General features: G+C 43.0%; 2 protein-coding genes across 2 annotated transcripts; one reads left to right on the top strand and one right to left on the bottom strand.

Moving 5' to 3' along the window:
* Positions 1 to 1,367: 1,367 nt before the first annotated feature.
* Positions 1,368 to 29,112, bottom strand: LOC116973726 (elongin-A-like; the record flags this gene model as incomplete). The annotated part of the gene is made up of 9 exons (XM_033022035.1): positions 1,368 to 1,494; positions 4,446 to 4,563; positions 6,964 to 7,144; positions 12,835 to 12,932; positions 13,861 to 14,016; positions 15,382 to 15,487; positions 22,526 to 23,441; positions 27,665 to 27,777; positions 29,038 to 29,112. Coding segments are annotated over 9 exons (1,890 nt in total), but the record flags the coding sequence as incomplete, so codon positions are not given.
* A 12,226-nt stretch (positions 29,113 to 41,338) lies between these two features.
* Positions 41,339 to 55,475, top strand: klhl31 (kelch like family member 31). The gene is made up of 3 exons (XM_033020697.1): positions 41,339 to 41,453; positions 46,800 to 47,999; positions 54,372 to 55,475. Exons 2-3 carry the CDS (start codon positions 46,828 to 46,830, stop codon positions 55,102 to 55,104), a joined length of 1,905 nt encoding a protein of 634 aa, XP_032876588.1. The 5' UTR covers positions 41,339 to 41,453; positions 46,800 to 46,827; the 3' UTR covers positions 55,105 to 55,475.
* The last annotated feature ends 16,614 nt before the right edge of the window (positions 55,476 to 72,089 follow it).

Below are 72,089 nucleotides of genomic sequence, written 5' to 3'. Positions count from 1 at the left end.
TGAGTTATACAGACAGTGGATCTCAACAGGACGGCAGTGACACTAGTATGGCGACTAGTGTGGGGGGGATGGACGGAGGGAGAGGGGATGCAAGGGTTACTTGGTTCGAAAAACCAAGTTTCATACCACTAGGTTGAAGGCTACCCAAGCAAAAGTACTGTTCCTCCAATTTACATTTGGCCTCATTCTGACAGTGGAGGAGGCCCAGGACAGAAAGGTCCGTGTGGGAATGGGAAGGGAAGTTAAAGTGTTTGGCAACCAAGAGGTTTGATGAATGTCTGTACCACCTACCATTAAAGCTGCATTTCTGTCAGGAGGAAAGCCATCTTAATATCACTCCTATACCATGTCCACAGAAGCAAAGCTTATGCAAAATTAATTTGAATTTATACACCATAAACTTCCTAAGATGAACAAAAATCTAGAGCCCAACTCAGTTTTACCTTTTATTCACCATGTAATGTTAATCAGATGTATATACATCAACTTGCAACAAGTTAAGAGAAATGCTAAACCATTTCAAATTTCCCATTTTGTTTTGTGTACCTTACTTAATCCAGATCTTAACAAGTACATGTGGCCTCACTCTGTCCCAACCAAGTGTTATTCATTTCATCATCATGGTCTCATCATAAACAAAATGATATACCTTATGCACATTTTGGTGCAAATGGAATAAACTGGAATAAACAGCAAATAAATGCTCCACCTTCTAAGCAATACATTTAATGCCAACATAAATAAGTCATGAAGCCATCATCAAGGATATTTAACGTGGACCAAGTCTGTTCTTAAAGGCCCTTAATGATTTTGCCATCATTGGTGCAATTTCTGGAATAAAAAGTGATTTTTTTTAAGACCCTGCTCCGAAGAATGATTAACACGACATAAAAGGCTAGTTGATTAGAAGCAAGTTCTGATATAATAGTAATGCTCATTCCAAGAGTAATGCACGGTCCAACAAAGTGTTGTAGGAATGAACTGTAGATACTGGTTTATACCGAAGGGGGGGGATAAACTAGAGGGGAGAAAAGGCCAAAATGAATCAGGGCTGGCAACAGATGACCTCAGGGAGGGTGGAGTCCATAATGGTCCATTGTTGGCTGGAGAAGGTGTGATAACAAGGGGGATATAAGGATGTGACCAGTGGACGACTAGGATGGAGAAGGGGAGAGAGAGCGGGGTTGGGGGGGATGGAATGGAATGCAGGAGTTACTTGATATTAGATAAATCAATATTTATACAACTAAGTTGAAAGCTGCCCAAGTGAAATGTGAGGTGCTCTTCCTCCAATTTGCATGTGGCCATCCAAGTGTAATTCATTTAATCATAATGGTCCCAAAATTACTTTTGTGCTTTTCAAAAGTTTACTTACTTTTAACCTGCCTTTTTGCATCAGGGCCGGAGTGAGCACTTGGAGCAACACTGCCACCATCACAAGAGCCACTTCCTCTGGTGGAACCAGCACAGTCTGTACTCCTCACAGACTTCACCCTGCAAGAGCAAACCATTCATTACAGACAACAAAATGGCTGAAAGTGTGCCATTCAGTTGCTAAGATGCTTCCTTCTGTAAAGGTTGTCTGATTTTAGTGTAGATTACAGATGAAAGCTGAAGGTTTGTTGTGGATCACATCCTCACACTGGCTATTTTCTCTTTTGCGCTGCCTCATGTACTTATGTGAGGTTCGATTTGCCACAATAGTATATTGTGCTAAACAAAATTTGCCTCTGTATCTCGGTACACGTGATAATAACAAATCAATACCAATAGCGTTGAAGATAAAAGACTCTCAAACATCCCTCCAATCGGGTTGCAGCCACGGTTATGCCGGACAGCGGGCCTGGTTTGTTGCCACGGTACCGAGAACCCGCACAGAGAGGGAGGGTTGCCACCGAGCCCAGCCCCTGCTCGCTCCGTGGGCTGGCGAGGAGGGAGTCGGACAGAGGGCCGGAACGAGTGCAGGGCCTCGATTGTGGAGAGGGCCACTGGAGGCTCTGCAGCAGCCTAAGGCTCAGCCCAGCGGCCCGGTGAGACACGGCTGTATCCCAACTGCCCTTCCCCCCCCCCCCCCCCCCCCCCCCCCCCCCAACCCCCTTGGGGAACAAGGGCTGAAGAGGGCCATGCAAGAAGGGACATTGGATTAATGTATGACTGGAATGGAGGCAACGGCTGTAACAGGACTTTTGTGGCCAACTGCAGCTGGGACTGTAAAATGGCACCAAAATGGTGCTTCTTGCATATGGACAGTGGGCTGTTCTGCACTGCCTGTGGTGATTGTGTTTATGTATGGGGATAGTTTTGCTGAGCTGCATACAAAGAAAAAAATGTATTTCACTGTACCTTGCTACACGTGATAATAAAGAAACAGTTGAAAAATTGAATCTGCTAATATTCTGCATTGTGAATTGCCTCTGGGGGATAAATTGGGAATGAGTTTAATAAATCTTGTTCAGAACATAAACGGAAAGAAGTCTAGAAGGCTTGCGCAATCTGGACCAGCATAATGTATCATGAGAAAAAAATGTCTAAAATACAGTGCATTCCGGTTTTGTTCCTTTTTCCATAACTGTTTTTGAGGAACTTTGTTAGCAGGTCAACAGGTCCCAATGCTGGAACTGTTCCATGATTGTAAACTTCATCCTCCTCCTTCCAACCTCAATTCCTCTTTAAAAAGCAGGAAACATCCACGAACAGCATAATAAAGGTCGACTTTGGTATTGATGTATAAAATTATAAACGTTTTGTCATAATTAACAATATTTGTAAAAGCCAATAAAATGACAAGCTGGAAATGGGGCTAAGTCACCAGTTAATTAGGAACTGATCACACATTTACTTCCTCTCACTAGAAGCAGGGTGACTCATCTTTAGTTCATACATAACATTTAAGACTTTTCCGCTTTTCTTGTGTGTAATAAGCATTGAGATTTAACCACAGCAAGAAGCAGAGTTCATTATTCCTTGCAACCATAAACCACAACTGTTCATGTTCAGTCACCCCAAGGACATGACCCAACTGCATGGAATATATCCCAGATGTACTGTGTCCATCATAGAGTGGGACAAATCCAATCTGACTAATTCCCACCAAGTCAACCCACAAGTGGAAGGTGCTGTCAAAGTGTTACCATGTGGCACTTCATTACGACTGACCACTTGAAATTTCAGCAGGATCACTTGTCTCCAGACTTTATATGGATCAAAGAAGTACTTTCAGAAACCAAACAAGAGCAACCGGACTTTGGTACGTCCTGAAAATTGGCATAAAAGAGACTTTCTTTCACTTTATCATTCATTCAAAGACATATCTGGTTATTCCCAGCCCCCTTCCTTTAGCACCCAGAGTCTGAAGAAATGTCTCAACGAGAAACGTCGCCCAGTTCTTCTCTTCAGAGACGCTGCCTGACCCGCTTAGTTACTCCAGCGTTTTGTGTGTCTATCTGCGGTCTCCAACTCATCTCCCTTCCAAGTCTTTTACCATGCCCTTTAGACAATTTGGCTTTGTGGCCACTCTTTCAGACTCGCTAAGTTACTACAGCATTTTGTGCCTGTCCAAGATTCTTGCATGTCTTCATAAATAGTCTCCTCAGTTTTCCTAATATCTTTAAAGAATGACATGCCTACAGCCTTGTTCTCATCGTACTTGCGCCTCTGTAAAACTGCACCATTTTGTGCTTGGGGATTGCCTAATGACATTCCTAATGATGCACTTATTTGCTGGAGAAATACTTCATCTGCCTTCTCAATTGAGTTTCCCAGAGGAGTGACACAAAATGTTGGAGTAATAGGCAGCATCTCTGGAGAGAAAGTATGGATGAGGTTTCGGGTCAATACCCTTCTTCAGATTGAGAGTCGGGGGAAAGGGAAATGAGAGATATAGTCGGTGATGTAGAGAGATATAGAACAAGTGAATGAAATATATGCAAAAAAGCAATGATTATAAAGGAAAAGGCCATTGGTAGCTGTGTGCCAGGCGGGAACGAGAAGATGGTGCAACCTGGGAGGGGGAGGGATGGAATGCAGGGGTTACTTGAAGTTAGAAAAATCAATATTCATACCGCTGGGTTGTAAGCTGCCCAAGCGAAATATGAGATGCTGTTCCTCCAATTTGCATTTAGCCTCGCTCTGACAATGGAAGAGACCTGGTACAGAAAGGTCAGTGTGAGAATGGGAAGGGGAATTAAAGTGTTTGGCAACCGGGAGATCAGGTAGGTCCATGCGGACTGAGTGAAGGTGTTCAGCAAAACGACTGCCCAGTCTAGATGAGGTTGGAGGAGGTGCAAGTGAATCTGATGCACCAGGAGTGGTCTGATGCAGATAGTGTTAAGTTGTACCATGTCCCTCCTAGATACCTGGCATCAGGGCAGCAAGTCGTCAATTGGTCAATCCCGGCAATTTTTATTTCATCTTTCTGTTCTACATTGAGGAGGTAGAATGCTTACCTCTGCTTGGAAGAGCTTTGAAGTGCGGTCCACGCAGTCCCATGCTTCCCTTGCTGTCGGAGAATATCTCGGGGAGGTTTTGCAGAAGTAGTTACATAGGCCAGTTTCACTTGACGACCTGAAGACAGGATTATTAGCCAAATGTACCGCATGATCTAAAGTCACAGTGGTTACATTATTTGCTCAGTTAATGGACTTTCGGAAAGTGGATTTTGGAATAGTGGATTTTGGAATAATGGATATTTTTAAGGCAGGTTCTTGATTAGTACATGTGTCAGAGATTATGGGGAGAAGGCAGGAGAATGGGATTAGGTCAGCCGTGATGGAATGGCGGAGTAGACTTGATGGGCCGAATGGCCTAATTCTACTCCTAGAACTTATGACTTTTGATCTGTTCACGTTTCCAATGGAACGTTTTAATTCAGTACATTTAGGAGTTATATATCAAGAACAATGGTTTTAAATAACCACAATACTATTCTCAAAATTCATTTTCAATCTTGACTCATGAACGCTGTGCCAAGATATATTAAACTAAATATATCCAAATTAGCAAAAGCCCCAATATTAAAAACAGGAGAAACCATAAGAGGATAGCCACCTTTCAAAAAATAAACCTTACAAAATATAGAATATTTCACAAATAATGATCAGCATGGTGAAAGTGTCGTGGCTTTGAGTTGTAACTTATACGATTTGTATTCCCCTGGTTGCAGTAATGATTTTTAAAATACAATAAAAATGCTTTGAGAAATGCTTTATGGTGTAACAATTGAAACAGAAATTTGCTCTGTTTTACATTAAAAAAACACAAATTTCCCATAGGGATGGAATTTATTTCATCAGCCCAAACAACCATATGGCGTAGTGGTAAGAGTGGCATTTTAAACTACGAATATAAAGGTTGATTAACTAAGCGAGCGATACAGTGGCACAGCAGCCAGAGACCCGGGTTCGATCCTGACTGCAGGCGCTGTCTGCACGGAGTTTGCATGTTCTTCCATATTGCACATATAAATCATTTATAATGAAATACACTTAACTACAATTTACTTGCATTGAATTACTACATTGCGCAAGGAATGGAATTTTGTACACACAACTTTCAAAATTCCAAACCTCAAGTTAGTGAAAGTTTAGTAAACAAACAAAAGCCTTAAATTGCAGAACAGGACCCTCTATCCATTTTTCAATTCAAGAAGTTCACAAATAGATTTTTGTTTTGAAGTATTGAGTGTTACCATTAATCATGTATACAATAGTTCAGATAACATTCAAAGTTTATAAAGTGATTTCTCCGACCAGTCTGACTGTCCCCGTTGGGGCCCCGTTCCCCCAATATTCCACCATTCACCCATAGCCCCCAACTGCGCAGGTGCGGCTCATTTCGCCATAAGCTCCAGCACTGCCTCCTCCTCCTCTTCACCCTCCCTCTTCTTTCCCCTCTCCTCATCCCCTCTCCCACTACCTCCCTCTCCCTCCGTCACTCCCTCCCTTCCCCCCCTCCATAAAGCCTCACCCCTCCATACCCCCCTCCTCAATCGCACTCCCCCACTAAACACAATGTTTAAATAACATTGCTCCTCCTCCCCTCCTCAACTCACCTTACAACAATGTAACAAATCTCTCATTGAAGGATAATTTATGTAAATGAGATCCCATTGTGATGTCATACGCTGCTAACTGCCAGTGGAACACTGGTAAGGGGCAGTTTATGTAAATGAGATCCCATTGTGACGTCATAGCTGCTAACTGCCAGTGCAGGTGAAATAATTTTTTCAAAGTGGGGTTTTGTAAAGTTAAAAATGTGAATAATTTGTAAAATAACATAAATCTGAACGAAACTTGATCATAATTCAGGTCATGAATCACAGACACACACGTATGCACACTCACAAACAAACAAGATGAGAGTTTTAGTAATATATAGATGCTTCGTTGTCACCTGCCCCGAGCTAACAATGATCAACTCTACATTTTCCTCGAGGCAAATGTCCCCTTTGCTGCCTCATTTTCACACCATACCCTTCCACATCTCTGTGTCTCCCTCTCCACTGACTCAGTCTGAAGAAGGTTCTCGACCCGAAACGTCACCCATTCCTTCTCTCCAGAGATGCTGCCTGTCCCGCTGAGTTACTCCAGTATTTTGTGTCTATCTCCAGTGTAAACCAGCATTTGCAGTTCCTTCCTACACATTTCTTCTGCGTCCTTTTACAACCACCCCAAATTATGCCTCAATATTTGTCTTACATGTTCAATGAAATCTTTATCGTCTGTTATTCTTTAGTTTCAGCTACAGGGAGACATTTTGTCTCCACACTGCATTTAATTTAAATTCATCTCAAAAGCACCTTAAGCTCGATGCAGATGAAACATCCAGTTATAATATTCATCCGGTGGATCTGTAATTCCAGCTCCAGATCCCATGCATCAACGCACTAATGATTCAAAATGAAAGCTCTAGAAAGAGATGATGGCCTGTCAGTAAAAACGTGTCAATATTATGCTCACAACTGACCTTTGGGTTTATTAGCATGAGCAGAGCTAATACTTTGTGTCAATATTTTCAGTTTCTGCTCTCGTTCGACATACTGCCTTAGATACAGCTCGCGCCATGATTCATACTCCAGGGGCCGCTCGCCTTTGAAATCTTTTCTACAATGTTTCATCCAGAGGTGATCAGTCTGTTCAATGAAGCTCTATTTAAGATAAACATGAGAGATATCACAAAGGATCTTATCAAAACTAAAAATGGACGTTAAGTCTTCAAGAATACACAGGTGTCACACTATTGCCATTCATCCTATACAGATTACAGTACTGAATATAAAATATAGCACCTCTACAGCACAAGATATTCAAATGATGTGCAAATTGACCATTAATTCTTCAGCTTCTCTCTCTCTCTCCACAAAGATAAACTGAGCGTTTATAGTGGAGATAATTCTTCTCCCGATTGTTCTGGGGAGTGGGAAAGGTTTCCCTTAGCAAAGGAAAAATTGTGTCTTGGATTTGTGTTTAAAGCAACAAGTACAGTGGATGAGCTGAGGCTCATTTAGAGATTGGTAGATATGACATTGTAGGGATTACAGGGACATGGCTGCAGGAGGATCGGGACTGGTCGGGACTATTCAGTGTTATACGTCCTATAGAAAGGACAGGCAGGTGGGCAGAGGAGGTGGGGTAGCTCTGTTGGTGAGTGATGAAATTCAGTCCCTTGCGAGGGGTGACATAGGGACTGACGATGTAGAGTCACTGTGGATAGAATTGAGGAATTGTAAAGGAAAGAAGACACTAATGGGAGTTATCTACAGGCCCCCAAACAGTGGCCTGGATATAGGGTGCAAGTTGCAGCAGGAGTTAAAATTGGCATGTAACAAAGGTAATGCCACTGTGGTTATGGGAGATTTCAATATGCTGGTAGACTGGGAAAATCAGGTTTGCTGGACCCCAGAAAGGGAGTTTGTAGAATGCCTCCAAGATGGATTCTTAGAGCAGCTTGTACTGGAGCCCACCAGAGAGAAGGGATTAATTTGAGGAAGGATATTCTTGCTGTTGAGGGAGTGCAGCGAAGGTTTACAAGGTTAATTCCCGGGATGGTGGGACTGTCATATGCTGAGAGAATGGAGTGACTGGGCTTTTACACTCTGGAGTTTAGATGGATGAGAGGGGATCTCATTGAAACATATAAGATTATTAAGGGTTTGGACACACTTGAGGAAGGAAACATGTTCCCGATGTTGGGGGAGTCCAGAACCAGGGGCCACAGTTTAAGAATAAGGGGTAAGCCATTTAGAACGGAGATGAGGAAAACCTTTTTCCCCACAAAGAGCTGTGAGTCTGTGGAATTCTCTGCCTCAGAGGGTGGTGGAGGCCGGTTCTCTGGATACTTTCAAGAGAGCTAGATAGGGCTCTTAAAGATAGCAGAGTCAGGGGATATGGGGAGAAGGGAGGAACAGGGTACTGATTGGGGATAATCAGCCATGATCACATGAATGGTGGTGCTTGCTCGATGGGCCGAATGGCCTACTCCTGCACCTATTGTCTATAGTGTTGTCTAATGAAACAGATTTAATAAGGGAACTCAAGGTAAAGGAACCGCTAGGAGCTAGTGACAATAATATGATAGGTTTTAATCGGCAATTTGAGAGGGAGAAGGTTAAATCAGAAGTGTCAGTGTTGCAGTTGAACAAAGGGGACTATGAAGGCATGAGAGAGGAGCTGGCCAAGGTCAAATGGAAAAGGATCCTAGCAGGAATGATGGTGGAACAGCAATGGCAGGAATTTCTGGGCATAATCCAGAAGATGCAGGATCATTTCATTCCAAAGAGGAAGAAATATTCTAAGGGGAGTAAAAGGCAACCGTGGCTGAAAAAGGAAGTTAGTGATGGAATAAAACTAAAAGAAAAGGTTTATAACATAGCAAAGAGTAGTGGGAAACCAGAGGATTGGGAAACTTTTAAAGGACAACAGAAGGTAACAAAAAGGGCAATACGGGGTGAAAAGATGAAGTACGAGGGGAAGCTGGCCAGGAATATAAAGGACAGTAAAAGCTTCTTTAGATATGTTAAGAGAAAAAGATTAGTAAAGACAAATGTGGGTCCCTTGAAGGCAGACACAGGTGAAATTATTATGGGGACCAAGGAAATGGCAAAAGAGTTGAACAGGTACTTTGGTTCTGTCTTCAATAAGGGAGACACAATCTCCCAGATGTACTAGAGGACAGAGAATCTAGGGAGACAGAGGAACTGAAAGAAATTTGCATTAGGTGAGAAATAGTATTGGCTAGACTGATGGGACTGAAGGCTGATAGATCCACAGGGCCTGATGGTCTGCATCCCAGGGTACTCAAGGAGGCGGCTCTAGAAATCGTGGATGCATTGGTGATAATTTTCCAATGTTCTATAGATTCAGGATCAATTCCTGTAGATTGGAGGGTAGCTAATGTTATTCCACTTTTCAAGAAAGGAGCGAGAGAGAGAGAACGGGGAATTATAGACCAGTAGCCTGACATTGGTGGTGTGGAAGATGCTGGAGTCAATTATTAAAGAAGTAATAACAGCGCATTTGGATAGCAGTAAAAGGATTGGTCCAAGTGAGCATGGATTTATGAAAGGGAACTCCTGCTTGACTAATCTTCTGGAATTTTTTGAGGATGTGACAAGTAAAATGGATGAAGGAGAGCCAGTGGAAGTAGTGTATCTGGACTTTCAGAAAGCCTTTGATAAGGTCCCACGCAGGAGGTTAGTGGGCAAAATTAGAGCACATGGTACTGGGGGTAGGGTATTGACATGGATAGAGAATTGGTTGGCAGACAGGAAACAAAGAGTAGGATTAAACGGGTCCCTGTCAGAATGGCAGGCAGTGGCGAGTGGAGTGCCGCAAGGCTCGGTACCGGGGCCTCAACTATTTACAGTATATATTAATGATTTAGATGATAGGATTAAAAGTAACACTAGTAAATTTGCAGATGACACAAAGCTGGGTGGCAGTGTGAACTACAAAGAGGGTGCTGGGAGGTTGCAGGGTGACTTCGACAGTTTGAGTGAGTGTGCCGATAAATGTGAGGTTATCCACTTTGGCAACAAGAACAAGGAGGCAGATTATTATCTCAATGGTGTCAGATTAGGAACAAGGAAAGTGCCATGAGACCTTGATGTCCTTGTACACCAGTCACTGAAAGTAAACATGTAGGTACAGCAGACAATGAAGAAAGCTAATGGCATGTTGGCCTTCATAACGAGAGGATTTGAGTATAGGAGTAATGAGGTCCTTCCGCAGTTGTACAGGGCCCTAGGTGAGACCACATCTGGAGTATTGTGTGTAGTTTTGGTCTCCTAATTTGAGGAAGGACATCCTTGCTATTGAGGCAGTGCAGCGTAGGTTCACGAGGTTAATCCCCAGGATGGCAGGACTGTCATATGAGGAAAGATTGGAGACTGGGCTTGTATTCACTGGAACTTAGAAGGATGAGGGGCAATCTTATAGAAACATATAAAATTATATAAGGACTGGACAAGCTAGATGCAGGAAAAATGTTCCCAATGTTGGGGGGAGTCCAGAACCAGGGGCCACAGTCTAAGAATAAAGGGGGGCATTTAAAAACAAGATGAGAAAAAACGTTTTCACCCAGAGAATTGTGAATTTGTGGAATTCCCTGCCACATAATGCAGTCGAGGCTAATTCACTGCATGAATTTAAAAGAACGTTAGATAGAGCTCGAGGGACTAGCGGAATCAAGGGATATGGGGAGAAGGCAGGCACGGGTTACTGATTGTGGATGATCAGCCATGATCACAATGAATGGCAGTGCAGGCTCGAAGCGCCAACTAGCATCCTCCTGCACCTATTTTCTATGTTTCTAAATGTAATGTAGACTGTTAATTCGTTATTGAATAGTGGAGCAGACTCAACAGGCCGAATGGCCTAATTCTACTCCTATGTTTTATGGTGATAATTTCCATGTCTTGAGCTCTTGACTTGTGGGATTATGACCAGGTAGATGATGACTTGGAAGGGTAATGTCTGCTATTGTTTGTGTTCCTCTGTTCAAAAATCAAACCTTTTATTTTAAGTCAGAATTGTATTAATATTTTGGTTTGATCCTTGAAGATATTAGTCTACTAATCAGCAAGAAGAGCAATCTATGTTTAAATTTGTTTCAAACATGTTAAGAACCGGTTTCAGTGGATTATTTAAAAAAACAAAAAACGGAATTAACTTTGTATGATGGTTTTTAACCAGCGGCATAATGAATGCCTCAAATTATGGTGCATAAGCATTTGAACAAAAATACATAAATATATCAAATTAAAATGTGCAGCTCTGTGTCAGCCTATTGTGATATGAGGAACCGAAGGCAATTACCCTACAAACCCACACATCTTTTGGATGAGAGAGGAAACCGGAGCGCCCGGATGAAAGCGATGAACTCACTGATGGAGGAAGTACAGATGGGCGAGGTTTCCTTTAGTAGAGGGAAATTTGCATCTTGGTCTGAGAGGGTGGGGAGAGAAGGAAGGCTGCACTATAACCTTCAAAGGAAACCACAGTGAATGGGATTAGATTGTGAAGGTCTCCTCACTGATTGCAGAAAGTGAGGAACACCATCATCACAAATTTGGCATCAGCTTAAAATCCATGACTCAAATTAGAGTCAGTCAGTAAAAGAGGGCTCTGCTCTCTTACACAACTCCTTCCAAAATCAGAGCAAAAAGCAGATTTAATCCTAATGTACAACAAGTGGTGCATCCAAATGCATGATTTAGTGAGAAACCCATTTAGTGCCTCACTTGTCATCCAACTTGCCAAGACAAACCATTTTACAGATGTGCACTGTTGAGCAACAATATCTGTGCTGTTGCATGGGTTCCACTTCTGAGTAACAAGAATGAAAACAAGAAGTTCATGACTCAAGCTGTTCAGTGGTTAACATTTCATCAAATTCTAATAGTGGTGACACACTAAAATAGTGAGCACAAAACTAACATTAGGATGCACCAATGGAGACCCTTGGACTATCTTTAATCGGACTTCACTGGACTTTATTTTGCACTAAACATTATTCCCTTTATCCTGTATCTGTACACTGTGGATGGCTTGATTGTAATCATGTATAGTCTTTCCGCTGACTGGACAGGACGCAACAAAACATTATTCGCTGTCATTCGGTACACGTGCCAATAAACTAAACTAAAAACAATGGGCAAGGAATAGATAAACAACAGTAGATGCCCTGGTACATAGAATCACAGAGTCATAGAGTGATACAGCACGGAAACAGGCCCTTCAGCCCAACTTCAAACCAAGTTACTTATCTGAGCTCGTCCCATTTGCTTGCGCTTGGCTCAAATCCTAATCCTAATCCTAATCCTTTTTTATCCACATACCTGTCCTAAGGTCTTTCTGACAATGTACTCGTACCTGCCTCAACCACTTCTTTGGCAGCTCAATCCCCAAAATACCCATTCTTGGCCTCCACAGCCATCTGTGGCAATAAATTCCACAGATTCACCACCCTCTGACTAAATTCCATCTCATCTCCTTTCTAAAGGATTCTAAAGAGGGCTGATCCGTGGGCGGTTGCTGCTGGGATGCAAGTCGGGGCTTGATCAACCCCGGCTGGGTCGCCTGGGCGAGGGTGTCTGATGTTGTGAGACCCCAAACACCCGATGACCCCAGGTCACATCACTGAGGATGGGTCTCAGCGCATCTAGAAGTTGTATCTTTCACACGCCTATTATTCTGACTCTATGCCCTCTGGTCCTAGACTCTCCCACAAGTGGATACATCCTCTCCACATCCACTCTATCCAGGCCTATCACTATTCACTATTCAATGAGTTTCAATTCCTTCACTGCTCCAGCATGTGTGAAAATACATTTCTCACCGGGTTGTGCTCCTCAATTCGCCACAGCTGCTCTGATGTACATCGATCAAACATGGGCTCAATGATCTCAAAAGGCACACCGCCAACTTCATGAATGGCTGGGCAAGAGAAAGAACAGAAAGTTAGAGCATCAGTATTTTGTTCATGCTAACACACCACACAAATGAAAAATCCTCTCCCAACTATTATAGAAATAACATGGGGGGGGGGGGTTCCAAGTTTGTTTTTTAACAATTTCAAGGAATACCAACTTGCACGCTTTCCCACTCAAGATTTGGCCCAACCCGACAACAGTAATATAGTAGACGCAAAAAACTGGAATAATTCAGCGGGACATGCAGCATTTCTGGAGAGAAGGAATGGGTGACATTTCGGGTCGAGACTCTTCTTCAGACTGGGTAAGCAGTAAAATGGGTCCTTGAAGATGATCCAGTGGGTAGGGCAGCCCTATCCAAAACCATAAAAAGAATCTGCCGTTTCCATTCACATTCCATGCATGGTGGTGCAGCTGGTAGAGCTGCTGCCTCACAGCGCCAGATTCGATCCTGACCTCGGGTGCTGTCTGTGTGGAGCTTGCACGCTATCCCTATGACCATGTGGGTTTTCTCCGGGAGCTCCGGCTTCCTCACACATCCCACGTGCAGAATTGAAGGTTAATTGGCCTCTGTAAATTGTTCCTTGTGTCTAGGGAGTGGATGAGAGGGGATAACATAGAACTAGTGTGAACAGGTTGGAATGGACTCTGACAGCCAAAGGACTCATTTCCATGCTGGATCTCTAAACTAGACAGAAAATGGATACAAGGTACACAAAAATGCTGGGGAAACTCAGCTGGTGCAGCAGCATCTATGGAGCGAAGGAAATAGGCAACGTTTCGGGCCAAAACCCTTCTTCAGACATGTTGGCAAGAAAAGGGTTTAAAAATGTTTTTAAAATCACATATTACCCTATTCTTGATATGTTCCCATTTTCATTTCTCACACCCCATCCCCCCAAATGAACAACTGTATATTTCCAGTTACTTACAGTCAATGTTGTTCTGAAGGACTCGTATGCACTGTTCATACAGAGACATCATCTTCAACATGTTTGTTGTTTTACTCCCCGAATATACTTGCATCTTACAGTTTAATCTCTGACCAGTAAATTCCACAGTCTTGTGAGAAACATCGGCTATTGCTGCTGATAAAAAAAGAAAATCATTTTCATGAAGAAAGTTTTCACCTGCTGTGAAATAAACACTGGGAATTATAAACTGTAGCAGCAGGAGTGAAACATTTACAAGGCAGCTTGATTGTAATCAGATATTGTCTTTTTATTGACTCGATAGCACAGGACAAAAGTATTTTCTGTATACCTCAGTACACGTGACACTAATAAACTAAACTAAAAGCTTTTCTTAATTACAATGAAATCCGTTTCCACCATACTGGATGCTTATCTTCATGAGCCAAGACATAGAATATAAAAGCAGAGGGGTAAAGGTACATCTTTTAGAACATTGCTTATGCCAGAGGTGGGGTACCGTGTACAGCTCCAGTCACCATGTTGTAGGGAGGATGTGCATGCAGATGGAGGGTGGAGAGGAAACCCACCAGGTTGTGCTGGCGATGAAGCATTTCAGCAAAGCCGAGAGAGAGCCTGGACAGGCTGGGTTTGTTTGCCCTGGAGCAGTGAAGGCTGGGGTGGGGGTGGTGGAGGAGGGGCTGATTGAGGTATACAAAACTATGAGGACCTTATTGTAGGAAACATCATAGGAAACGTATCCTCTTCGCGGCGGTGGCTAAAAGTAGAGGGCCACGATTTAGGGTAAGGGGTAAGAGGTTCAAAAGGATATCTCCTTTTGCACAAAGGAAAGACTTTTGCACCCAGAGGTCACGTGGAATGTGGAACGCACTGCTGGAGTGTGTGATGGAGGTAGTACTCTCAAACTATGTCAGTATCAAGATGACCATTTGAACTACCATGGTGGGCGGCACGGTGGCGCAGGGGTAGAGTCACTGCCTCACAACGCCAGAGACCCGGGTTCAATCCTGACTACAGGTGCGATCTGTACAGAGTTTGTATGTTCTCCCTGTGACCACGTGGGTTTTCTCCGGGTGCTCCGGTTTCCACCCACAATCCAAAGATGTAAAGGGTTGTAGGTTAATTGGCTTGGTATAATTGCAAATGGTCCTTAGTGTGTGTAGGATAGTGTCAGCGTGTGGGGATCGCTAGTCGGTGCAGCCTCGGTGGGCACGGATTCCGTGCTGGTCAATAGAATTAGTATAGATGGGTACTTGATGGCCGGTATGGATGTAAAGGGCTGAATGGCCTGTTTCTGTGATGTGTGATTCTATGACTATGACCAATGTCTGGTATCCACAGTGCAGGGAAGTGAAGTCTAGTGGCACCGAGTTGCTCTGGCACATTGATGAATACTAAGCTTTAGATAGGTGTCGAAGACATTTTCCGTCATGGTTTAAATGCTGAAGACGTTTAATTTGTGGGGAAAAAGGCTAAAGAGAAGAAGAAATTGATCTACTTAAATGTGTGTGATTCACTTACATTTCTTGACTGGCGATGTAGATGGAAAATCAAAAGGCATTTCTGTAATATCTGGTAGAAATTTAGGCAAAGGGATATCCAGCAAAGCACTGATATCAACTTTTATCTGCAAAAATGAATAGAAACAATAACATTAACTATCACTATCAAAATAAGTTATTCAAATAGAAAAGTGTGCAGATGGCCCATCTGAATGCAGAAACAAAAAACTGCAGTTTCTGGTTTATACCAAAGATAGACAAACACAAAACACTCAGCGGGTCAGGCAGCATCACCAGAGAAAAAGGATAGAAACATAGAAACATAGAAAATAGGTGCAGGAGTAGGCCATTCGGCCCTTCGAGCCTGCACCGCCATTCAATATGATCATGGCTGATCATCCAACTCAGTATCCTGTACCTGCCTTCTCTCCATACCCCGATCCCTTTAGCCACAAGGGCCACATCTAACTCCCTCTTAAATATAGCCAATGAACTGGCCTCAACTACCTTCTGTGGCAGAGAGTTCCAGAGATTCACCACTCTCTGTGTGAAGAATGTTTTCCTCATCTCGGTTCTAAAGGATTTCCCCTCTATCCTTAAGCTGTGACCCCTTGTCCTGGACTTCCCCAACATCGAGAACAATCTTCCTGCATCTAGCCTGTCCAACCCCTTAAGAATTTTGTAAGTTTCTATAAGATCCCCCCTCAATCTCCAATTCTATCCAGTCTTTCTTCATATGAAAGTCCTGACATCCCAGGAATCAGTCTGGTGAACCTTCTCTGCACTCCCTCTATGGCAATAATGTCCTTCCTCAGATTTGGAGACCAAAACTGTACGCAATACTCCAGGTGTGGTCTCACCAAGACCCTATACAACTGCAGTAGAACCTCCCTGCTCCTATACTCAAATCCTTTTGCTATGAATGCTAACATACTATTCGCTTTCTTCACTGCCTGCTGCACCGGCATGCCTACTTTCAATGACTGGTGTACCATGACACCCAGGTCTCGTTGCATCTCCCCTTTTCCTAATCGGACACCATTTAGATAATAGTCTGCTTTCCTGTTTTTGTTGAGATCCTTTTACAGCCTGAAGAAGGGTCCCGACCCGAAATATCGCCAATCCTTTTACTCCAGAAATTCCGCATGACCCACTTTGTGTCTATCATCGTCCATCAGGCCCGACCTAAATTGTAGATTCTGGAGTATTAGGTACCTACCGCTATTTGTTGGCCAGGGCTGCCAATGCCAAATGCATTTTTTGCTTTTTTAAAGATGTAATTGAACACTTAACTCAGTCGTACAACTACAGTTAGACTGAATTGCATACAGAAAGCAATACAAGAAATTCATGTTCATAAATTCTAGGAGCTGAATTAGGCCATTCAGCCCATCAAGTCTACTTAGCCATTCAATCATGGTTTATCCATCTTTCCCTCTCAATCCCATTCTCCTGCCTTCTCCCGATAATCCCCAACACCCTTCCTAATCAAGAATCTATCAATCTCCGCCTAAAAAATATCCATTGACTTGGCCTCTACATCCATCTTTGGCAATGAATTCCACAGATTCACCACCCTCTGAATAAAGAAATTCCTCCTCATCTCCTTTCAAAAGGTAGGTCCTTTTATTCTAAGGCTATGGCTTCTGGTCCTAGACTCTCCCACTAGTGGAAACATCCTCTCCACTTCCACTCTATCCAGGCCTTTCACTATTCGGTAAGTTTCAATGAGGTCCCCATTCTTCTAAACTCCAGCCCAGTTTACTGGCCCAGTGCCGTCAAACGTTCATCATATGTTAACCCAATCGCTCCTGGGATCATTCTTGTAAACCTCTGGACCAGCACGCCTTCAATGCCAGCACAACCTTCCTCAGATATGGGGCCCAAGAAGCTATCGAGCAAAGCACAAGCAACAGAGCAGAAAGCAAGTGTGCACTTTGCAAACCAGAATCCAATTTACACAATGGTGCAGTGCATTAATAACCAATTAATCATTGTTCTGTACACCTATTTATTCCACTACTCCACTAGCTGTTTTACTGCATACATTCTTCTGCACAGCACCGACTTTCCTCTATAGTTCAGTATTCTTAAGTTCTAGTGTCAATCTCGCTTTTTCTGTACCCAGTTTTTACTCTTTCAGTGATTTATATAAAATCTTAGCATAGATTCCCAAGCCACCATTGTACAATATCAGTGATCTTAAATATCTGTCCCTCCACCATCTTACTCTTTGCCTCAAAAACATTTTTGTAATTCTCCTCGTGGAATTCCCTTCCTAGCCGGGTTATGAATGACAATATACTGCCTTATCAAATGGCTTCTGGGTTTTTCAAGTATGCAACATAAGGATCTCGACCCAAAACATCATCTATTCCTTTTCTCTAGAGATGCTGCCTCGCCCGCTGAGTTATTCCAGCATTTCATGTCTAATTTCGGTTTAAACCAGCATCCGTCCTAAACATCTGTTGCATCTTGCCTTATCAAATGGCTTCTGTGTATTTAAACACACAGCATCTATTGCAGTCTCTTTAACCGTATTTTGATTACTTAAAAGTTCCAGTAGCAGTCAAACCCTCTGTAAATCTATGCTGCCTGTCTATTATAGCAAATATCATTAGGTGTTGAGAGATTTCCAGTAAAGATAGCCAGCTTGCTTGTATTTTAAAGATTACTGTCTAACTACAATGGTATCTGCCACTTCTGCTTTTGGCAAATGTTATATAGGATTACTATTCATCCAACCTGAAACAAAAGGCCTTGGTTTCGTTTAGTTCAGAATACAGCATGGAAACAGGGAGAGGGATGGACCGAGAGAGAGAGCTAGGACATGAAAGGGTTAGAGTTAGAGCATACTTGAAGTTAGAGAAATCATTGTTCATACTGCTGGGCTGTAAGCTGCCAAAGTGAAACATGAGATGCTGTTCCTCCAATTTGCACTTGGCCTCACACTGACAATGGAGGCCCAGGTCAGAAAGGGCTTTTTGTGTCTATCCTTGGTGTAAACCAGCAGAGGTAGAGCTGCTGCCTCACAGGAACCGAGACCTAGTTCGATCCTGACCTCCGGTGCTGTCTATGTGGAGTTTGCTAGTTCTTCCCGGAACCACATTGGTTTCCTCCAGGTGCTCTGGTTTCCAACCCACATCCCAAAGACATGCGGGTTTGTAGGTTAAACGACCTCTCTAAAAAAAAAAAAATACCTTGAGTATGTAGTTTGTGGATATGAAAGTGGGATAACATAGAACGAGTGTGAATGGGTGATTGATGGGCAGCGTGGGCTCAGTGGGCCGAAGGGCCTGTTTCCATACAGTACCTCTGACCTAAACAGTGAAGTTAGAAGGCATGCATTACATCACTGGAATGCCCATATTTTCAAAGAATTCCCAGTTGAAATTCCCAATTTCACTCAATAGATTGTAACCAGGTCACAATGTGTCCCCATCTTCCTAACTTTCAAAGTGTCACACGGCTGATTCTTGTCATCTACCACTACCTCCCAACACTTATCTATCATGACCTGTTAAAAGTATTCTTGTTATCAATAGCTTCCAAGCTCACCAATCCAATCAAGTCACCTTGTCAACCCCACATACAAATGTGAAGTTCAAAATTCAGAGGCGACATATGCAAGATTGTAGAAACAAAGAACTGCACAATCCGATTAATACACAAAATGACACAAAGTGCTGGAGTAACTCAGTGGGTCAGGCAACATCTCTGGAGAACATGGAGAGGTGACCTTTCGGGTCAGGACCCTTCTTCAGAAGCTCAGGATCTGCATAAGGGACCTGACCCGAAACATCGCCTATCCACGTTCTCCAGAGATGCTGCCTGTCCTGCTGAGTTACTCCAGCACTTTGCGCCATTTTATATGCAAGATTGTTAAATTAACTTAAAAATTAAGATGTTTTGCATTCCAAATGTGAAAAGTTCACAAGTGCGTTTATTCTTTAATCTCCTATGGCCTTGTCCTTGTTAAAATCAAAAAGGGCCACTTTTCAACAACATTGTATAAGGGGTAAGAGTGTTGTAAAAACAAGCCTGAAGGCTTTGTGTCTCAATGCAAGGAGCATTCGTAATAAGGTGGATGAGTTGAATGTGCAGATAGCTATTAATGACTATGATATAGTTGGGATCACGGAGACATGGCTCCAGGGTGACCAAGGCTGGGAGCTGAACATCCAGGGATATTCAATATTCAGGAGGGATAGAGAGAAAGGAAAAGGAGGTGGGGTAGCATTGCTGATTAGAGAGGAGATTAACGCAATGGAAAGGAAGGACATTAGTTTGCAGGATGTGGAATCGATATGGGTAGAGCTGCGAAACACTAAGGGGCAGAAAACGCTGGTGGGTGTTGTGTACAGGCCACCTAACAGTAGTAGTGAAGTTGGAGATGGTATCAAACAGGAAATTAGAAATGCGTGCGACAAAGGCAAAACCATTATAATGGGTGACTTCAATCTACATATAGATTGGGTGAATCAAATTGGCAGGAGTGCTGAGGAAGAGGATTTTTTGGAATGTATGCGGGATAGTTATCTAAATCAACATGTAGAGGAACCAACGAGAGAGCAGGCTATTTTAGACTGGGTATTGAGTAATGAGGAAGGGTTAGTTAGCAGTCTTGTTGTATGTGCCCCCTTGGGCAAGAGTGACCATAATATGGTTGAGTTCTTCATTAGGATGGAGAGTGACATTGTTAGTTCAGAAACAATGGTTCTGAACTTAAAGAAAGGTAACTTTGAGGGTATGAGACGTGAATTGGCTAAGATTGACTGGCAATTAATTCTAAAAGGGTTGACGGTGGATATGCAATGGAAGACATTTAAAGACTGCATGGATGAACTACAAAAATTGTTCATCCCAGTTTGGCAAAAGAATAAATCAGGGAAGGAAGTGCATCCGTGGATAACAAGGGAAATCAGGGATAGTATCAAAGCGAAGGATGATGCGTACAAATTAGCCAGAAAAAGCAGCATACCGGAGGACTGGGAGAAATTCAGAGACCAGCAGAGGAGGACAAAGGGCTTAATTAGGAAAGGAAAAATAGATTATGAAAGAAAACTGGCAGGGAACATAAAAACTGACTGCAAAAGTTTTTATAGATATGTGAAAAGAAAGAGATTAGTTAAAACAAATGTAGGTCCCTTGCAGTCAGAAACAGGTGAGTTGATCATGGGGAACAAGGATATGGCGGACCAATTGAATAACTACTTTGGTTCCGTCTTCACTAAGGAAGACATAAATAATCTGCCGGAAATAGCAGGGGACCGCGGGTCAAAGGAGTTGGAGGAATTGAGTGAAATCCAGGTTAGCCGGGAAGTGGTGTTGGGTAAATTAAATGGATTAAAGGCCGATAAATCCCCAGGGCCAGATAGGCTGCATCCCAGAGTACTTAAGGAAGTAGCTCCAGAAATAGTGGATGCATTAGTAATAATCTTTCAAAACTCTTTAGATTCTGGAGTAGTTCCTGAGGATTGGCGGGTAGCAAACGTAACCCCACTTTTTAAGAAGGGAGGGAGAGAGAAAACGGGGAATTACAAACCAGTTAGTCTAACATCGGTAGTGGGGAAACTGCTAGAGTCAGTTATTAAAGATGGGATAGCAGCACATTTGGAAAGTGGTGAAATCATTGGACAAAGTCAGCATGGATTTACAAAAGGTAAATCATGTCTGACGAATCTTATAGAATTTTTCGAGGATGTAACTAGTAGCGTGGATAGGGGAGAACCAGTGGATGTGGTGTATCTGGACTTCCAGAAGGCTTTCGACAAGGTCCCACATAAGAGATTAGTTTACAAACTTAAAGCACACGGCATTGGGGGTTCAGTATTGATGTGGATAGAGAACTGGCTGGCAAACAGGAAGCAAAGAGTAGGAGTAAACGGGTCCTTTTCACAATGGCAGGCAGTGACTAGTGGGGTACCGCAAGGCTCAGTGCTGGGACCCCAGCTATTTACAATATATATTAATGATCTGGATGAGGGAATTGAAGGCAATATCTCCAGGTTTGCGGATGACACTAAGCTGGGGGGCAGTGTTAGCTGTGAGGAGGATGCTAGGAGACCGCAAGGTGACTTGGATAGGCTGGGTGAGTGGGCAAATGTTTGGCAGATGCAGTATAATGTGGATAAATGTGAGGTTATCCATTTTGGTGGCAAAAACAGGAAAGCAGACTATTATCTAAATGGTGGCCGACTAGGAAAAGGGGAGATGCAGCGAGACCTGGGTGTCATGGTACACCAGTCATTGAAAATGGGCATGCAGGTGCAGCAGGCAGTGAGGAAAGCGAATGGTATGTTAGCTTTCATAGCAAAAGGATTTGAGTATAGGAGCAGGGAGGTTCTACTGCAGTTGTACAGGGTCTTGGTGAGACCACACCTGGAGTATTGCGTACAGTTTTGGTCTCCAAATCTGAGGAAGGACATTATTGCCATAGAGGGAGTGCAGAGAAGGTTCACCAGACTGATTCCTGGGATGTCAGGACTGTCTTATGAAGAAAGACTGGATAGACTTGGTTTATACTCTCTAGAATTTAGGAGATTGAGAGGGGATCTTATAGAAACTTACAAAATTCTTAAGGGGTTGGACAGGCTAGATGCAGGAAGATTGCTCCCGATGTTGGGGAAGTCCAGGACAAGGGGTCATAGCTTAAGGATAAGGGGGAAATCCTTTAAAACCGAGATGAGAATAACTTTTTTCACACAGAGAGTGGTGAATCTCTGGAACTCCCTGCCACAGAGGGTAGTCGAGGCCAGTTCATTGGCTATATTTAAGAGGGAGTTAGATGTGGCCCTTGTGGCTAAGGGGATCAGAGGGTATGGAGAGAAGGCAGGTACGGGATACTGAGTTGGATGATCAGCCATGATCATATTGAATGGCGGTGCAGGTTCGAAGGGCCGAATGGCCTACTCCTGCACCTAATTTCTATGTTTCTATGTTTCTATGTTAATGTCATCTTTAAGTTCTACCGTTATGTTCACTATTACAGTCACCAACCTTGAGGTTGCTTCCTGTAGTATCAAAATGGAGAGGCCAAGCGCCGTGTGTGTTTGAAGTAACAGGCCTTTAAACACCAACTCCGTATGGCCTTTCCATTTTTTTTCTAAACTTCCTTAATGCTGAAAGCTCTTACAATTACTGTTTCCTTTCAATTGATATACCTTTTTATTTGCTTGTTCAGTCCAAATGTCGTCTTCACATTGGTGTCTTTTAGTTGCATTTCCCTTGCTTTTGCGTTCCTTCCTATGAGGTGATGGACATACATTATTCTCCATCAAAGTAGGAGAGATCCATTTGTCCTTTTCCAAAATGGACATTTTTTCCTTCTGGTGGGGTCTGCGTGCTTTCCTATTTGGTTCCGCATAGTTCATATACGAATCAAATGACATTACCGGTTTTTCAAACTCATCATTTCCATTGTCTGATAATTCTTCCATTTTACTCCCTTTAATGCTCTCTTTCGGTTCACGTGCGATGGCCTGTGGTTTGTTTGATCCGAGACTTCCTTCCTCCTTTTCAGAACATTTCTCTTGCTTGCTAGCCAAATTGCCACGTTTCGTTGTATCCGTAGATTTGTTTTTCTTCTTTTCACCATTCTTACGAGTACTCTTTCCCGAGCGAGATCCTCCCTTGGAGTCATTGTGGGACGTTGGAGAGATTCCCAGCGAAGATCCCCTCTTATCCTGGTCTTTCATGATTCCATCATTACCAACTGTTTTTTTATCTTTTGTTCGAGAGGTACTTTTGTCCTTGTGGGATTTTGCACATTTAACAAATCGCTGCTCTGGCGAAGAATTGCGTTTTGCACAATGACTATATTCTTTCTTTTCTTGTCGTGATGATTTGGACTCGTTGGTCTTTAACGGAACTGGATTGTCAACGGAAGGTTGCTGATCAGTCGTAATCCCATCGTGTTTTTCTGGGCTTTCTTCCTCATTTAAAAGCCTTGCACATTTATTCCCTGGCGGGACCTCTGCACGACTGGACAGCCTTGTTGACTTACTTGCCTTTTCCCTTCCAGCCGCCTTCTCATTGTGCTCACAATGTTTTTCTCCTTTCTTTTTACTCTGTTCCCCGCTGTTCCACAAATTTTGGTTTTCACCATTCCAATGAAAGGCGCAATTGAAAAGAGAAAATATATATATTTTTTAATTGAAAAAGAAAAGCTCAATAAATAATTGATGACTATGCAAAATATTTTGAACATATACACTTATACACATTTAAAGACAATTTTGAAATTGAAAAGTCTTTAGGTGCATCGTTCATCACATTAATATCATCAATGGTTACTCCTCCTCATGTCGAGAGTTAGGTCACAGTGCACTTATGCCACTTCCGGCGTTTCCTTCTTCACACAGCCTCGGCAAGGCCACGAGCATAATCAAGGGCCAGTCTATCTCTGGTCACTACAACTTCACCCCTCACCCACAAGACAGAAGTTTGAAAATGCACACCTCTAGTTTCAGGGAGTTTCTTCCCAGTTGTTATCAGGCAACTGAACCGTCCTCTCATCAGCTAGAGTACAGTCCTGACCTCCCATCTACCTCACTGGAGAACCTTTCAACTATTTTCAATCGGACTTTATTCAGTGTTATATCTTGCACTGGGTGTTGTACCTTTATCTGTGCACCATAGACAGCTTGATTGTATTCATATATTTTTTTTTCTTTCACTGGATAGCATGCAAACAAAAGCTTTTTCCTGTACCTCAGTACATGTGATAATGATAAACTAAACTTGTGCCTAATGTAAGACTAAGGCAACAGCTCTCCAGTTAAGTTGATCAATCAATCAATCAAATTTATTCATCACATACATAATAAAGTGCAGTGAAATGAATTTGTCAGCAGCGGTACAATCAAAAAGAACACACAATACACAATAACATTTAACACAAACATCCACCACAGCATTCTTCATTGTGGTGGAAGGCACAAAGTACAGTCAGTCCTCCTCCATTGTTCCCCAGTGGTCGGGGCCCATGAACCTCCACAGTCGCCGCTGCAGGCGGCCAGATGTACAGGCCCTCTCTTCTGGAAGGTAAGTCCCGAATCGGTGCTTCCCTACCGGAGACCGCGGCTTCAAGATGATGTAGGCCGCAGGCCGGCGGTCGGAGCTCTTCTCCCGGGATCCCCGGCGAGGGATCCCGCTCCGGATGGCAAGTCCATGCCGCGCCTGCAGCTTCAAGATGTTGAAGGCCACGGGCCCGCGGGTCGGAGCTCTTCTCCTCCGGGGATCCCCAACGAGGGATCACAGGATCTGGACGCCGCGCCCGCAGCTAGAAACTCCACAGACCACGGCTTCAGACTGAACAGTCCGCAGGCCAGCGATCTGAAAAGGTCCAGGCTGCACCCACTGCTGAAGTAGAAATGACGAACACGCTGCTGGCAGGGCAGCTGTCTCACAGCACCCCCAGTAGTGTAATGAGATAACTCAAAATGATTTAACCTCTAAATTTAAATCTCATCTCCTTTCCAACAGTAGTTCTAATACCCAATTATTATTTTTATGGATTCAAACCAATTTTTGATTAAATTAAATGTAATATAAAATGACAAAAATTGATGTCTTTTTGATGTATTTAGAAAATAAAAATCCCCAACCTGGCACTTAGTTTAGCTTAGAGATACAGCACAGAAACAGGCCCTTTCAAGGCCACACTGACCAGCGATCACCCCATACACTAGCACTATTCTACACACTAGGGCCAATTTACAATTTTTACCAAACCTATTAACCTACAAAAATGCACATCTTTGGATTGTGGGAGGAAACCGGAGCAGCCGGAGAAAATGCACGCAGGTCATGTGGAGTACGTACAAACAGACAACACCCGTAGTCAGGATTGAACCTGGGTCTCTGAAGCTGCGCCACTGTACCGCCCCAGAATGGCACGGAGCTAATTGTGCTGAAATCCACACATGATCGCAGCCTAGCGGAGCTTCATTTTGATGCGAGAGCACACTGAAAATGAGACGCCACTAGATTACACTTAACACAGCCCTGATTCATCCTCAGACATGGGGACAACAGATTTCTTCCAAATTACCTTCCTATTTTTTAACCTGTAAATAATGTTCATTAGACATAGAAACATAGAAACATAGAAATTAGGTGCAGGAGTAGGCCATTCGGCCCTTCGAGCCTGCACCGCCATTCAATATGATCATGGCTGATCATCCAACTCAGTATCCCGTACCTGCCTTCTCTCCATACCCTCTGATCCCCTTAGCCACAAGGGCCACATCTAACTCCCTCTTAAATATAGCCAATGAACTGGCCTCGACTACCCTCTGTGGCAGAGAGTTCCAGAGATTCACCACTCTCTGTGTGAAAAAAGTTCTTCTCATCTCGGTTTTAAAGGATTTCCCCCTTATCCTTAAGCTGTGACCCCTTGTCCTGGACTTCCCCAACATCGGGAGCAATCTTCCTGCATCTAGCCTGTCCAACCCCTTAAGAATTTTGTAAGTTTCTATAAGATCCCCTCTCAATCTCCTAAATTCTAGAGAGTATAAACCAAGTCTATCCAGTCTTTCTTCATAAGACAGTCCTGACATCCCAGGAATCAGTCTGGTGAACCTTCTCTGCACTCCGTCTATGGCAATAATGTCCTTCCTCAGATTTGGAGACCAAAACTGTACGCAATACTCCAGGTGTGGTCTCACCAAGACCCTGTACAACTGCAGTAGAACCTCCCTGCTCCTATACTCAAATCCTTTTGCTATGAAAGCTAACATACCATTCGCTTTCTTCACTGCCTGCTGCACCTGCATGCCCACTTTCAATGACTGGTGTACCATGACACCCAGGTCTCGCTGCATCTCCCCTTTTCCTAGTCGGCCACCATTTAGATAATAGTCTGTGTAGAATTAGGCCATTCAGCCAATTGAGTCTATGCTGCTATTCAATTATGACCAATCTATCTTTCCCCCTCAACCCCATTCTCCTGCCTTCTCCCCATAACCACTGACACCTGAACTAATCAAGAATCTGTCAATCTCTGCTTTTAAAATATCCATTGACATCCTCCACAGCCACCTGTGGCAATGAATTCCTCAGATTGACCACCTTCTGACAAAAGACAAATTGTACACTTAGATCTCTTTGAGCGGAAGAATTGAATGCCAGAAAACTAACTTGGACCAGAGCCAAATAAAATCCATTCATGATAACTGGAAAGGCAAGGACCTGCAGATGCTGGAATCGAGCAAAACACAAAATGCCAGAGAGATCAGACAGCATGCTTGGTGAGAATGGGTCGCCAATGTTTCGGGTGGGGAGTCTGAAAAAGTATCCCGGCCCAAAATGTTGTCCGTCCGTTACTGCCACAGATGCTGTCAGACCGACTGAGTTCCTCCAGCACTTTGTGTATTGATTTCTGGACCCTCGTCAAGGTTCAAGGCTTTTGTAAATGTCTTAGGAAGAACAAGCTGTTCTCCAGGTGACATCCGTTTCACTGGTGTCCATTTGAGGGTGTAGTGGGCAGAAGGCTGGTGAACCCTAATACAATTTGAAACAGTCAGGCAGAGTTTCATTTTGCCCAGTAATTCAGCCCTGATCATCAGCCATGGCATTCAGACTGGAGTCGTTTCGCTGACATCCACTCATCCACCTAAGCCTACGTGATTTCCCGGTTGCTAAACACTTTAACTCCCCCTCCCATTCCCACACTGACCTTTCTGTCCTGGGCCTCCTCCCCTGTCAGAGTGAGACCCAACGCAAACCGGAGGAACAGCACCTCATATTTTGTTGGGCAACTTACAACCCAATGGTATGAATATTGATTTATCCATGTAATCCTTGCTTTCCCTCTCTCCCCATCCTTAAACTATCCTAGTTTTTTGAACAGTCTGACTGTCCTGATTAAATTTGATCTTTGTATGCTTCGTTGTCAACTTCCCCTTGCTAACAATTATCTATTTTCCTTGTCCCCTTTGAAGTCTGGTTTTCATACCTTACCCTTCCATATCACTTGAGTCTCCCTCTCTCCTGACTCTCAGTCTGAATAAGAGTCTCGACCCGAAACGTCATGTCACCCATTCCTTCTCTCCAGAGATGCTGCCTGTCCCGCAGAGTTACTCCAGCATTGTGTGTCTATCTATGGCATTCAGACTCGCAATCTCACCTAACACAGGAATTTCAGGCCCAACATTTTGGAAAAAAGATCAATTACTTTTCATAATAAATAACTTGAACTTCATTGGGCGATTCTGTCACAAGCTGATCACGTGAAGCATCAAGAAACGATAATTTGTGCTTAATAGCAAAGTTTGCAGCCCCATCTGGAAGTTATCTACCTGGAAGTTTGCTGAGGAATTAGTTTTTTCCACTGGTACACCAACTCTTTGGCTATGTCACCAACATCTTGATTTTTTCTGAATCCATTTACTGTTTTTCCTATTCCGGTTTCCTAAAAAAAAAATGTAAATATTCAAACACTTTTTAACTACTTCAATGAGTCAAAAAGTACTGAGTAACTCAGCAGGTCAGGCAGCCTCTCTGGAGAACATGGATAGACAATATTTCAGATCGGGACCCTTTGTCAGTTTGAAGAACGGACCAGACCTGAAACGTTACCTATGCATCTATGTTCTCCAGAGATGCTGCCTGACCTGCTGAGTTACTCCAGCACTCAGTGTCTTTTGTTTTTGTAAACCAGCACCTGCAATTCCTCGTGTCTACATTTATAAAGAAAAATTTCATTTCAAGAATTTAACTTCTCGTTGACATCTGGACAAAATAGTAAATCTCTCGCAATCAGAACCATAAAATGAATTAGCAGCTAGAACAATCCAATCTGCGTTCAACTGACAAGGTTTTTCTTTAAGATGTAGAAACATGAAACTGCAGGTGCTGGTTTACAAAAACAAAAGACACAAAGTGCTGGAGTAACTCAGCAGGTCAGCCAACATTTTTGGAGAACATGATACGCGATGTTTTGGATCGGGATCCTTCATCAGGCCAAGAAAAGATACAAAGTGCTGGAGTAACTCAGTGAGTCAGGCAGCCTAAACCTACCTGATCTCCTGGTTGCTAAACACTTAAACTCCCCCTCCCATTCCTACATTGACCTTTCTGTCCTGGGCCTCCTCTACTGTCAGAGTGAGGCCCAACACAAACTGGAGGAACAGCAACTCGTATTTCGCTTGGGTAGCTGACAACCCAGCGGTATTAATATTGGCTTCTCTAACCAAGTAACGCCTGCTTTCCTTCTCTCTCCATCCCTCCCCCATCCTAGTTCCCTGACCAGTCTGACTGTCCTCCTGATTAAATTTTATGTTTGTATGCTTTGTTGTCAATTCCCCACAACTATCAATGATCTATTCTACATTCTCCTTGAGCTCTGTCCCTTTTGATATCTCGTTTTCACACCTTACCCTTGCATATCTCTGTTTCTCCCCCTCCACTGACTCTCCATCTGAAGGAGGGTCTCGACCCGAAACGTCACCCATTCCTTGTATCCAGAGATGCTGCCCATCCGGTGAGTTACTCCAGCATCTTGTGTTCCATCTTCAGTGTAAACCAACATCTGCAGTTCCTTCCAACACATCTCTGGAGAACATGAATAGAAGACGTTTCGGGCAGGACCCTTCTTCAGTCCGAAGGAGGCTCCTGGCCCATAAACGTCACCTATACAAGGTTTTTCTTTAATACAGATATTGTGTCTTACCACCAGGACATCAACGGTGATATTTAAATCCTGCAACCGTTTCAACAACTTCAGAATCTGAAATAAATCCACAAATACGTCAGTGTGTTAGTAGCGTGCAATTACAGATTTAAATGCATGTCGTACACCAAACATTGAGAGGTTAATTTGCTGCCAACTTATTGTTAAAATACTTACAAGCTTCTCACCCCAAGCTCAACATAGAAGCATGAACTTTACTATATTTTTGACATGTGGCATCTAAACATTCCTAACCTGAACACAAACGGTTATCAAAATTTAACTTTCAAAATGTTTTGACAATGTAAGTGGCCACCTACCACATACAAGGCAAATGATTCCATGTTCTCTTTGGGCCATGGAATGGCTGAATCAGCAATGAGCTCAGTGTCTATCTATGGGAGTGTTGGATTTGACCTACTACATTTACCACGTACTATAAACGAGCAACTTAAAATCGACTGCAACCACACGGGCAGCAGAAAAGAGGTTGGCCTCGCTGGCGAAGCCCTCAAACCCCCCCCCCCCCAGGAATAATTAGGCACTCGTAATGTTCACCACCTGCTTTAGCAAGGAAACCATGACAACGGATCATTTACAGCTCAGCTGAGTGATGCATGATATTATAATGCAGCACAGAATGGCAGCAAACTGGTTTGTACATTACATCCTTAGTCAGTTTATTCCCTCGAATAGGTATTCACTCTGGGCGGGGTGGCAAGATGAAATGTAGCACTGAAAATATTCAGTTTTCACACATTGACGCCAGTGACACAAACTACAGCAGGATCAATCAAGAACTTGCAAACAAAGTTTGAAAGCTTGGAAATAATTTATTAATTCCTTACAACCCAGCAGTATGAATATCGATTTATCTAACCCCTCTCTCCCTCCCCCACCCTAGTCATCGTACTAGTTTCACTGTTGTCCTGTTGAGTTTCACTGTCTATATAACTTGTTTTCACCATACCCACAGCCAACAATGGACCATTGTGGGCTCCACCTTTCCTTGATCATTGTTGCCTTTTGCATATCTTTCATTCATTTGTTCTACAGTATAGCTCTCTATTTCAACATCAATATCTCTCATTTCCCTTTCCCCTGACATTCAGCCTGAAGAAGGGTCTCACCCCAAAATGTCAACTGTTCCTTTTCTCCAGAGACGTTGCCCGACCCACTGAGTTACTCCAGCTTTTTGTGTCTATCTTCAGTTTAAAACAGCATCTGCAGTTTCGTCCTACACACTTCTTATTAAAAAGCATTAATGTGCGGAATCCTTTACTATGGACAGTAACTAAAGCACAGACTACAAATACAGAGCAAAGCTATGGCAAAACAGACAGTTACATAGGAGCCAGTGTCCACTGTGGTGTTGGTCGTGAAAATAATGAAAACACTGGCGCACACACCACGGTGACCTCACCCAATTGGCTTTATTTTAAAGACAAACAAGAGGGTCCAGAATCATCCCCACAGCTTCCTCTCTCCCTCGCCCTCTTGCCTTCAAGGGGTAGGTCAGTAGGATCATGTTAATTGATCAAACACCCTTAATTGGACTTGGTTGTGGCTCATTTTCCTGTGGCCATGAGAGGAGTGGACATTAAAGGGCATGGTGGTGCAGCGGTAGAGTTGCTGGCTCCCAGCGCCAGAGACCCAGGTTCGATCCTGACTACGGGTGCTGTCTGTACGGAGTTTGTACGTTCTTCATGTGGCGTCGTGGGTTTTCCGGCTGCTCCGGTTTCCTCCCACATCCCAAAGGCGTGCAGGTTTGTAGGTTAATTGGCTTTGGTAAAATTGTAAATTGTCCCTAGTGTGTGTAGGATAGTGTTAGTGTGCGGGGTGATTGCGGTCGGCGCAGACTCGGTGGATTGAAGAGCCCGTTTCCACACTGTACCTCAAAACTAAATTAATGGGGACGTGTTGTCACACTACCCAAAACAAAGGAATAAATAGCCTCTTCTGTAGCGGTTACCTTTCACATGCAAAAAGGCTCAAGAAAATAGAATCAGGATTAGTTCATTCAGTTTAACCCGCAAGCTTGCTCTGTCGTTCAGTTAATTTAAATGCATTTAGAATCTGAAAAATGATCTCAAACCATTATCTCTCCATTATCCCTTCTACAGATACTGCCTGGCCTAATGAGTCCCTCCAGCACTTTCTTTTTTGCTGTGGATTTGCATTGCAGTTCAGCAGAAATACAGGCTCTCTGGCCCATCCTGACTACCAACCACCCATTGCATCCATCCTACATCATCCCATTTTTATTCTCCCCACATTCCCCATCAGACCCCCTCCCCACCCAGGCTCTACCACTCATCTACACACGTGTGGCATTTACAATGACCTAGCTTGATTCTCTAGCTCGTAAAACCCATGCTGACAAAACTCTAAACCTCAAGGATAGGCACAAAGTGCTGGAGTAACTCACCGGGTCCGGCAATATCCCTGGAGAAAATAGATAGGAGATGTTTTGGGTCGGGACTCTTCCTCAGACTTCCTCAAATTCTAAACCTCACCATTTTAAAAGCCCAATTAATTCTCAACTTCGTCACTTTCACCAGATTTGGAGGGGCGTCACCATATTTCCCCCTATTCTTTGTGCAAAGGCATGATATCTGACATGAGCCTTGTTTTATGGTCATGGCCCCTAGAACAAGGTTTGTTGTATTTTAGAAATAGTTCCTCCCTATAAACTCAATTGAATTATTTAACCAACAACCAAGGGGATGAGTCTAAAACAACACTTTATCTAATTTAAACATTTTTACCCCATTTTCTTTCTGGTGAATCTAGGTTGGTAACTTTGTAACACTATTCACCACCCTCTGACTAAAGACATTTCTTCTCATCCCCTTTCTAAAGGTATGCTCTTTTATTCTGTGGCTATGGCTAGACTCTCCCACTAGTGGAAACATCCTCTCCACATACACTCTATCCAGGCCTTTCACTATTCGGTAAGTTTCAATGAGGTGCCCCCTCATTCTTCTAAACTCCAGCGAGTGCCGTGTGCTCATCATCTGTTAACCCAACCATTCCTGGGATCATTCACGTAAACCTCCTGGACCCTCTCCAACACAAGCACATCCTTCCTCAGATATGGGGCCCAAAACTGCTCACAATAGTCCAAACATATTGATAAGAAAGGCACCTACATCAGACTCCTATTCATAGAATACTTGAAGAAGGGTTTCGACCCGAAATGTCACCCATTCCTTTTCACCAGAGATGCTGCCTGTCCTGCTGAGTTACTCCAGCATTTTGTGTCCATCGTATTCTAGACTCAGCTCTGCTTTCAATACCATTATCCCATACAGGTTCATCTCCAAACTCGGGGAACTAGGAGTCAGCACTCCAAGTTGCAACTGGACTTTTTGAACAACTGATGACAATCAGTGAGGATAGGTGACAAATCATCCTCCACGATAATCCTCAATAATGGTGCCCTACAAGGATGCGATCTTAGCCCTCTTCTGTACTCCTTCTACACTCATGACCATGCAACCAAATACCAATGCAACACAATTAAAAAAAATTCACAGACGACACCACCAGAGTGGGCCCGAGATCAAATAATGATGAGACTGGGTACAGGAAGGAGATTGAGAACCTCGTAAACTGGTGCCAAGCCAACAATCTCTCCCTCAATGTCAGCAAGACCCAAGGTGATTGTGAACGACTTCAGGAAGTGCAGCAGGGCAGATACCCCGGTATACAATGATGGTGCTAAAGTAGAGATGATTGAAAGCTTCAAGTTCGATGGAATAAATATCATCGGTATTGTGTCCTGGACCAGCCACATCAAAGTAATGGCCAAGAAAGTACACCAATGCCTCTGCTTCCTTTGAAGGCTTAGGAAGTTTGGCATGTCCCTAACATCCCAAACCAACTTCTACAGATTTGCCATAGAAAACATTTAATCGGGATGCATCACAGCATGGTTTGGGAACAGCTCCATCCAAGACAGCAAGAAATTGCAGAGTTGTGGACGTAGCCCAGACCATCATGTAAATCAACCAAATCCTTCCATTATCTAGGCTTAACATTGCCTCGGTAAGCTCACGAGCATAAATCAAGGACCAGTCTCCCCCTTCTCCCCTCTCCCATCAGGCAAGAAGTGCAGAAGTGTAAAAACACACACCTTCGGATTCAGGGACAGGTTCTTCCCAACTGTTATCAGGCAAATGAACCATCCTCTCACCAACTAGAGAGCGGTCCTGACCTCCCATCTACCTTATTGGAGACCTTCAAATAATCTTTAATCGGACTTTACCTTGCACTAAACATTCTAACCTTTATCCTGTATCTGTACACTGTGGAATTCTTGATTGTAATCATGTATAGTTTTAGTTTTTTAGTTGTAGCGATGCAGCGGTCCACCGAGTCTGCGCTGACCAGTGATCTCCCCGTACACTAGCACTATCCTACACACTAGGGACGATTTACAATTTTACCAAAGCCAATTAACCTACAAATCTGTACATCTTTGGAGTATGGGAGTAAACCGGAGCACCTGGAGAAAACCCACGCAGGTCACGTGGAGAGCGTACAAACCCTATACAGACAGCATGCTTGGTCAGGATCAACCCTGGGTCTCTGGCGCTGTAAGGCAGCAACTCTACCGCTGCACCACCATGTTGACCTTATTTAATGTCCTTTTGTGTAGGAACCGACCTCTAATTCTTTTTTTTCCACCTTTTAAAATCTTAATTGAACAGGGAGTGTGACAGACATAAAATGCTGGAGTAACTCAGTAGGACAGGCAGCATCTCTGGAGAGGAATGGGTGACGTTCAGTCTGAAGAAGGGTCTCGACCCGAAACGTCACCCATTCCTTCTCTCCAGAGATGCTGCCTATCCCGCTGACTTAGTCCAGCATTTTGTGTTTACCTTCGATTTAAACCAGCATCTGCTGTTCTTTCCCACACAGGGCGTGGTGACACGATGCTTTCACTGGATTGGGTTGTGAAAAAATGCAAAGTCACTCACTTAAATGCTGCAGGCTAGATGCAGGTTATATAATGAACGATGAATGAGATGTATGTTGTCTATAAGGAAACAGAGCAGTTAGGGTCAATTTAAAGTGGATGACTCAACAGGAGAGCTAAAGGTCCTGACCAACCCATCTACCTCATTAATCAGGCTTTACTTTGCACTAAACATTATACCCTTTAACCTGCATCTATACACTGTGGGAGTCTTGACTGTAATCGTGTATAGTTATATACATATATACATGGAATAAATAATGGAAATTGGATAACAGATACAAATGCCTACAACAGGTGAGAAGTGAGATTTGGTTATGTGACATGAACACCATATAACAATGTGGCACGTGAACCAGGCTAACTAACCACAGCATTTGCATTGTCAATGATCAAAATTATGTGTCTTTGGGTGGAAGGAAGTCATGGGCTTATGCAGTGGGACCCTGGATTTGTGTTGGAGCAGGAAGTTAAATTCCCATTAAATGAACAGAAACATACAAGGACACATTGGAACAAGGCATGAATTATGAAGTGAGAGTTAATGATTGAAGGACTAAGATTTTTATTTTTTTTATTTTTTTAAAGAGCTGCACACATTCGCTGGGCAGCTTGGTGGCGCAGCAGCAGAGTAGTTGCCTCACTGCGCCAGAGACCCGGTTCTGATCCTGACTACGGGTGCTGTCTGTAGGGAGTTTGTACGTTCTCCCCATGACCTGCGTGGGTTTTCTCCAGGTGCTCCAGTTTCCTCCCACACTCCAAAGACATACAGGTGTGTAGGTTAATTGGCTTCAGTGAAATTGGAAATTGTTCCTCGTGTGTATGACAGTGTTCGTATGTGGGGATCACAGGTCTGTGCAGACTCGTTGAACCAAAGGGCCTGTTTCCGCGCTGTAACTCTACACTAAACATTAATTTCCCATGCTTTTACCCATGTGATTGTTAACCTTACATCCATGCAAGGGAGGGGGAAAATGTGAAATTACTGGTTCAACTAGTTAATGATTAGGCAGGCTACATTACACAATAGACAATAGGTGCAGGAATAGGCCATTCGGCCCTGAGCCAATACCGCCATTCAATGTGATCATGGCTGATCATCCCCAATCAGTACCCCGTTCCTGCCTTCTCCCCATATCCCCCGACTCCGCTATTTTTAAGAGCCCTATCTAGCTCTCTTGAAAGTATCCAGATCACCCTCTGAGGCAGAGAATTCCACAGACTCACAATTCTCTGTGTGAAAAAGTGTTTCCTCATCTCACTTCTAAATAGCTTACCCCTTATTCTTAAACTGTGGCCCCTGGTTCTGGAATCCCCCAACATTGGGAACACGTTTCCTGCCTCTAGCGTATCCAAACCCTCAATCCATACTATTACTAAAAATCTCATCTTGACCACTTCTGGTCTGCGTTGTAAATAAATTTGTGCATCATGTACTTAAGCAAAATCTTAGATTACATACAAAGTGCAAAGAAATAGCCAGCTGAGACTATATACAAGAGTCGCCATGTTTTGGCACCATTTTCAAAGTCCAAGTTGCTTTAAGTGCAATTGGCCATAAAGGCCCGTTGACCAGGCGACATTTCAAGGTGGGCCTGGCCAAGCAAAGCTGTAGGCATCTTCATGCCTGATCAAATACTTAAATTTGAATAAAGTACACCTAATCCATGTTGTTCAACACACAAATCAAACCATATTTCTACAGACCCATTTGGCTACCATTCGGGTTCTGGCACCATTTGGCTCTGGCGTGGGAAAAAAACGATTTAATCTACTAAATGCAAGGTATTTTCTACCAGCATCTACAACATGTAATTATCTGTGAACCTGATAAACATCTCACATCTATTCTTTAAAGAACCTCCATGATGGGTTTTTTTTTAATAGAATATGCACAGAAATGGAGATATTGCAAGGGTTTAAAGCGAGTTGTAAAGGCAGGCAATGCAACATTGGTAGATAGGGTGACAACGTAAGCACATGGCATACTCGCATTCACTGCTCAGGGCTTAATGAACAAAAGTCTGGTTACAGCTGCATGCAACCTTGGTTAGGCCACATTTGGAGTACTTGTGCTTCTCTCATCACCAGGAAAGATGTGGAGGATTTGCACAGGGATGTTGCCTGGATTAGAGAGCATGAGCTCCAAGGACAGATCCAACGACAAACTTGAATTGTTTTATCCAGAGTGTCGGAGGCTGAGGGGTGACATGAGAGAAGTGTGTAAAATTATGAAAGGCAGCAATAGGGCAGTTGTCAGAGTGGAAATGTCAATTCAAGGTGGCATTATTTTAAGGTGAAAGGGGGAATGTTTAAAAGGGCATTTATAAGCGAATTTTGTTTTTAAACAGAGAACACGAGTTTGTTGAGCTGTTTAATTTATTGTCACGTGTACAAAGGTACAGTGAATAGCTTTTGTTGCATGCTAACCAGTCAATTGAAAGACAATACATGATTACAATTGAACCATCTACAGAGTACAGATACATAATAAAGGGAATAACTTGAATAACATTTAGTGCAACATAAAGTCCAATAAGTCTGATCAAAGATAGTCCGAGGGTCTCTAAGGATGTAGATAGTAGTTCAGGACTGCTCTCTAATTGTGGTAGGATGGTTCATGCCTGATAACAACTGGGAAGAATCTGTCCTTGAATTCATAGGTGTGCATTTTCACACTTCTGTACCTCTTGCCCATTGGGAGAGGGGAGAAGAGGGAGAGAGATTGGTCCTAGATTATGCTGCTGGCCTTGCCGAGGCAGCACGAGGTGTAAATGGAGTCAATGGAAGGGACTCCAACGGATTGTGCAATGAACATGCTGCCAGATATTATGGTGGCAGATATTAAAGTAATGCTTTTGCGACAATTAGGCAGCCACATGAACAGGAAGGGAATGGAGTAATATAAATCATGTGCAGATAGAATAGGATTAGTTTAAATTGGCATCATGGTGGGCTGAAGGGCCACCATGAATGTTACCAAGGTGTGGAGGTAAATAATACCATCGGATGGATGGACACTGTGGTTATGTCAAGATCATTGATCTGCTATATCATAAACCTATTTTACATCATTGCACAAGGATTGTTCATGGACTGAATAGAGAGCCATTTTGAACTGGGTGCTTTATGTAAAAAATACAGTAGTTGAATGATACATGCAGAGCAATGTCTCAATATTCGGCTCAATAATTGATTCAACTTTAGACAATAAGAAAGAGGATAAGCAAGACTTAAAATCCAGTTTATGTCGCAAAGGTCAGAAGGACCTTCAAGCCTACTCGCCCATCCAGTTACACCATACTTTATAAGTACCTTTGTTCAGTTACATGCCTTGTTTCAGCAAGATTCACTTTTCACTCTTTACAAAGCCAATAAAATAGGCTAATCACGCCACACCCTTTCAGTGCAGTAATTACCCGAGCAAACCTACTCCGCACTCACTCCAGGCAGATTATTTTTTCATTCATAGGTTATAAGAGCAGAATTAGGTCATTCGGCCGATCAAGTCTACTCCGCCATTCAATCCTGGCTGATCTATCTTTCCCTCTCAACCCCATTCTCCTGCCTTCTCCCCATAACCCCTGACACCCTTCCTGATCAATTAAGGTGCATCAAGTGCTCCAACTGCATTCTCACCAACAGACTTGCATTATGGTAATTGGCTTTCTAACCTTGTCATGGAGTCATTGAATTAAAGAGCATGGAAACATGCCCCTCGGCCCAATTCAACCATACCCACCACGATTCTTATTTAAGTTGGACCTTTTTGTCCTTGTTTGATCCATATCTCACTGAACCTTTCTTGTTCATGCATTTTGTCCAAATTTTGTCTTTTAAACGTTGTTATTGTAGTTGCTCATTTCCTCTGGTTGTTCATTCCATACACGTACCATCCCATTCCTCCAGTTCTTGATTCCCGACCCTGAGGAAAACTGTGACCAAAACTGAACACAATGCTCCAAATGTGGTCTTACCAATGTCTTGTACTACTGTAACATAACATCCCAACTTCGATATTCAATACCCTGACTGATGAAAGCCAATGTACCAAAAGCTCTCTTGATTACGTTTATCTACTTGTGATGCCACTTTCAAGGAATCATGTACCTGCAGTCATAACATAAGACCATAAGAGCAGAATTAGGCCATTCAGCCCATTAAGTCTACTGTTATTCAATCATAGCTGATCTATCTTCCCCCCCCCCCCCATTCTCCTGCCTTCTCCCTGTAACCTTTGACACCCTTCATAATCAATCTAACATCTCAACTTCTATACTCAATACCCTGAATGATGTAAGCTTTCTTGAATACCCTATTTAACCATGATGCACTTACAGAGAGCAATGTACCTGTACTTCTAAACAACCACCACCCGCAATCCCTCTGCTCTACAACACTATTCAGGGCTCTATGGAGATCCTGCCCAGGATCTCCCATACTGTGGAGATCCTGCCCTGGTTTGACTTCCCAAAATCTAACACCTCACACATTTGCATTAAACTCCATTGACCATTCCTCAGACCACTTGCACAACTAATCAAGATCCTGCTGAATACCATATTCACTATCAATGATATCACCCACTTTAGTGTCATCTGCAAATTTATTCATCATGCCTTCTACATTCTACTCCATATCGTTGATAAAAACCCATAAACAGCAATGGGCATAGATTCCTGATGCACTCCACTAGTCATAGGCCTCCAGTCCAAAAAACAACCTTCCACCATCATCCTCTGCTTCCTTCCATGAAGCCAATTCGCTATCCAGTTCTCCCTGGATCCCATGCGATCTAACCTTCCAGAGCAGCCTACCATGAGGAACCTTATCAAATGCTTTGCTGGTCCATATTGACAATATCAGTGGCTTTGTCCTTATCAATCTTCTTGGTTACTTTTTCAAAAAGCTCAATCAGATTCACGAGACACTGTCTCTCATGTACAAAACCAGGCTAACTACCCCTAATTAGCCTGTCTATCCAAACACATGTGTATAAATATATATTTATCTTATCCCTCAGAATTCTCTCCAGTAACATACCTGCCACATAGTAGGGAAGATTCAAACAAGAGGACATGATTTGAGAATTAAGGGACAGAAGTTTAGGGGTAACACGAGGGGGAACTTCTTTACTCAGAGAGTGGTAGCTGTGTGGAATGAGCTTCCAGTGGAAGTGGTGGAGGCCGGTTCGATTTGATCATTTAAAAATAAATTGGATAGGTATATGGACGGGAAAGGAATGGAGGGTTATGTTCTGAGTGCAGGTAGATGGGACTAGGTGAGAGTAAGTGTTCAGCACGGACTAGAAGGGCCGAGATAGCCTGTTTCCGTGCTGTAATTGTTATATGGTTATATGTTAGGCTCACTGGTCTATAGTTCCCAGGCTTTTCCTTATAACCTTTCTTCAGACTGAAAGAAGGTGTGGAAGGTCGTAAAAGACCAGAACCAATAAGGGCCAGCAACAGATGACCAAGAAAGGGTGGAGAATCTAAAAGCTTCTCATTGCAAAAGAACACACCACGTTTTCTATTCCTCTCCAACCAGAATAACCAATCTACATGCCTTTGTGGGCACCATGTCATGTCCAACTCCTAGCTTTAATGGCTGTTCATCACTGGTAAACTTAAAGTACTGGTAAACTTAAAGTACAAACTAGTCATTAAAAAAATAAAAACAAATTGTGGGTAATATCTTAAATTACAGTATCAAACAAGTGCATCCAGACTAATGGCAGGAAAATACAGTAAATCTTTACACCCAAATGTTTCCCAGAATTACCTAACCAGAGGGTGTGGGGTAAATAGAATGAGCTGCCAGAGGAAACAGTTAAGGCAAGTATAATAACAACATTTAAAATACATTTAATGGACAGGAAAGGTTTGGAGGGATATGGCCAAATGCAGGTAAAAGAGAGCTGCGAAGAATGGCATCTTGGTCAACATGGACGAGTTGGGCCGAAGGGTCTGTTTCCACACTTTTGTTGTTTGTTTTGTTGTCGTTTGACTCCATGGCTAGCTGAAAGCTCACCTCCAGAACTAAAATGTGAAATGTCAGGTACACCTGCAACTTAAAATTATCTCCACACCACATATTCAGCACAATTACGGAAGCTTAAGTTGCAAACGTTTTGGGGAAATCAGTATATTTTAAGGCAGCTACTGGATCATTTTTAGGTTGTCATGTCCATGTCCCAAAGTAATTTTAAAATAGAAACTGAAAAGATGACCCAGCTTACATTTATGTTAAGTCCAGAAATACCAGCTTTTAGATGCTGTGCACAATATAAGACGTCGGTGAGGCCACATTTAGAGTATTGTGTTCAGTTCTGGGCACCATGTTATAGGAAAGATGTTGTCATGCAGGAAAGGGTACAGAGAAGATTTACGAGAATGTTGCCAGGACTCGAGGGTCTGAGCTATAGGGAGAGGCTAGGACCTCTGTTCCCTAGAACACAGGAGGATGAGGGGTATACACCTTATAGAGGTGTATAAAATCATGAGAGGAATAAATCAGGTCAATGCAAAGAGTCTCTTGCCCAGAGTAGGTGAATCGAGGACATAGGTTTAAGGTGAAGGGGAAAAGAATCAATAGGAATCTGAGGGGTAACTTTTTCCACACAAAGTGTGGTGGGTGTATGGATAAAGCTGCCAGAGGAGGTAGTTGAGGCTGGGACTATCCCAACATTGAAGAAACAGTTGGGCAGGTACATGGCTAGGACAAGTTTGGAGAGATATGGACCAAATGCAGGCAGGTGGGACTGGTGTAGCTGGGACAGTGTGGGCAAGTTGGGCCCGTTTCCACACTATATTTATTCTATGACTGTTTTATCACACCTAATTTTTAGATGTTTCCAATTTCTTTTGTATGTAAAGAATATTCATGTCCTAACATATAAAACACTGGTAGAAACGAATAACTGCAGATGCTAGTAGAAGTATCTGTGAGGAGAAAATTCGGGTGAAGGTTGGAAGTCGATGATGTTTCAGCTGTACCAACTTATACAGGTGACAATATTGCTAGGATTTGCAATGGTGAGTGCAGGAAGAAATGCAACTTTGGAACCACTATCCAACAGCCCACACACACATACACACAAACACACACCTTCGTTGGGTCGTTGACCTTCAGGAGACGTTCTTTCAAATGGAGCACATCTTGCATGACTTCTTCTGCCATTCCTCCCGTGCATGCAGTGCACGCAAACTCAATTCAAGTTACCGCTGCTCTAACGAGTGTGCGTGTGTGTCAATGACTACACCGCCGGAAACGTGACCGGCCCAGCCACTTGCTTTAGGAGGGATAACGCGCAGAATCACATTCATTCGCAGACCCTCAGCCGGCTTTCCTCAGTCGCTCGCTCCTCAGCTACAGAGGGCACTTAGCACGCTGGCAACTTCTCTCGTAATCTTGGGAAGAGTTCATCACACGGGTAGGCTTTCAAACATTTATGACATTGGCAGCCTGTTATAAATGCAACTTTCCAATTCAGAAGATGTTGAGGAATATTTTTATATCAGTAGATTAATATTACTTTAACATTTCAAGGTTAAACGGTTCAGCGTCGACTTATTTGGCATTAATTGTATGACTTCCACTTGTAGATTGTTGAATTGTCAATATTGGAAATAGCTGTGCACATGTTATGTTAGGCTACAACTATCAGTTTTACCCAAGTTTTGTGTGTTTTCTGGTTGCCTTTCTATAACAATGTTTTAAATTAAGATCAGTGTGTTAATTAAAAGCTTAACTTAATGTCTGTGTATTCTATCCTGTTATTTAAGTAGGTATTGATTTTGGGGTTTAAAATAGCTATTTTATACATATAAACGAATGAGCATGAATGAAATGTGGAACTTTACCCCCGCCCTCCAATAGGTTTTTGCCAGGGCTGCAGTATCTTTATTTGAACCAATCTTAATATGGAAAATCCTGGGAGAGCTGCTGGTGTTTGAGCTGTACGGATGCTATTCCTGGAGCTGATTGATGTACATCAGCAGATGCAAAGAGGGAAGGAATGTGAGGCTTGAACTTTCAGCTCACTGCGGCCTTATTCCTTTACCAGTCAGTCATGTGTTAAGTGTACTGTTAATCAGAGCCACTTTTTTGTTGAAAAGATATCCTAAAAAGTTTTTTAAATGGTTAAAAATTGTTGAATGCAATGATTTTCATGATTAGATTAAGTAGGTTTGGTAGCTTTTAAGTTGAGTTTATTGTCATATGCACAAGTATGGTGAGGTGGAGGTTCAATTAAAATCTTGCTTGCAGCAGCATCACAGGTACAGGGATACAGACTAACACATAAATGACACCAAAACATTTCATAAAAGAGTGAATTTAAAAAAAAGACTGCAAATACCTTTTCTGGAACCATGTAGGGTCCGAGTTTGAAATCCAGCCTTCTGAATGTGATCCGTGATCACATCTTGCCCAAGTCATTGGGTTTCAAATTATGTCCTGCTCCACAGACGTCAATACAAGAATCTATGATGAAGTTCCAATGACGTTCGAAGCGGCTGCCACCATGCTTCAGCTGTTGTCTTCCAGAAGAGAGCGGTCATGGTGGCACAGCGGTAGAGTTGCTGCCTTACAGCAAAATGCAGCGCCAGAGTCCTGGGTTCGACCCCGACTACGGGTGCTGTCTGTATGGAGTTTGTACGTTCTCCCCTTGATCTGCGTGGGTTTTCTCCAAGATCTTCAGTTTTCTCCCACATTCCAAAGACGTACAGGTTTGTAGGTTAATTGGCTTGGTTAATTGGCTTGATAAAAAAAAATGTAAAATTGTCCAAATTGGCGATATGCAGAGTACTGCCCTGCCGACTACAAAATTCAGAAGGTTCAGAAGGTACACCAAGGCCCATCTGTTCTTTCCAGGTGGAGGGAAAAGATGCAATGAAACTATTTCAAAAATCACTAGGAGAGTCATCTCCTGGTGTATTGGCAAGTATTATTTCTCAATCACCACAAAGGTTCATGTTCAAAAGTCATAGGAGCAGAAGTAGGCCATTTGGTCCATCGCGTCTACTCTGCCATTCAATCATGGTTCAGCTATCTTTCCCTCTCGACCCCATTCTCCTGCCTTCTCCCCATAACCCTTGACTCCACAACTAATCAAAGATCTCTGTGGATTGTTAACATATGATGAGCGTTTGACGGCACTGGGCCTGTACTCGCTGGAGTTTAGAAGGATGAGGGGGAACCTCAATGAAAGTTACCGAATAGTGAAAGGCCTGGATAGAGTGGATGGGCTGAATGGCTTCAATCAATCAATCATCGTTTATTGTCATCTTACAAAGCAACAGTTGTACAGTGCAAAATGAGAAGACGTTTCCCAGGGAATACCGGAGCATCGCACATGAAACTTAAAACATTTCACACATAATAACAGTAAAAACAATCCAGTCCCTGATGGAACAGTATAAATAGTTAAAAGCAGGTAAACAGCAACATTAAAATACAGTAAAAACAATCATTAAAATGTCCAGGGCAGCTGATTTGAGTGGCCAGTGCCAGAGTTATTAAAATGTCAGTGCAAAGTCGCAGAATCAGGTGACTGAGTACAGAGTGACTGTTTAGCAGCCTCACAGCCTGTGGCAGGAAGCTGTTTAATAATAATAATAATGGATGGGATTTATATAGCGCCTTTCTAATACTCAAGGCGCTTTACATCGCATTATTCATTCACTCCTCAGTCACACTCGGTGGTGGTGAGCTACTTCTGTAGCCACAGCTGCCCTGGGGCAGACTGACGGAAGCGTGGCTGCCAATCTGCGCCTACGGCCCCTCCGACCACCACCAATCATTCACACACATTCACACAGCAGTCTGGTAGTCTGGGCTTTGATGCTACGGTATCTCTTGCCTGATGGCAGGAGATCCAGGTGTGTGTGGAGGGGGTGCAGTTTGTCCTTAGCTATGCTCAGAGCTTTTGCTCCTATGATTTATGAACTTATGGATGCAGTATGCAAATTGGCTCCAGCATTCCTTACATAATCAAGTGACCATGTCTCAAAGGAAAGCATTTGGAAGTTGTTAAAGTTATTAACCCTAATTTCAAAAGTTTTCTTAAGTTAACAATATTAGTTCTCATCATTTCAAACTGCACATAACCTTTAGGTATGAAAGTGATTTAATAATTATATTCAGAACAAAATATTCAGGGACAATTTCTAAGTTTGAAAATGCGTAACTCTAGATTCAGGGGCGATTTCTTCCCAGCTGTTATCAGGCAACTGAACCGTCCTCTCACCAACTAGAGAGCGGTCCTGACCTCCCATCTACCTCATTGGAGACCTTCCAACTATCTTAAATCTAACTTTACTGGACTTTATATTGCATCAAAAAGTTTTTCACTGTACCTCAGTATACATAATAATAAACTAAACTAAACTATTGTGCTGACAGAAAAGTTGTGTACTAAACTCTTATTTCTCAGAGCTATTCTTAGCTCATAGTTATGTTACAGTGATTTGATGAAGAGTTAGTCATGGAGTCATGCAGCATGAAAACAAGCCCAACTTGCCCACACCTACAAAATGTACCATCGACACTGGTCCCCACCTGCCTGTGTTTGGCCCATTTTCCATAAAACCTGTCCTATCCATGTATCTGTCTAAATGTTTCTTAAATGTTGCAATAGTACCTGCCTCAACTACCTCATCTGGCAGCTCGTTCCATACACCTACCACCTTTTGTATAAAAAATGTTACCCCTCAGGTTCCACTTAAATCTTTCCCCCCTCAACTTAAACCGACGTACTCTGGTTTGCGATTCCCCTACTCTGGGCAAGAGAGTGCATTTACTCAATCTACTCATTGCATGATTTTTATGCACCTCTATAAACATAGTATATAACGGTAGAAGAAATAAAAGTTCAGTGTGTGTATACACATGCACGCATACTCAATAAATAACAAATATAGTGCAATAATAATAATAATAATAATAGTCTGTTGCAGTTCAGAGCTTATTTGTTGTCGTGTTTAATAGCCTGATGGCTGTAAGTAAGAAGCTGTTCCTGAACCTGGACGTTACAGTTTTGAGGCTCCTGTACCTTCTTTCCGATGGCAATGGTGAAATGAGTGTGTGGCCAAGATGGTGTGGGTCTTTGATGATGTTTGGCTGCCTTTTTGAGGCAGTGACTACGATAGATCCCTTCAATGGTGGGGAGGTCAAAGCCGGTGATGGACTGGGCAGTGTTCACAACTTTTTGTAGTCTTTTCCGCTCTTGGACGTTCAAGTTGCCGAACCAGGCCACGATGCAACCAGTCAGAATGCTCTCTACCATGCACCTGTAGAAGTTCAGGAGAATCCTCTTTGACAGGCCGAATCACTGTAATCTTCTCAGGAAGTAGAGTCGCTGATGTGCTTTCTTTATAATTGTATTAGTGTGCTGGGTCCAGGAAAGATCTTCGGAAATGTGCACGCCCAGGAATTTTAAGTTTTTGACCCTCTCCACCATTGTCCCATTGATGTAAACATGAATTCTCTGCATCCTTTCCAGCTTGACAATATCTTTCCTATAACATGTTGTCAAAACTGGACACAATATTTCAAATGCGGCCTCACCAACGTGTTGTACAACTGCAACATGACCTCCCAATGTCTAGACTCACTGTGGGTAGGAAGGAACTGCAGATGCTGGTTTTAACCAAAGATAAAAAGCTGGAGTAACTCAGCGAGTCAGACAGTATCTCTGGGGGAAAAAGGAATAGATGACGTTTCGGGTCAAGACCTTATGATCCTGCTTGTGCCCGATAATCTCCAGATAAACTTATGAATTACCAATGAGCTTGTTTCATTCTTACCAACATATGTTCTTGAAATTTTCCTCGATAAACATTGTGTAACGTCATGTTTTCGGTGTAAAGTGGGAAGGTCACTGGTTCGACATCAGCCAGGAAGAATCAAATACCAGCTGACACGCTGAAGACCAGCGAGTGGGTGAGCACTGTTGGAAATGCCATGTGTCACCTTTTGGATGAGATGTGTCATTGATTTTGCCTCTTCCAGATAGACGCAAGCATTTCATACACCAAAGGACACCAGAAGTGTTCTTCCCGGTGACCCATCCAGTGTTTTTCTCTCAATTAAACTCATTAAAGTTGATTGTGTAGGAAGGAACTGCAGATGCTGGTTTAAACCGAAGATAGTCATGCCTACTATGTTCTGTTGTGCTGAAGCAAAGCAAGAATTTCATTGTCCTATTAGGGACACATGACAATAAACTCTCTTGAATCTTGAAAAGCTGGAGTAACTCAGCGGGACAGGCAACATCTCTGACGAAGGGTCTCGACCTGAAACGCCACCCATTCCTTTTCTCCAGAGATGCTCTGCTGCCTGAGTTACTCCAGCTTTTTGTGCCAATGTTCATTAAAGTTGATTGACTGGACATTATCTCATGATGTTGGAGCATGGATCACATATTGTCCATGTGGCCTCGGCACCTACGTTCTAAAAGTTCTTCATTTGTTGTATAACCTTTGGGGTAGCCTTGAAGTGGTGATAGTTGCTGTGTAAGTTTTAAAACAAAGAACAATATTTTAATTTATTATTGTCAAGTGTACCGAGGTAGTGAAAAGCTTTTGTTTCCGTGATATCCAGTCAAAGAAAGGACTATGCATGAATACAATCACGCTGCCCACAGTGCACAGATAAGGGGTACAACAACATTTCAATACATGCCATGTGTACCGTCTTAAGAGTTTTAAATATGTATGCTTCTACATAGTGGATTATAGACTGACTTACTAAGTTTATTAATCAATATGTGTTACAGATTGTGACTGTGACAGAGCCTTACAGTCATGGCACCAAAGAAGAAAAATATTAAAAAGAATAAAGCAGAAACTAAGGACACGACTGTCATTGTGGAAGAAAGTACGATCATCCATTTAAATGGTGTGAATGGCCTTGTAGATGGAGGCTATGGTTTTAGTTGTATTTCAACTGAGATTTCCAACTCATTCCACAGTTCCAACCTCTTGGAAGCCATCAACAGAATGAGGCAAGAACATGTTCTGTGTGATTTAACCATTTCCACAAAAACCAAGTCATTTGAGGTTCACAAAGTAGTGATGGCTTCTTGCAGCGAGTTCTTCAGGAATATCCTGAAGAAAGACCCATCCACACAAAGAATAGACCTCAATGAAATCTCTCCAGTCGGTCTTGTCACGGTCATCACTTACGCGTACAGTGGAAAGATCACGTTGTCATTGTATACCATTGCCAGCACAATAGCAACAGCCAACCTGCTCCAGATCCATTCTCTCCTGAAGATGTGCTGTGACTTTTTAATGCAGGAAATCAACGTTGAGAATTGCATGTATATCGCTAATATTGCAGAAACATACGGACTTAAAGGCACCAAGGAAGTGGCACGTAAATTCATAACTGAACAATTCCTGGAGTTTTCAGAAAGGGACCAGTTCTTGAAGCTAACGTTTGAACAAATAATGGAGTTCATGCTGGATGATGCCCTGCAGTTACCTTCAGAACTTGCAGCATTCCAGATCGTAATGAAATGGCTGGACTTTGATTATAAAAGGGTGAAATATGCAGCAGATTTACTGAACAGCATTCGGTTCGGTACCATTTCAGCGCAGGATCTGGTGAATTACGTTCAAACTGTGCCGAGAATGATGCAAGATTTAGAATGTCACAAGTTTCTTGTCGAAGCCATGAACTATCATCTCCTCCCCTATCAACAAAACACCTTGCAGTCAAGAAGGACAAAAGTTCGTAGTGGCCTTAAAGTTCTAGTCATAGTGGGCGGCCGTCAAGAGCTAACGGAAAAGGCACTCAGTAGGGATGTTATCTACAGGGATCCGGAACGGATTTGGAACAAACTGTCTGAAATGCCTTACAAGAGCTTCAATCAGTGTGTGTCTGTGATGGATGGGTTTCTCTATGTAGCCGGAGGAGAAGATCAAAATGATGCCAGGAATCAGGCCAAACATGCCGTGGGCAACTTCTGCAGGTAATAATAGTCACTAGAAAGTAACTGTAAGTATTTTAAATTTCGTAAAAATGTGTCCACGTTTCAACACACACGGGGAAGTTAAAAATGAATTGACAGTTTCTACCAAGCAATTTGGAATTGCATTTTATTTTAAAATATAATACTGGCATTTTGGATCATGGAAATTTGCCCTTAAGGGATTCACAAATCACTAGCAGGAAGTTTGAACATACTGAATAAAAAAAATTGTCCTTGAGGAATTTACGTGAGGGAAACAAAAACTAAATGAACACAAAACCCACAAGAAACAATAAATTCAGTCAATTTCTGTCAGGAGTCTGTGTTACAGAAAATTGCGAAGGATATGTTTTAGGAACACCGCTTATTCAGCATTGCGGATCAAGGTTGTATTTCAGCATCGATTTTCAGCAACTCTCAATATTGTTCAATAAGATTCCATATTTAACCCATCTGCAAAATGATTCAACATGGCCTGCCTCAGAGAGTGACTTGTTGTCCATGTCTATTGCTGTTTAGTTTAGAGATACAGTGCAGAAACATGCCTTTGGCCCACCGAGTCCGTGCCGACCAGAGATCCCCGCACACTAGCACTATCCTACACACACTAGGGACAATTTACAATTGACTGAGGTCAATTAGCCTACAAACCTGTTTGGAGTGTGGGAGGAAACTGGAGCACCCAGAGAAAACCCACACGGTCATAGAGAGAGCGCACAAACTCCATACAGACAGCACCCGTAGTCAGGATCGAACCTGGGTTTCTGGCACTGTAAGACAGCGACTCTACCGATGTGTCACCATGCCGTGCCCACCCGCTGCACCACCATCATGAAACTGGCCCATGATCAGTGAGGCCCAGTGGTAGAGTTGCTGTCTTACATAAGATACTTTCCGCTCCCTGAAGTGTGACACAGTGGTGCAGCGGAAGAGTTGCTGCCTCACGGCGCCAGAGATCTGGGTTCGATCTTGGCTGCAGGTGCTGTTTGTATGAAGTTTGTACGTTCTCCCCATGACCACGTGGGTTTTCTCTGGGTGCTCCGGTTTCCTCCCACACTCCAAAGACAGCGGGTTGCAGGTTAATTGGCCTCTGTAAATGAAATTGCCTCGAATGCGTCAGAAGTAGATGAGAAATTTGGGATAACATAACACATAGGATAGTGTTAGTGCACGGGGTGATCGCTGGTTAGTGATGATTCGGTGGGCCAAAGGGCCTGTTTCTTCACTATAGATCTAACGTAAAGTACAGACTAATGTAACTAGTGTCAGTGGGTGATCGATGGTCAGCGTGGATCCAGTGGGCCAAAGGGGCTGTTTCCGCACTGTATCTCTAAACGAAACAAAATGATTTGACATCTCACTAAGTCATGCTGCCAGAAAGACCAACTATCCAAATAATGACAGAACTGTAATGTTGGTGAATGTCTCCAACATTTTCCAGCACTGAAAGAAATTATTAAAAATTAATTACTATTTTTATTAACATACTAAAACATACTATCATGTTTTTTTTACTATACTAAATATAGTATTTTAACCTACTAGACAAATTAGAAAATGTTAAATTTTTCTAGATAAAACACATATTATTTTATCTAAGGTACACAAAAATGCTGGAGAAACTCAGCAGGTGCAGCAGCATCTATGGAGCGAAGGAAATAAGCAACGTTTCGGGCCGAAACCCTTCTTCAGATTTTATCTAAATGCGTTAAAAACAATGCCCTTAAGGCAGTTTCTCTCTGCTGAAATGCCTAGTCTATGCCAAGTTCAGATTCACCAAGTCGCACCAGCTTCTTGTTTACACCCAACAAACAGCTAACAATGGCCTGTTTCCTTTATCATCATTACTTTTTTGCATATCTCTCATTCATTGTTCTTTATCTCTCCACATCATCGTCTATATCTCTCGTTTCCCTTATCCCTAACCAGTCTGAAGAAGGCTCTCGACCTGAAACGTCACCCATTCCTTTGCTTAAGAGATGCTACCCGTCCCGCTGAGTTACTCCAGCTTTTTGTGTCTTATCTTCAGATTCATCGTCTGACTTTCCAGCCAGACGGAAGGGTGTTGTGGCTCCATTGCCGGACTCCACAAGGAGTCAGAGTGCAACGGTGTTAAAAGTGATGCATGGATTGTCAGGAGGTTCAGTACTTCCACAATCATTTGAACGGCCCCCAAAATGGATCTGGATTTTCCATCTGCACATCTCTGCTAAAATAAGTAGTACACTGCTTTACTCTGGAAACCTTCAGAGAGATATTTTCATTAAATAGTTACGCTTTTTACAAATTTAACATTTGTACCATTAACATGGAACATTGAGACAATATAAGGAATGTATCCACTGTTTAATCATCTAAATTTTTTTCATTTATTGCATTTGACCATTGAACATATCTATGTGAATATTGGCTTTGGACTATCAATTAGTCTCTCATTGAGAGGTGGTGTTCTCTAACTAATGGATTTTAAAATGTAAATCCCATTTAATGAATCAATAAATGCTACGTTAAAGTTGAGTAAAATGCAAAACTGAACTATAAATGGACCATAATTTGCTGTCAAAGGAGAGGAACGGCTGCAAAGAACATAGTTTAAAAACCCATGTACAATAATGTTATATTTACCTCACCTAGCGCATTGGTGTTCCCGATGTGGCCTCCTGTACTTTGGTGAGACCAAGCGTGGACTCGGCAACCGTTTTGCTGAACGCTCGGTCCAACAAGTCCTGCTGGATCTCCTGGTTGCTAACCATTATAACTCCCCTTCCCATTCCCACACTGACCTTTCTGTCCTGGGCCTCCTCCATTGTTAGAGTTAGGCCACACGCAAACTGGAGGAACAGCACCTTGTATTCCACTTGAGTAGCTTACAACCCAATGTTGTATGAACATTGAATTATTCAATTTTAGGTAACCTTTCACCAAACCCCTCCACTTTTTTCCCCACAAAGCTTCACAATCTGCAAATCTTGAAATCTGGCTCACACCTTTTCTTACCTTGTTCCAACCATCTGCCTATTAAACCCCCCACCCCCACACCCTCCCTCACCCGTGTCGACTTATTGTCGTTTGGACCTGCCTCTCCCCTTTTCCAGCTTTCTTCTCCACCCCCCCCCCCCCCCTCCCCCCCACTACAATTAGTCAGAAGAAGGGTCTCGACCTGAAACATCACCTTTCCCTGCTCTCCAGAGATGCTGCCTGACCTGCTAAATTACTCTAGCACTTTGTGTCCTTTTGTATATTAACCAGCACCCACAGTTCTTTGTTTCGATAATACTTTGTCATATATAGTTGAATGTTTTAAATCATTTTAGTTACTGGAGTTTCAGTTGCATTGTGTTCTTTTTTTAATTGACTCATTGTTTGAGATTTCTGAATTAGTGGGACATTTGTGGGGCAGCACGGTGGTGCAGCGGTAGAGTTGCAGCCTTACAACGCCAGGGACCAGGGTTCGATCCTGACTACGGGGGCTGTCTATATGAAGTTTGGAGGTTCTCCCCAGTTTTCTCTGGTCCCTCCCGTACCTCAAATATGTACTGGTTTGTAAGTTAATTAGCTTTGTTTAAATTGTCCCTAGTGTGTAGGTGTTAGTGAATGGTGCAATCGCTGGTCGGCACTGACTCAGTGGGCCAAAGGGCCTGTTTCCACGCTGTATCTCTAAAGTCTAAAGCTGAGTCATAAACCCTTTAAGGCTTGGTAGATAAATATATAATGCACTGTGATGTTGAAACACACAATATTAGACAAAGGTTTGTGAATCACTGAAAAACTGCCACATTAAACAAAATTCAATTGTACTTAGGAAAAATAAGAAATCCTGATACCTGACACCCATACAAATCAAGAATCTGTCCATCTCTGCCTTAAAAATATCCATTGACGTGGCCTCCACACCGCCTGTGGCAATGAATTCCACAGATTCACCACCCTCTGACAAAATAAATTTATCCTCATCTCCTTTCAAAAGGTATGTCCTTTTATTCGGAGGTTATGCCCTTTGGTCCTAAACTCTCCCACAAGTGGAAACATCGTCTCCACATTCACGTAGCTGATTTACATCTCTAAACTAAACTAAACTAAAAAGATGCAAAATGCTGGAGTATCATGGCGGGTCAGGTAGTATCTGTGGAGAGCATGAACAGATAACATTTTGGGTTGGGGCCCTTCAGTCTGATTGTGGTGAGGGGAGGTGCAGAAAGCTGGAAGGGAAGTGGGGACAAGATGCATCTTGGCAAGTGATAGGTGGATACAAGCGAGGGTGGGGGTTGATTGGCAGATGGTTGGACAAAGACCAGAGATGAAAAGACAAAAAAGTGTAAGATAAGGATAGGAGAGGAACACATTTTGAAGCCAGAGGAATGAGTATAGGTGGTGGAGGAGAACAGGGGGATGGAGGAGGCGAGAAATGGGTGTGAAATCAAGTGGGGCACAGGGTGAGAAAGGGAGGAAGAGGTGGAGAAGGGAGGGGAGTAGTTTGTAGGTGAGCTACTTAAATTTGGAGAATTCAATGATCATACCATGGGATAGCAAGGGTTCCAAGGAGATTGCTGAATGGATAGCAAATTGGCTTCATGGAAGGAAGCAGAGGGTGATGGTGGAAGGTTGCTTCTCGGACAGGAAACCTGTGACTAGTGGTCTGCCTCATGTTTCGGTCCTGGGCCCATTACTGTTTGTCATCTACATCAATGATTTGGATGAGAACATACAGGGCAAGATTAGCAAGTTTACTGATGGTACAAAAGTTGGTGGTTTTGCAGATAGTGAAGATGATTGTGAAGGATTGCAGCAGGATCTGGATCGATTGGCCAGGTGGGCTGAGGAATGGTTGATGAGGGCAGGACCTACACAGTAAATGGTAGGCCTCTTGGTAGTGTTGTAGAGCAGATGGATCTAGGAGTACAGGTGCATGGTTCCTTGAAGGTCGAGTCGCTGGTAGATAATGTGGTCAAAAAGGCTTTTGGCAATTTGGCCTTCATCAGTCAGAGTATTGAGTATAGAAGTTGGGAGGTCATGTTGCAGTTGTATAAGACATTGCTGAGACTGCATTTAGAGTATTGTCTTCAGTTCTGTTCACTGTGTTATAGGAAAGATATTGTCAAGCTTGTCGTAGGTGCTGTCGTAGGTTGTCGCCAGGAATACGCAGGTTGTCGCCAGGTGATGTTGGTTGTCACCGGGTGCTGACTTCGGTGAATTCCATTGGCGACTACCAACGTCAACCTACGTCAACCGGCGACAGGTACCAGCGACTGAATTGTCTTCAGTTGTCGCCGACAGGATCGTAGCTTGTCGCGGGTGGACGTAGGTTGACTTTGGTTGGCGTAGGTTGTCGCCTCTGTGGTCGTAGGTTGTCGTAGGTGTGGTCATAGGTGGACGTCCTAATGGGTCGCCGGTTGTCGGTAGCTTGCCATAGCTTGACATCGACTAGGTGGTAGGTTGTCAGAGCTTGTCGAAGACAGTGTCGGGGGGGGGGGGGGGGGGCAGTTGCCGCTTTATCGACGACCTGCTAGGGCTGTGACAGTCGCCGGAAGCCGCCGAAAAAATCTTTAGCCTCCAATGTCCTCTGTGGTAGAAAATTGCACAGGCTCACACCAATCTCTGAATGAAGAAATCCCTCCTGATTTTGGTTCCAATTGGTTAACTTTATAACTCTTCAGGAAATAATTAAGGTATGTTCGTTGCCCGTTTAAATTTCATATCAAGAGTTAATTCATTTCTTCAAATGTGGAAAGCAAGTATTTAAGGCAGATCAAAATCAATTCATGCAGTTGATAGCTTTCATTTAAGGAGTGTAGGAAGGAAAGCAGATGCTGGTTGACACCAAAGATAGGCACAAAGCACTGGAATAATTCAGCAGATCGGGCAGCATCTCTAGAGAAAAGGAATAGGTGACGTTTCTTCTTCGTAATCTGAGGAGGTTAATTTGAAAATTAGCTTGGCTGTTAACAAATCTTCTGACCTTAAATGAATTTTATTCAATGTTCTTCACTATTTTCTATCAATGTTATTAAAAACGTTTACAGGCCCTTTGTCCCACCGTGTCCGTGCCAACCAGTGATGACCTTATACACTAGCACTATCGTACACCCTATAGACAGTTTACAATTTTTACCGAAGCCAAATTAACCTACAAACCTGTACGTCTTTGGGGTATGGGAAGAAACTAGAACACCCAGCAAAAACGCACGCGGTCACAGTGAGAACGTCCAAACTCCGTACAGACAGCACCTATAGTCAGGATTGAACCCGGGTCTCTGGCGCTGTAAGGCAGCAACTCTACCGCTGCTCCACCGTGCCACAGTGGTTTGAGAACACTCGAGAAAATACCATGAAATTTGGTTTGTGTGTATTTACATTTGCTTTTATTTTTTCCAGATACGACCCTCGATTCAATACTTGGATTCATCTGGCAAACATGATCCATAGACGGACCCACTTCAGCCTAAATGTTTTCAATGGTTTAATCTTTGCAGTTGGGGGGAGGAATCCAGATGGTCTCCTTGCTTCTGTTGAATGCTATGTGCCAGCAACCAACAAATGGCATCTTAAAGAGCCTTTGGAGGTGTCCAGGTGCTGCCATGCCTCTGCTGTGATAGATGGGAAAATCCTGGTGACTGGGGGCTACATCAATAACTCCTACTCCCGCTTGGTCTCTGCCTACGATCCCTCGGCAGACAGTTGGCAAGATGCGGCCAACCTGAGCACACCCAGAGGATGGCACTGCGCCATCTGCCTCTTAGACCGCGTGTACGTGTTGGGTGGGAGTCAGCTAGGGGTTCGCGGTGAGAGGATTGATGTGCTTCCGATTGAATGTTACAGCCCTCGCACCGGGCAGTGGTGCCACGCTGCCCCTCTCCCTCTGGGCGTCAGCACTGCCGGTGTTACGAATCTTGACAATAAGATCTATTTAGTGGGCGGGTGGAATGAGGTGGCGAAGAAATATAAGAAATGTATCCAGTGTTTCAACCCAGATCTCAATGAGTGGGCGGATGACGGAGACCTCCCGGAGGGGGTAGTAGGCTTATCCTGCTGTGTTTTTACCATGCCTAAACAAAGGTCACAAGAATCCAGGACTAGTTCCGTTTCATCAGTTCCAGTCAGTATCTGATTTGGAGGAAAACGTTTTGCATCAGTGCCAAAATTGCACAGAAATGCTTGGCCATAAATTAACAATGAAATCAGTGTTCATTGTTGGATGCAAAAGATTTTCTGAATTGGATTAATAAGGAACCATTGAGAGGCAGATCATTGCTTTTGAAAGGTGTACATATCGTAATGCTGTGTTCGAAGTAGTTGTTTGAAGGGGGGGGTGAGTCTCAGTGGTGTGACGCAGCATGGCATGTAGCGATAGGTACTAGTTAGTCAGAAGGTCATTCAACTCTAGCCAAGGATACAACATTCATTTAACAGCCCAACCATTTATGTTTGTTGATGAGGCAATTAAAACTTGGTGATTTTTATTACAGTTTGAAACTAAAATATTTGGTTTAGTCGAGTCATACCATACAATTGTAGTTTTATAAAATTTCCTTGGAAAATATTAAGTTTACTAGACTAAGTGGGACCCGTTGGGTCCCAGCATCACACAGGAGGGCTGGTCACCAACGCAATATTCCACCTCTCCACCAATTCCAATATTGCTCGCCAGTGTGGTGGTGGGGGGGGGGGGCTTTCTGTTGTGCTAGTATGGGTGTTGCGGGCCGAAGGTACTGGTTTCCAGAGGTCTAGTATAGACATTGTGGGCCGAATGGATTCTTCGACTGGCAGCCAAATGTTGCAACGATTTTAAAAGCCAAGCCAAGGCAAACAATTGGGCAGCAGCCACCTGACAACCAAAATTCATTTTGTGAACAGAAACTTTTTAAAAAGGCGAGGCAAACAATTGGGCAGTAGCCACTTTACAGCCGCATCGAGTGGAGTAGACGTGCGTTCAGTGATATTCGCAGCTCAGAGAGCTGTGAGCCTCTCGTTTCCTGGGTCTGGCAGAAACTGAGTGAGGGACTTCCGGGTTTTATAGTCCCTCCCCCCGTCGCCAGTGGGGGCAGCAGAGCGATTGGGGATTATTTTAAAAAGATTAATTACTCTCTGGTTTTTTATCGATGGGAATAATCCTCCGGTCCCGGAAGGCGGAGGGGGGCTCTGAGTGAGGTGGCCAAAAATGACGGCCGTAGGTGGCAGCGTTCTCTCGAAAATCGCAGCATAGTGGGCCAAAAGCGGTCAAGATCAGACTTTTAGTAATATAGATTTTCAGTACCTACTGAAATGAGCTGATGTGTAACTTTGCAGAACAATTCAAATTACTGAGAGATTCTTGGCGGAAAACCTTGAGGAAGTCACTTAATCTTTAATATTGGTCCGAGTTCTTATCAAACATTTTTTTTGCATTATCCATTTATTTGCCAGAGACAAACTGGTCTTTGTTTCTTGGGTGTGGGGCATGTCAGCTGCCTTTTGTTGCCATGGTGTGGAATGAGTTGGTCAGGAACAAATAATAGAACCCCTTAGAGAATTTAGTGAAGTTACTGAGAGATTCTTGGTGGAAGACATTTAGGAAATGCGGTAGCCAAATTTGACAATTCTGCCTGTTTTTATTACAAATTATAGGGTTTTAAAAATGGATTTCTTATTTTTCCTAAGCACACTTGAATTTTGTTTAATGTGGCAGTTTTTCAGTGATTCACAAGCTTTTGTCTAATATTGTGTGTTTCAACATCACGGTGCATTATATATTTATCAACCAAGCCTTCAAGGGTTTATGACTCCACTTTAGACTTTAGAGATACAACGTGGAAACAGGCCCTTTGGCCCACCGAGTCTGGGCTGACCAGCGATCCCCGTGCACTAGCACTATCCTACACGCTAGGGACAACTTACAATGTGCAGAAGCCAATTAACCTGCAAACCTGCATGTCTTTCGAATGGCGGAGGAAACCGGAGCACCCGGAGAAAACCCATACAGACACAGGGAGAATGTGTACAGACAGGACCTGTAGTCAGGATCGAACCCGGATCTCTGGCGCTGTATGGCAGCAACTCTACCATTGCGCCACCTTCCCGCCCTTCAAAACACGCTGTTTTAAATTTTCCAAGATAATATGAGGAACTGAAAATTATATAGTCGAACATTCATTCACAATGAGTCAAATTTTGTTGATTTGGTAGATAAAGGTTTTCACTGTATCTCGGTATACGTGACAATAAACTAAACTAAAAGTTACCCAAACCCCTGCCCTATAACGTACCAACATCTTCTGTTCCATCTCACTTTCCCCTGAATTATCCCATCCAGAGACGCGGGTTCGATCCTGACTACGGGTACTGCCTCTACGGAGTTTGTACATTCTCCCTGTGACCTGCAGGGGTTTTCTACGGGTGCTCCGGTTTTCTCCCACATCCCAAAGGTTTCTAGGTTACTTGGCTCTGGTGTGTAGGATAGAACAAGTGTATGGATGATCGCTGGTCATGTGGACTCGGTGGACCGAAGGGCTTGTTTCCACGCTGTATCTCTAAACTAAATATTGGTCATATTCTTTACAAACTCTTCCAAATCTACTGTGATGCTGTGGAACACAAGGGCCTCCCATCATTCACTGTCCACTCTGATTTCTACTCAGTAAAAAGCATCCACACAAGCCCTCTCTTTACAATTGCAGTTTGTTGTCACCTCTCATTTTCCTTCCGCCTTGAACATCTTAAACAAATAATTTCTCTCCATTACTATCTTTTATGGTCCTTCCTCATGACGCTCTCTCACAAGGCTCCACTGGTAAATAGTTCTATATTTGTACAGGCCTGTGGTTGCCTTCTAGACCTTGTGTATGGCACCATTGTGCCACATTGCCGCCCTAGAGTAGAATAAAATATTGTTTTACATTTTCCAGGATAATACGAAGAACTGAAAATTATATAGTCGAACATTCATGCAGAATAATTTGACAAAATTATAAACTATAAAAGCTTTAAAACCGATGATCCGTGAGGCGCCAAACATGTAGATATGAACATCACACTGGATCAGAATCATCAAGTTATTTTGTCGAGTTGGAACACGCGTTGCAGTACCTCAACAGGTCAGGCAGCATCTCTGGAGGACATGGACAGGAGCATTTCGGTTCTGGACACATCTTCACACTAACAGTATATTAGGCCATTGTTGTTCTTTAAGAATAGCAATTGTGAATTTGACTTTTAATTTACATTAGGTTAGAGATACATTTTGGAGGCGCTTCGGCCCTTCGAGTCGGTGCCAACCAGCGATCCCCATACACCAGCTCAATCCTGCACCCACTAGGAACAAGTTACAATTTTACCAAGCTGATTAACCTACAAACCTGTGCAACTTTGGAGTGTGGGAGGAAACCCATGCAGGTCACGGGGAGAACGTACAAACTCCTTAAACACAGCACCCATAGTCAGGATCGAACCCAGGTCTCTGGCGCTGTAAGGCAGCAACTCTATCACAGTGCCACCGTGCTAACTGTAAGATGATGGAACATAATTTGAACATTATTGCATGATATTTCAATAGCGTATATGATCCATGCAGCTGTTCTAGTTGTCTAGAATGACTAGCCCCACCCCCCCCCTCAAGCCAGGTCCATGCTTTGGTTTTGGAGGGAGTGAACGCTGTAGGTGTGCGTGTAGGGTGGCTTTGTCCTGGATGCTGCTGAGTTTCTGAAGTGAAGTTAGAGCTACACAAGTGCAGCATCACAGTGTTCTTCCTTATTTCTGTTTTGGAGATGGTGGTAATGGTTTTGAGATTCAGGAGATGTGTCACTTAATACAGATTACCAAACCTCTGAGCTGTTGTTGTAGTTACAGTGTGCTCCAGTTAGGTTTCTGGTCAATGGTGACTTTCAGAATGTTGATGAAAGGGGACTCTGGCACGAGAATAAACTGAGTCACACTTTCCCTTTTATACATTGCTTTTGTATCTAGATCCACCACCATCTCGGGCAATCCCTTCTAAATCCCTACCAAATGTTTCATAAATAGTTTTCTTTCATGATACCTCTTTATACGCTCTCCTTAAATCTGTTGTTATTTGCCTTTCAGAAATTGATGACGTTTCCTGTTATCGTGTAAAAACCTTCATGATTTGTAGCATATCTGTCAGATCTTCCTGTAGACTTCTCTGCTCTAAAGAAAACATCTCGGCTTCTGAAATCAGTTTGTAACATATTCCCTGAACCTTGGAACCATTCTGGAGAAACTCCTAAGTTCTAAGAGCAGAATTTGGCCATTTGGCCCATCAAGTCTACTCGTCCATTTAATCATAGACAATAGGCGCAGGAGTAGGCCAATCGGCCCTTCGAGCCAGCACCGCCATTCACTATGATCATGGCTGATCATCCACAATCAGTACCTCGCTCCTGCCTTCTCCACATATCCCTTGACTCCGCTATCTTTAAGAGCTCTATCTAACTCTCTCTTGAAAGCATCCGGAGAGTCGGCCTCCACTGCCTTCTGAGGCAGAAAATTCCATAGATTCACAACTCTCTGGGTGAAAAAGTTTTTCCTCATCTCCATTCTAAATGGCTTGCCCCTTACTCTTAAACTGTGGCCCCTGGTTCTGGACTCCCCCAACATTCGAAACATGTTTCCTGCCTCTAGCGTGTCCAAACCCTTAACAATCCTATATGGCTGATCTATCTTTCCCTCTCAACCCCATTCTTCTGCCTTCTCCCCATAACCCCTGGCACCCTTACAAATCAAGAATCTGCCAATCGCTGCCTTAAAAATATCCATTGTTTTGGCCTCCACAGCCATCTGTGGCAATGAATTCCACAGATTCACCTCATCTTCTTAAAGGTCCGACCTTTTATTCTGAGGCTATGGCCTCTGGTCCTAGACTCTACCACTAGTGGAAACATCCTCCCTGCATCCACTCTATCCAGGCCTTTCGCTATTCTGCATGGTCCAAAACCTTCACATCCTTTCTAGATTAAAAGTCCCAAAACGGGCTACGATATTCCAGGTAGGTGGCCAGGTGATCGTAGTATGTTTATTAAGTTATACATCCTGCAATTTTTTATGTTTATTAACTTAAAGCTCATGTGCTTTGTTCATGGTTTGTTAACCTATCGTGCCACTATTTAAATTCTGTCCTCAAACTCCAGACCCTTTTTCATTCAACCCCTTTATTGTACCAGGTACCAGCACTAAACAACATTAAACAAGACTAACCTATTTATGTCTTGCTGAGGAACATTAGATTTACATTTATGCAATTCTGTTCAACATTTATTTCTCTTTATGAATTGGGGCACGAAAGGCTGGTGCATTATTGTAACATTGCATTTTATCCCATTCAATCAAACAAGTTATTTGAATGTTGAAGCAAAGAACTTCAGGTGCTGATTAATACACAAAAGGACACAGTCGTGAAGCAGTTGACAAAATGTGTAGGAAGGAACTGCAGATGCTGGTTTAAACTGAAGATAGACACAAAATGGTGGAGGAACTCAATGGCACAGGCAGCATCTTTGGGGAATGGGTGACGTTTTAGTCTCGACCCAGAGATGCTGCCTGTCCCGCTGAGATCTTCCAGCATTTTGTGACTGCCTAAAGTAGCTCAGCAGGTCAGGCAGCATCTCCAGAGAACATGGATAGTTGACGTTTTGAGGGAGGTTTAAATATTTAGAATTTGAACCCCAATTAACCCACCACTAGATTTAACGATGTTACAATTATGGATTGACAACCTGTCAACAGAAAATGTAGAGCATTGTAAAAAGTATTACATGACTCGGAACCTCATTGTAACCTGTATTACAATTTAACTCTGTACAGCTTGTTTTTTTAAACCTTAGGGAAACTGCAGGTCGGGTGGCAAAGCAAAGTTTACGTTACAGCATATTCCAGGAGCAGGGATTAATCCCGGACATTAACCACCTTTGTTTGAACACGCATTAAGATGAATAAATCACACCTACCAGGATAAATAAAAGCAACTTGCAATACAGGCACAGTGAGGTTCCCACTTTTAAATAGTTTTTTTAATGCTTTCCACTTTCTGTCAACAGGTTGTCGATTCATCGATAATTACAACATCATTAAATCCAGGGCTCATTGTGGTCAAAATTCTAAATATTTAAACCTCCCTGTGTCTGAATCCCCTCGGGTCTAGACAGCCACATTCTGCTTTTTTTTTAAATCTTCTGTGACTTCAAACATCTCCTCAATTAACATGTTTGGGACACCGAATGTACAACCAAACATATCAATGAGAACAAAGTTCAGCTCGGGAACAAGAGCGAGATAAAAGATGAACAATGTTGAGTTTGAATTTCACAGCATCTGACAGTGCTCCCATGCCCCAATCTGTCCCTATCTTCAAAAGTAATCGCAGATTTCAAACCAGTAAGTATGAACTAAATTTAAACTGCACGCAGAAAGTGAAAATTAAAGTGAGAATGAACTGCAGATGCTGGTTTACACTGAAGATAGACACAAAATACTGGAGTTATTCAGCGGGTCAGGCAGCATCTCTGGAAAGAAGAAATAGGTGACGTTTTGGGTCTGAAGAAGAGTATCGACCCGAAATGTCACCTATTCCTTTTCGTCACAGATGCTGCCTGACCTGCTGAGTTACTCCAGCATTTTGTGTCTATCTTAAGTGAAATTTAAAGTCGGAAAAGAACCACAGAGTTTTTTTAAAAAGAGGGAGAATAAATAAGCTTAAAATTGTAAGCATGAATTACATTTTGGAAAAATGATGCTCCTCATGGCCTCTGTTCTCTCATGGGGGATACGGATCTCATGCAACAGAGGAGATTAATTTAACTTGGAATCATGTTCAGCACCTGTTGTGGGCTATACTGTTCTATGTTCCACGTCCATAAAATTAAACTTTTAGGACCAGAATTTGGTGTAGGATAGTGATTTATGATAGATATAAGCATTAAAAACATGACGTTTCTTCTGAATGTGCCAGCTCTATGTTTCCCTCCTGTTTTAGTGGTCAATTCATAAATAAGTGAGGTTTGGATTATATATTACTAGGGTCTGAGGATCCATTGACTCCAGTCTTTCTATTTCAGTGATCTGATCTTAGCGTCAGTTCTACTATCCTGTCTTTGTTTCTCTTTATTGCTAGTTTAGTTTAGAGATGTAGTATGGAAACAGGCCCTTCGGCCTACCGGGTACGTGCCGACCAGATCCCCGCATACTAACACTATCCAAAATTAGCATGGCACCACCAGACTCGTGGCTGCTAGTTTACGGGTTAGTATCACCCAGGATTGTTGGTCCCATGTATGTCTCTGTGGGCCCTTGCATGTCTCCGTAAGATCACCTAGACTGTATTTCATTCTTTGCCTCCAATGGATGTAAGTTTATGTTTCAGCCCTGGTGTCAGCTGCTGCTACTGAGAAACTTATAACGGTGGAGCAGCGGTAGAGTTGCTGCCTTACAGCGCCAGAGACCTGGGTTCAATCCTGACTACGGGTGCTGTCTGTACGGAGTTTGTATGTTCTCCCTGTGATCTGCTTAGGTTTTCTCTGTGATCTCTGGTTTCCACCAACACTCCAAAGACGTGCAGGTTTTTAGCTTGGAAAAATTGTAAATTGTCCCTAGTGTGTGTAGGATAGTGTTAGTGTGCGGGGATCACTGGTCAGCACAAACTCACTGGGCTGAAGGGCCTGCTTCCGCCCCATATCTCTAGACTAAATTAGCAATAAAGAGAAACAAGGACAGGAGAGAAAACTAAAGCTAAGATCAGATCAGCTAGATGTTAATAAATAGTGGAGCGGGCCCTTGGGTCCAGTATGACATCATTGTTGCTCCTCTGGAGAAAAAGTTCAGAGATTTCCTTGAACGTGGCAAGATAAGGAATTGGGATTTTTTTTTAAATAAACGTATAGAGATCCTGTGCATTTATTTATAAATAGAGGCATAGAGTACTAGAGCAAGGTGGCTATGATGAATCTTTATAAAAGATTGGTTCAACCATGACTGGACTATTATGCACAGTTCAGGAAGTCATATTTCAGAAGAAGCAAATACCTAGGAAAGTGCGCAGAAGAAATTTATCATTTTGATTCTGGAAGGGAAGGACTGTTTCAATTGATCGAAGAGTTAAGAACTCGGGACAGGAATGAAGGTGATTGGCAAAAGAACTAAAAGTGATACAAGGAAAAAAATCTTTATCAGTGTTATCCAATTGTTCTCGCTCCTATTTATTACTATATCATAGTTTCTGATTATCTGTTTGCAAAACTCTTCTTTCCTTTTAGGTCAATCCTCAGGATTGATTACATTTTTGAGGAGTGGAGCATATAGTGCCAGGGACTTTAGTTGGATTCAGATTTAACTATTGAGGACAGGGAAATGAGACTAACTGGACCCTTGTTGCATAGTGCTGTTTAAACTTTAGAGATGCAGCGTGGAAACGGGCCCATCGGCCCACCCTGTCCGTGCCGACCAGCGACCACCCTGTACACTACGCTCTAGGAACAATTTACAACTTTACCAAGCCAATCAACCTACAAACCTGTATGTCTTTGGGGTGTGGGAGAAAACCGGAGCACCCAGATAAAACCCATGCGGTCACAGGGAGAACATCCAAATTCCGTTCAGACTGCACCCGTAGTTAGGATTGAACCCGGGTCTGTGGTGCTGAGAGGCAGCAACTCTTGTAGATTGTTATATCTAGCTGTTGTAGATTCTACAACCCAACAGCCTCTCTCCACTGTAATCATTTTGAGATCGTGTCATAACATGCTCAATGAGCAGGAGTGTCCTGTGAGCCAGGGACAGAGTTACAATTGTGCAGGAAGGAACTGCAGATACTGGTTTACACCGATGATCAACCCAATATGCTGGGATAACTCAACAGGACAGGCGGCACCTCTGGATAGATTCATTCTATCCAGCGATGTTGCCCGTCCCGCTGAGTTACTCCAGTATTTTGTGACTATCAACAGAGTTAAAATTATCTGCCAACTGCCGTGGGGAGGTATTTGTTCACTTTTCAGTAAAGTTATGGCCTGGAATGCACATTCACCCACAGGCATTTTCCATTCCTCTGAATGGGTGTGGAAGCAAGACATTCTTGTACCCAAGGACTACCTAACAAAGGAGAGTGAAAATAAGATAACACTACATTCTTCATCTAATTCTACTATTCTAAAACAAAATTGTTCTCATGACCCCACAGGCCTTTAGTAACTGTATTTGGACAACTAGACCCACTGAAAACCTTCTGACCTCAACACTTTTATTTCATGTTGCTGCTTGATTGGTTCTTGTGTAAAATTAGGAAATAAATAAATTATTAATTCATCACTACTCATGGGTCCTTGGCATTTGTGTGACGACTTGTATTTTAACTTGTCTACGATTGTCTAATAATGCTCTTGTTCCAGCCCTAAAAACAGAGGATTTCACTCTTGCTACTGGTCAGGAATGTAATGCTGAGGCTCTATAAGGCGCTGGTCAGGCCACATTCAGCGTATTTGGCCCCATTTCTGAGGATGTTTCCACTAGTGGGAAAGTCCAGGACCAGAGGCCACAGCTTCAGAATTAAAGGACGTTTCTTTAGGAAGGGGTTGAGGAGGAATCTCTTTAGACAGAGGGTGGTGAATCTGTGGAATTCGTTGCCACAGAAGACTGTGGAGGCCAAGAGTCAAGAGAGTTTATTGTCATGTGTCCCTGACAGGACAATGAAATTCTTGCTTTGCTTCAGCCGAGTCAATTTTTAAGGCAGAGATAGAAAGATTCATGATTAGTGAGGGTGTCAGGGGTTATGGGGAGAAGGCAGGAGAATGGGGTTACGAGGAAAAGATAGATCAGCCATGATTGAATGGCGTAGTAAACTTGATGGGTCGAATGGCCTAATTCTGCTCCTATCAAATGAACTTATGAATTTCTGTTCCAGCCACTTAACACTAAATTTGCACTGAGATGATTCTCACTGTCAGGGATGTTATTGTCCAGATGTGTTGTTCAATTGAAGCCTGGTTTGCTCTCTTAGTGGGATGTTAAATATCTAAAGAGATATTTTGAAGAGTAGCCATCAAGCCAGCACCCTGCTCACTATTTATTCTTCAATCGGCATTCTTGAAACAGAATACCTAACTAGTATTATACTGCAGGCAGACACAAAAAACTGGAGTAACTCAGCAGGTCAGGCAGCATCTCTGGAGAAAAGGAATAGGTGAAGTTTCGGGCCGAGACCCTTCTTCAGACTGAAAGTCAGGGGGAAGTGGAACGAGAGATATAGAGAGTACACGATAACGAGTTATACAGACAGTGAAACTAGTATGACAACTAGGGTGAGGGAGGGATGGAGCGAGTGAGGATGTAAGGGTTTGTTTGCCACACTTTATGCCCAAATAAGCTTTAATATCTTCTATATTATAACTGTGACTACACATCAGCTGTGCCTTTGAGGCAGTGAGGAGCCACAGTGTGGCATCTTGATTGTTACTCAAATAGTTTTCTGCTTCAATGGTTATTGTCACGTATGCACTGCGCAGTGAAGTTCTTGCACCCGTCGCCATATTTTGGCACCAATTTTCTCTCCTGCATCCAGCTTGAATTGTCATTCAACAAGAGGCGAGGACTGCAGCTTTTTCTGTCTAGAAAGTTGTTTACAACACCCCGATGTCCAAGACGTTCCTTGGATTGCACGCTGCGAGAAGTGGCATGGAAACACATGGTTCAACACATCAACTGAGGTCTCGCCATACATTGACACAATAACAGCAGTAAAAAGGAGCAACCGTATATAGTTGGACTCTGCATTCGAATCAAACTATTTACAGAAGCAGAATTATATCAATTAAAATGGTTACACTGCTCAATTGTGTTCAAACATACTGGTTATAACTATGCAAACATACTCTTAACTGAGACAGAAGTCAGCATAACCAGCTGGGATGCCTTAAAGTGAGGCTCGAGGATCTGCTGTCAATCTTCACAGTTGCAACCACTTTCCGTTGTCCGAGTTTGCTGACTTTACATTATTTGCCAGCAATGTTGCAAAAACATAGCGAACCTACACATCAACCCCATTCTTGTATAGTCAATACTAAGGGACTGCACAGTTGCACAGTGGTAGAGTTGCTGCCTTACAGCTCCAGAGACCGGCGTTCGATCCTGATTACAGGTGCTGTCCGTGTGGAGTTTGCACGTTCACCCTGTGACTACTTGAGTTTTCTCCGGGTGCTCTGGTTTCATAGAAACATAGAAAATAGGTGCAGGAGTAGAGGCCATTCAGCCCTTCGAGCCTGCACCGCCATTCAATATGATCATGGCTGATCATCCAACTCAGTATCCTGTACCTGCCTTCTCTCCATACCCACTGATCCCTTTAGCTACAAGGGCCACATCTAAATCCCTCTTAAATATAGCCAATGAACTGGCCTCAACTACCTCCTGTGGCAGAGAATTCCAGAGATTCACCACTCTCTGTGTGAAAAATGTTCGAACTCTGGAGCTGTAAGGCAGCAACTCTACCACTTTGCAACTGTGCAGTCCCTTAGCATTGAATATACAAGAATCTCATCTGCCTGTACATGATCCATATCCCTTTATACCTTGCACTTCCATGTGCCCATCTTAAACGCCAATATCATATTTGCCTCCACCACCACCACCCCTGGCAAAGTGTTCCAAGCCTCCACTGCTCTCTGTGTTAAATAAACTTGCCCTGCACATCTCCATTAAACATTTTAGCCTCTTGCCTTATAGCTATATCCTCTAATGTTGGACATTTTCACCCAGGGAAAAAGGTTCTGTCTATCCATTAGAGATACAGCATGGAAACAGGCCCTTCAGCCCACTGAGTCCAGGACGATCTTTGATCACCCCTTCACATTAATTCTATGTTTACCCACTTGTACATCCACTCCCAATACACTAAAGCCAATTTACACAGGCCAATTAACCTACAAACCCGAAGATAGACACAAGATGCTGGAGTAACTCACTGGGACAAGCAGCTTCTCTGGAGAGATGGAATGGGTGATGTTTCAGGTTGAGACCCTTCTTCAGTATTTTGTGTCTATCTTCAGTGTAAACCAGCACCTGCAGTTCATTCGTACACGCAACCTACAAACCTACATGTTTTGGGGAAATGGGAGGAAACCGGAGGACCCGGAGACAACCGACGAGATCACAGGGAGAATGTGCAAACTCCGCACAGACAGCACCCAAGTCAAGATCGAACCGGGGTGTCTGGCGCTGTGAGGCAGCAGCTCTATCAGCTGTGCCACTGCGCCACTCAAAGCTGCCAGTGCTGACAGCCCCCAACCCCTCCCCCAAAGGCATAACACTGGTCATACACTTCCAATCAAAAAAATATCCTTCCATTCTTACTCTCTGCCTCCTACCTCCAAGCCAATTTTCGATCCAATTAGCCAGCTCACGTTAGATACTTGGTGCCATGACCCTCTGGACCAGCCTACCAAGTGAGACCTTGTCTTAATACCATATAAGCCGGTAATAATTCATGCCAATTCTTAAAATTCCTCAGCATAATGCCTGCAGGTTTTCTTTTTGTTGTTGCTTTCATCCTGTCATTGAAGACTACAAATCTCATCTAAACGACAGTGGCTGGAGCATGTATCAAGAATCATATCATACGATTACAAAATTGTTTTCAAGGGGACCCTGCATTTACTCTACATTGCTACCAATTAAAACATTTTTTATATAAACTTGTTCAATCAGTTAAACTATTTGAATATATGCATTTCTGCAGTTGATTAATTATTTACATTAAAATATTATTTTATAATCACCTGGTGGCTTGTGATCTGTGTTGCTACAAGCTGTCCATGACACCTCCAACGTGCATCACCTACTTGTCGACCCTCAGCAAGACATACACATGGCCATCCTCTCTGGCGCATACACAGTTAATGTTATGACTCGAAGGTACACAAAATTGCTGGGGAAACTCAGCGGGTGCAGCAGCATCTATGGTCTCCGGAGAGAGGAGGAGAACTTCTTCAAAGTAGGCATACCTTGAGGAGATATCGCAGTGGAGTAGACAAAGTGTTCAAAAGGGAACTGCAGATGTTGTTGAATGTTATGACTCCATGGCTAACAAAAAAGACTTTGGTAGCCAAACTAATGGCAAGTATGCATTTAATTGTACCAATACTAAAGTGATCCAGCTGCCACAGGTCTTAGATTAGATTTGTTTATTGTCATACACAGCAGGGTGCAACAAAATTATATATACATGTGCGTGTGTGCGTGTATGTATGTATGTGTATAATGATAAATACAATAAGTACAAAAACAAGGGCACAACAGCAGAAAAGTGCAAGATTGCAATGAAATCAGAATATATACAGTATATGTGTATGTATGTGTGTGTGTAGTATATGTGCATATATATAAATATATATATATATATATCTATATATATGTGTGTGTGTGTGTGTGTGTATATATATATCAATATTACAACTCAACGGGTCAGGCAGCAAGCCAGGTCAGGAGCAAAGGATCTAAAGAAGGGTCTTGACCCTAAACATCACCTATTCCTTTTCTCAAGAGTCAGGTGTTTTATTGTCGTATGTCCCAGATAGAACAGTGAAATTCGTACGTGCAGCAGCACAACAGAATATGTAAACATAGTACATTGTAAACAATATAATAAATGAGAAAAAAAAGTGCAGTGTATGTATACACAACGCAAGGTTCTCGACCCAAAACGTCACCCATTCCTTCTCTCCAGTGAAGCTGCCTGTCCTGCTGAATTACTCCAGCTTTTTGTGTCTACACACACACGCACACACACACACACATATATAAGAAAATATCTTGTCCGGAAACATCACAATTTGGTTTGGGAACTGCTCTGCCCAGGACAAGAAGGCTCTGCAGATAGCAGTGCATTCGGCCGAACGCACTATGGGTACTACACTCGCCCCCCTGCAGGAACTATACATCAGAAGGTGCAGATCCAGAGCCAACAAGATCATGGGAGACCCCTTCCACCCCAGCAACACACTGTTCCAGCTGCTACGGTCAGGCAAACATCTCCGTTGCCATGCTGTGAAAACGGAGAGGATGAGAAGGAGTTTCTTCCCACAGGCCATTAGGACTGTAAACTCCAATCTCACCAGGGACTAGCTTTACTGAACCAAATTACTGTTGTGTGGTGTCTTTTTAAAATTACTGTTTTTTCTTTTTTTCCCTCCCACAAATATGTGAATATGTGATTCTGTTCCATTCTGTTTTGTAGTTTTTTTGCACAATACGCAAGCATTGCCACTTTTCCTTTCACTGCACATCTCATGTGTGTATGTGACGAATAAACTTGACTTGACATGACCTGACTTAACCGCATTCTCCTGCCTTCTCCCACAACCTCTGACACCCGGGATATCTATCTATATCTGCCTTAAAAATATCCATTGACATATTTCCACAGGTTCCCTGCCCTCTGACCAAATAAATTCTTCCTCATCTCCTTCTTAAAGGAACGTCTAATTCTGAGGCTAGTCCTAGTCTCTAGTCCTAGACTCCCCCACTAGTGGAAACATCCTCTCCACATCCACTCTATCCAAGCCTTTCACAATTCTATACGTTTCAATGAGGTCCCCCCTAATAACAAATGCAATGGGGAAAGAATGACCTGGTCAGTCAGCAGAAGTTGTACATCACTGATCGTCAGGGGACTGACCACAGAGGCAGCCAGGAGTACAGAATATTAAGCGGAACAGAGAAACAGGAAGAGAATATTGGAATGTAGGCTATTATGTTGAGATTTTGTGATTTCTCACAGAATGATAAATTCTGGTTTGTCATCATTTGTCAAGAATGTTTATTTGTCATAAGGTCATAAGTGGTAGGAGCTGAATTAGGCCATTCGACCCATCAAGTCTACTCTGCCACTCAATCATGGCTGATCTATCTCTCCCTCCTAACCCCATTCTCCTGCCTTCTCCCCATAACCTCTGATACCCGTACTATGTCATATGTACAATATGAATCAGAACTACGAAATTCCTACCTGTTGCAATTTTATTGGCACATTTGATCCAAAAAAAAATAATATATATATACGATAAATTGTCAGGTATTCTAAGTAAACAAGACTATCATGGAGCAAAAACCGAAGTATGTCGAGCAAATATATTCCTGCAAAGTCCGTAGTAGTTTGTTGCAGAGGTAGGACTTTGTAAGGTTGTGTAAAACAATTTAAGGACTGATGGTTGCTGAAAAGAAGCTCTTCTTGAACCTGGAGCTAATGGTTCTCAGGATCCATTGACCCAATGGTGGCAGCGAGAACAGTGGGCCAATGCGTGGGTCTTTGATGATATTAGCTGCCTTCTTGAGGCAGGGCTTCCTATACAGATCCTTGATGGTGGGGAGAGGTATTAAATCCATGACCAGGACAAATGTACATCTGCATTGGATCAATCCCTGCCCACTGTAACTGTCTGAAGAAGGGTCTCAACCCAAAATGTCTCCTATTCCTTTTCTCCAAAGATGCTGCCAGTCCCGCTGAGTTACCCCAGGTTTTTGTGTCCATCTCAGTGTAAACCAGCATCTGCTGTTCCTTCCCACAGTGTAACCATTGTTAGAGTTAACAGAGATATTTTTCCTCCATCCGTATGGTCTTGATTGCTCACCCTCAATCTGAAACCACAATCTGGTGATCTCACATTCCACCCCACACCTAAATTGTACTGTTGCAGATAATACTGAGCCCACAATGCCAGGTCTCTACTGTAACAGGGCAGATCACTTGAACCATTCCTGCTTCCTTCAGCCTCCCCCCTGGCCACTCCAGATACTAGCCCCCATCCTGACTGATCACAATACCGCTGACCTGCTTCTCGTCCGTGCTCTGGATTTGCCGTCTGCCCATCCAATCCCTCTATCACGTGTTTCGGCTGCTCATCACATGAACCAAACTGATGACCTTCATGTACGGAAGCATTAAACTGCATTGCGCTAAGGGTGCCACGGTGGTGCAGCAGTAGAGTTGCTGCCTTATAATGCCATAGACCCAGGTTTGATCCTGACTAGGGGTGCTGTCTGTTCAGAGTTTGTACGTTCTCCCCATGACCGCGTGGGTTTTCACCGGGTGCTCCCGTTTCCTCCCACATTCCAAAGATGTTAGGTTTGTAGGGTCATTTCTTTTGGTAAAAAAAAGTTGTAAATTGTTCCTAGTGTGTAGGATGGTGTTAGTGTATGGGGATCACTGATCACTGATGGTGTATGGGATCACTGATCGGCGTGGATTCGGTAGGTCAAAGGGCCTGTTACCGCACTGTATCTCTAAACTAAACAAAAGGAAACTTCACACTTATCTGGTAGACTACATTAGCCTTATCTCGGCCCACTTATGCAGCTGATCAAGATCTCACTGTGTTTCTCAATGACGATCCTCACTCACTCACTACCACCCATTTTTGTAGATGCAGCTTTATGAAGAAAGATATAAAGTGCTGGAGTAACTTAGCGGGTCAGCCAGCATCTCTGGAGAGCATGGATATATAACGTTTCTGCACTTGAGACTGATTGTTGGGAGGGGGGGAGCTTGAAGAGAGGTGCACATGCCCATGATGCCAAAGTCTGGCAAATGATAGGTGGATGCAGGTGAGGGGCTTTAGATTGGGTAATTGGTGGATAAAGGTCAGAGATTGGGAAGAAGACAAAAGGCTGTGAGATAAGGAGAAAAGAGGCATGAAATACGAAGTCAGAGGAAGGGATACAGGTGTAAGGCTTAGTAAATGTAAAATGTATCCTTAGTGTGTGCAGGATAGCATTAACGTGCGGGGATCGCTGTCTGGCGCCGACCCAGTGGGCCAAAGGGCCAAAGGGCCTGTTTCCGCACTGTACCTCTAAACTAAAGATATCAACAATAATGCAAAAACTACCTGCTAATTAAATCCTAATTAATTAATGGATTTCTGTACCTTTGATCCCACAATCAGAGAGAGATAATTAAACCCAACAGCTACGTAATTTTATATGGTAGAAGGCATAATTGTGGAAGAAGGACAATATTCAGGCTGAAGGTCTGTGACCAGTGGAGCTCCGCAAGGATCTGTGGTCCTCTGCTGTTTATGATATATATAAATGGCTTGGATGTACATGTGGATGGGTAGGTTAGTAATT

This window comes from Amblyraja radiata, chromosome 5 (assembly GCF_010909765.2).
Source record: "Amblyraja radiata isolate CabotCenter1 chromosome 5, sAmbRad1.1.pri, whole genome shotgun sequence".
In the NCBI taxonomy this organism is placed as follows: domain Eukaryota; kingdom Metazoa; phylum Chordata; class Chondrichthyes; order Rajiformes; family Rajidae; genus Amblyraja; species Amblyraja radiata.
Note: the sequence above shows the minus strand (reverse complement) of the source record. Positions and strands in the feature narration are given on the sequence as shown.

Bases quoted from the DNA above. Each gene is read 5' to 3' on its own strand.
- klhl31 (XM_033020697.1), top strand. From the start codon at position 46,828: ATGGCACCAAAGAAGAAAAATATTAAAAAGAATAAAGCAGAAACTAAG. The intron at 48,000-54,371 runs GTAATAATAGTC...TATTTTTTCCAG, and splicing joins GCCGTGGGCAACTTCTGCAG to ATACGACCCTCGATTCAATA.